This window comes from Mesoplodon densirostris, chromosome 1 (assembly GCF_025265405.1).
Source record: "Mesoplodon densirostris isolate mMesDen1 chromosome 1, mMesDen1 primary haplotype, whole genome shotgun sequence".
Classification (NCBI taxonomy): domain Eukaryota; kingdom Metazoa; phylum Chordata; class Mammalia; order Artiodactyla; family Ziphiidae; genus Mesoplodon; species Mesoplodon densirostris.
In genome coordinates, this window is record NC_082661.1 from 37142481 (window position 1) to 37207066 (window position 64586).

At 40.9% G+C, this 64586-nt stretch overlaps 2 protein-coding genes across 2 annotated transcripts; one reads left to right on the top strand and one right to left on the bottom strand.

Moving 5' to 3' along the window:
* The first annotated feature begins 5501 nt into the window (after positions 1 to 5501).
* Positions 5502 to 14730, top strand: ANKRD1 (ankyrin repeat domain 1). Its single transcript, XM_060102154.1, has 9 exons — positions 5502 to 5738; positions 6399 to 6578; positions 7499 to 7636; positions 7764 to 7871; positions 8916 to 9014; positions 10546 to 10644; positions 10787 to 10885; positions 11023 to 11121; positions 13889 to 14730. The coding sequence occupies exons 1-9, from the start codon at positions 5712 to 5714 to the stop codon at positions 13997 to 13999; spliced, it is 960 nt and encodes a 319-aa protein (XP_059958137.1). The 5' UTR covers positions 5502 to 5711; the 3' UTR covers positions 14000 to 14730.
* A 13302-nt stretch (positions 14731 to 28032) lies between these two features.
* On the bottom strand, positions 28033 to 60213 carry RPP30 (ribonuclease P/MRP subunit p30). Its single transcript, XM_060102166.1, has 11 exons — positions 60120 to 60213; positions 58568 to 58623; positions 57487 to 57543; positions 55985 to 56059; positions 53043 to 53114; positions 44749 to 44838; positions 35923 to 36039; positions 35339 to 35368; positions 34924 to 34961; positions 34457 to 34536; positions 28033 to 30963 (listed from the first exon to the last, which is right to left on the bottom strand). Exons 1-11 carry the CDS (start codon positions 60199 to 60201, stop codon positions 30854 to 30856), a joined length of 807 nt encoding a protein of 268 aa, XP_059958149.1. The 5' UTR covers positions 60202 to 60213; the 3' UTR covers positions 28033 to 30853.
* Between the last annotated feature and the right edge of the window lie 4373 nt (positions 60214 to 64586).

Genomic DNA, 64586 nt, shown 5'->3' on the forward strand with positions numbered 1-64586 from the left:
TGGAAAAGCATATTACCATTTCTTTCATTGGTTTGGGCCCCAGGCTGATCTTGACATTTCTATTCATGTTAACAGAGGGTGTGAGATCTTTATGTTTATCAAGTGGGGCATGTCTTAGAAGTGGTTGAAGTACACTGGGCAAGTGAAGGATTTACCGGCCATTTCCTGTTTTAGAGGTTTTGGAGAATCAACTTTGTGGTCTGCATGTGATGCTTCACACATGAGTGTTGTTTATTTCTATCTTTTGATTCAGTGGCTTTGAGACCTCAATAAAACTTTAGGGGCCCAGAAATCATTTTGTTCAAAGCTCTCCTTTGATAACTTGAGGAGTTGAAGGGACTTGCTCAACTAGTCCCAGGGCAGAGGCAGGATTAAAAGCCAGGTTCCCTAATTCCTCATCCTACACCCTTCATCCTTTACAACTTCATATATATACAAATGCTGCCTTCCCTGACCCTCCTTGGCTTTGTGCCAGAAGAAGCATATTATATTGCCTGCAGTTTTCCTTAAATAGCTCAGTAAAACTGAAAACTCCACAAGGGCAGGAGAGTTTGTCTCTTGTGTGCATTGGTATATCTCAGGTCTAAAAAATGCCTGACACATAGTAGGGCCAAATAAATATTGATGAGTAAATTTTATGTGTGTGTGTGTGTGTGTGTGTGTGTGTGTGTGTGTGTTTCCCATAGTCGTGGTAAAGGCAAAGCCTTTCACAATCAGAATTCTGAGACTGGGATAAGGATGGCTTGACTGCTTTCTACATCTTCAAGGATATACGTATGTATATTTATGTACATATTCATTTAAATCTATACCCTGGAGCGGTGTTCTCAATGCTGGGTGGAAATTAGAATCAACTGGAGAGTTTTGGTTTTTTTTTTCCAAGACAATACCTGGACATTAAAGCAAAGGTTCAGATTTCATTCACCTGGGTTGAGGTCAGGGCATCAGCACCTTTTAAAAGCTTCACAGATGATTCTAAGATACACCCAGCCTTGGAATCACACCCTAGGAAAGGGAACTTCTGAGGTGTCCTAATGGGGAGGTTACATTTGCTGTGGTTAGTTGGCATATGAAAGATGCTAATAAGTTGCTCACACTCCAGAGTAGGTCACCCACTTTAACTATCTTTACCTCTAATTAGTATTAGCAGATTATTTGTTATTTAAGAAAGGAGGATTTAAGATATGTGGTTTGGCTAGAAAAGAATGTAAGACTCCTGCCAGGTGTCAACTAAATATTTAGCCTCACTATGTGTCAGGCACTTTGCTATGCCCTTTAGAATCCTAGGTCTATATTCAGTAATAGGAATTGGTCAGATCTTGTGTTGGGTCATACATGAAAGGTTCTGTCATCTGATTAGACTAGAAAGTTAGCTGAAATCTACTGCTAGAATGGTTTCATTTGCCTCAAGTAAACTTTTTATGCCGGGCACTGTCTTAGGATCTAAATGGCCAGGGGCTGCTTCACTGAGTTTACAGCACAGTCATGTGGCTGTGTGTACCTGTTGGCTGACATGAATCCATATGTGTGGCAGAATTTGGCTAGAGACAATTTACATAATTTACAACAAGGCACCTGCTGCTGTAAGGTGTGGAGGAGAGACCTACAGCCTTCACCTACATCTACCAAAGGAGGCCGCCGATATCTGCAAAAAGGCAGCTTGTACTGGGTTGCTTACAGCAATGTGCATGCACTTTCTATACAGAGCCCTGGATACAGGAGGACTTTGGTCTTGACTCTGTCCTTTGAGAGGAGATGAAGGCAGATGCCACAACCCTGCTCAAAATGTCCCCAGTACGTGCGGCTTTTCAAATGCAGGTGATTCCATCCCTGGTTGGCAGGGGAGGGCAAACAACCTTGAACCTTCTTTGCTTCAGCCTTCTGACCTCCCTTTGGTATTTCTGAGTGTGTAACTGAGCCTGGGCTTCCTTGTAGGGATACTTGGGTTCCTAGTTGCGCAAAGTCTGCTATTTCACTGAGCCAAGAGTGGTGAGTAGCAGCTGGGACTGGGAAGGCAATTAGGAGGGATGGCAAAATGAGCAATTACAGGTGCAACAGCAGAACAATGTGGCTTCCGAGCCAGAATCTGGCTACAGTCCTCCAAGTCCTTCCTTTTAGTATCAGGGTGGGTGCTCTAAGGGCAAGGAGTATTAATAACAATAACATTTTACGTGCTATAAGATACCTTGGATTGTAGCAAATAAAAGGACCATTTTGAAAAACAGCCTGAATGTCCATAAATAGGAGCATGGTTAAATAAGCAAGGGTAGGTCCACACAGAGAAATCCGTATAGTTGTTGAAGATAATGAGACAGACTTATCTGTGTTGGTAGAAGATGAGCTCTAAGACAAGGATCAAGTGAAAGAAATCAAGTACCAAATCAACACTCAGCAAGATTGCAATTAAGCAGCCTTCTCTCTGTGTTGTTTTAATTTTCAACAACATATTTATATATTACTTACACAGTCAAGAAAATATAGTAAAAATAAAAAGTCTGAGTAGAAGTATAATATCCTAAAATTTGGAAAGACAAAATTGTCCTTGGAGCTGAGCTGTGGCCCACGAACCCTGGTGGTATCTGGGCAAGTCTCTCAAACCCTGGGGGACAGCAATAGGTGCTTTAGGCCCTGCTTCTCTACCTCTCACTTTCCTCACCTGTAAACAGGGTTATAAGTCTGGTCTTGTTGAAATGCATAAATCCTGAGGGGAGGGGAAAGATTCGTCACGTAACTCTGGCCAAGCTCAGGACTATTCCCCTGCTCATTCCGGCCACAGATAGTTGCCACTGGGTTGCTAAATCATTCTAGAACCAACTTGCAGGTCTGTTGTCTTAATTCATCTTGGTAAGGAAAGGTTATGCCTAGTTTGAGGTTATGATCAAGCCAAATATACAAATTTCAGAACTTATCCCACTAGGGGAACTTTTATGGGAGGGAAGCTCCTGAAAAACAAGTGACAGAGAACTCTCCTCTAGTTGCAAAGTTTGGTTCTCAATTTTGATGAATAAGAATGATTTGAAAATACAATTTTGTCTGATGTGTTGTTAGGGAGCTAAATGTATCTAGAATTTCTTTCTGACGAGCAAAATCCTCTCATGTTTTATAATGACAAGTTATGTTTTTCCTCGTCTGAAGATACCCGAGGATCTGGCCAGCTGGCTCCTTCTCTAAGTTCTGCCCATTCCATCAACCCTTCCTCAAGCGTCATCCTCTGCAAAGTTTTAATACTTCTTGGACTCTCCTGCATACAACTAGTCAGGTTGGAGGGGATGATTAATTGACCAGAGGAAGGAATGGGCTTGGTGAGCCATCCCACCCACTTTCACTTGCATTTTTTGAGGTGATCTGAACACAGAAGAGCCCTTCAATCAGTTTTGGTTGGGCCCCGAGTGGGTCTAGATATGAACCACCATGGGAAATCTGCTCTGGCCTCAGTGATTCTCTGCTTCTGATGGATGGAATCCAAACTCTTCAACCTAGCATCCACCAATTAGCTGTGTGTCTGCAGCCAGTGACTTAACACATTTCTGTGCTTCAGCATCCTCTCTGCAGAATGAAAGCATTGGTCTTGTTTGAACTTTGAGGGCACTAACAGCCCTGGGATTCTATATCCAAGATGCTTAAACAACACACAACCCTTCCCTCAAAGATATCTCCTAAGGCTCCCCTCAGTTTGGGTCAGGCCTGGAACAAAAAGGCATAACACAAATGGTAGGAAAACCTTAAATGACCACTTCTTATTTAATGAGACCAATGAAAATGGTTATAGCTGTCTCCACCTCAAAGAAAATGCCAGGAAATTTCCTTTAAGTAAAACCTTTTAGGATAGAACATTAGGAGACCAGAATAGATAACAGGAGTTATTGGGAGGGTCCCTCTTTGCCAGCACCTTGGTTTTGGGGTGTGTGTGTCAATGTCTCATTCTGAAAGTTCCAGAAAATCCATCAGTTCAAGGGGGAAGAAGAGATTGGCAGCCATGTTTGTTGTGTGGGCACGTTTGAGGGAGTGATAAACACAGGTCAACATAACATCCTGATGAATACACTTGTTCCATTCAGACTCTCACTCCCCCCCCTCCTTTCTTTTACTGAGAAAAATTAGGTTTTAAATGGCTTTGGAGATAGTAATCTCAGTTTCTCCTTGAACTATAAAGAGACCTAAGTATTTTCACATAATTAAACACCTCAGAGATGAGAAACCAGAAACAGAGGTCTTTTCACCCCACCCCAAAGCAAAGCTCTTTGCTCCTCTGGCAACCTGTCTCAAGCCTTCATGCATCAGAATTACCTGAGTGTTTTGAAAAATACAGATTCCTAGGACTCACCATAAATCAACTCAGAATGCCTGAGGTGGGGCCCAGGGATACGCATTTTTTTATTATTATTTTTTTAACTTACTAATTAACTTTATTTTTTTTCCAGGAATTTTAAATTTCCCCCACAACTCACACACACACACACACACACACTGTATTTTATTTTTACAAGAGATAAATAGACTGACACCAAGCATTGTAAATGGATGACCACAACAAAAGCAACAATGATCGCAATTACCAAACACGAAACACCCTCATACTATGTCATAATATTGACATTCAGTCCAGGAATCCTCCACTGTAACAGTTCCTTTACTTTGCAGTGAAAATTGATTTGTATATTTTTTGCCTCTGAGTCCTTGTGGGATTTTTTTTTTATTCCAACGGAAAGTCACAAAAATTATAATCATCTTCATCAGTTCACTCAGTCCCATGTAATTAATTTTTTTTATCTTGATCTTTTGTTAGCACTTTTATGAATTCATCAGTTTTCCATTGACCAGCTCCCACAGGTTAGTCTTTTATCCACAGCACCTGAGCACTTTGGCTCTGACCTAATCAAGGTTATACTGTTACTAATAACCAGTCTCATACAACCTATCTTGGGACATTTTGGAAACTTTTTGAATAAAAATTGCTCCAGTAAGCATGCTGTTTTAGAAGACAGTATGCATGTCATGTGCTAATTATGGCCTGTGACACCATAAAATAAAAGTGCATTACTGAATGCTTTCAATTTCTTATAATGATGGGAAGGTGGCATGTCATGGGGCCTTTTTAGCCCCAGACATCACTTCAGAGAATTCCAAACAGATATAGACAAGGGCAATTAGGACCCGGATCCTTTCCTCTCAGGCTGTTTACCCATGGGAATAGGATGTCCCGAAGCAACACTTCCCCCAAGTGACGTGTCGATAAGTCTGGTTATCAGAAAGATATTATTGGTGGTGTGATACACAGGGCATTTACATTTTCTTGATAGGGTTAGTCATATGAAAGCTGACAAAGAAGGAAAAGGAGCAGTGGTGTGGTGCAATGTCAACAGACAGCTGTCCCCTGGCTTCCCGATAAATAGGATGACTTGCATTGCTGAGCGGTGTGGTCACTGCCAAAGGAATGGCCCTCTCACATTTCTTCCTGATTCACATATTCAGTGGGGTTACTTGTCATCCCCTCCCTCTCCTGCTTCCCAGACACTGAGTCTGGAATGAAACTTCACCTGCCTCTGAGCTGGCCCCGGGTGGGGGGCAGGGGTGTTACTTGGGTTCCCAGGTTGGAAGATTAGCTCACCCGGCCCTAGCTATATAAGCTGATCAGAGCAGGGGGACTCCCCAGGGCCGACTCAACGTTTCATCCCCCAGGAGGAAAACAGACAGAGGAACTTCAGGTCAACATGATGGTTCTGAAAGTAGAAGAGCTGGTATGTAAAGCACATTATTTCTACGCAGTGAAAAATGGGGCAGCCTTGATTTTTATTTGAAAATTGAAATGCCCTTTTCTTTCTTGCATAATGTGCTGGTACTCTGAAAATGTCATATATGGAAAATGGTTGGTTTATGTGATGAAATAAGTGAAACTGGAAAAAGGGAGCTGGCAGTAATGAATTCTCTACATATTTCCTATCTATTATCTTCTCCTTTGCTTTTATTACTAAAGTGTGTAAGCATGTATAGTTATCAAAATGCCTTAGGGGAGAAGTTCTATTGCAAGAATATATGTCTGGAAACTATAACTCAAGGCAAAGGATCATCAACCTAAAATGAAAGAATTTAAAATAATCGGTGGGGATGGGGAGAACAGATAGTGATTTTCCTAGGAGAAATGTGATTAAGTAGATTAAAAGTAGATTTCAACATTTCAACCTAAGCTAAACCTTGATTTAACCAAGAGAGGGGGACAAGCATCTGAAGGTTATCCTGGAACACTGCAGCAACTCGTTGCTGCCTGATATAGGAGAAGGTGCTGCAATGGAGGCCACTGTCAGCATGGAGGGAGGACCGGGGGCTGCCTGCAGCATCCTCTGTGGAGAATGACCCCAGGACAGGCCTGCTACTTCTGGCCCTGCCATCTTCCCTTGTAGGTTACAGGGAAGAAGAATAGCAGTGGGGACGCTGGGGAGTTCCTTCCTGAGGATTTCAGAGATGGAGAGTATGAAGCTGCTGTCACTTTAGAGAAGCAAGAGGACCTGAAAACACTTCCAGCCCACTTTGTGAGCCTGCGGGAGCAACAGTGGAAAACTGAGAAACAGCGAGAGGCAGAGGTAAGACCCTTCCATGAAATTCATGAGTGGGAGGTTGGGGACGGGGCAGAGGATGGAGGTGCCAGACAGGAAGGAGAGGAGAGAGAAACCAAACAAATGCAACCATTCCAAAGCTGTTTCTTTACCAGATTCTAACCTATAAAGAGGCAACTTCTATGGGACAGAAAATAATTGCAGAAAATAATTCTTTGGCAAGACTATGACCTCTGGATTCCGAATCAATCACTGTATGTTCTGTGACTGTGTTTTGATTGAAAGACTTGGAAAGAGAAATGTGTCCAGTGAATTTCTGATGTCTTACACTGTCTAGTTAATCCCAAACAAGGGAGCCTTCTTTTTCTTATTAATGTGGTTTGTGGTCCATGGATCATTGTTTGACTGTGGCTGCTTTCTGTGTTGACAAAATGTGTTGCTGGGTGAATTTTCATTACTTACTAACCGCAGATAAAACATGCATTTGTTAGCTGTAGTCCAGGATAGTCTATTTCATGAGCCCTGCTTAGTGGGCCACCTGAAAGACACTGGCATTGAAATTTTAGAGCTTAAAACTTATTAGTGGAGTCTTTTGGGTAAAAAAAAAAAAAAATTCATGAGCATGATACAAAATTCTACAGAAATCTGGGGTTTGTTTATGGAAATAATTACAAAACCATCACTTAGAGACTAGATCCTATCTCCAGTGAAAAGCTGATGTTATAAGCAAGAAAAGTGAAGATGAAAGCAATTAGCTGGAAAATTTGACCCCTAAGTACTTGAATAAGAAATCACTAAATTCGAGTCAAAGATTTATTATAAATTTTTTATCTTTTTGTGCAAACTGTTCACATACTTAGCTCAGACCTTGCAGATTCTGTTTTGACACAACCAGAATGCTTGTCAGTAGAACTCACTGTATTTTGAAACATGGATTTCTTTTTTAGCTCAAGAAGAAAAAACTAGAACAAAGATCAAAGCTTGAAAATTTAGAAGACCTTGAAATAATCATTCAACTGAAGAAAAGGAAAAAATACAGGAAAACTAAAGTTCCAGTTGTGAAGGAACCTGAACCCGAAATCATTGTAAGGGCTGCTTGGTTTTGTAGTATTACACCTCGGCATTAGGCTACAGGGGAATAAATATCTGTGGAGGGTTTGATTGAATGTTGGAAAACCCATGGTAACTCTCACACTGTTTTTTTGGCTTTAGACAGAACCTGTGGATGTGCCTAGTTTTCTGAAGGCTGCCCTGGAGAATAAACTGCCGGTAGTAGAAAAATTCTTGTCAGACAAGAACAATCCAGATGTCTGTGATGAGGTAAGGCTTATACAAAGCACTGCAAAATCCAGCTCATTAATTTTGTGTTTCTTATGCTTTGCTGCAGCCTTGCTAATCTGGTGCCAAAAATCAATCCACCTGAAACAGTCTCCCCAGCTGTTGCCACATATGCCAATAGCATAACAGGGGAGTGCAGTGGTCCCAAAAAAGAAAATGCTGGATTAGTGCTATGGATTGCATTATTTTTTGCACTCTAATATACTTCTGACTGCTTTTTCAGCTTGTCTTTCATTTTTAGATCTTTGGGATAGACTCTTAATATGGCAGGACCAACGAGTCACCAATGGAGAAATATATTATTAGCATTATCTTTGATTGGACTCAAATACATCAGCTCTACACAGGGAATCTGTAGACTGGAGTTCAAGTGCTAGCTCTATTACTACTGGCCTATTTGATTTTTAGCAGCCAATCTGCATTTTCTGGACCTCAGTTTCCTTATCTGAAAATAGAGGGCATTGGAGTGAAATAATGCCTAAAAGGTGTTCCAGCACAGTCTATTAGCCCATTTATATGAAGCCATTTACCAGAACTCACTAATCCTTTTTGTATCCTTTCCCCCATGAATTGAAATGGGGAATCATTTCTGAAGTTGAATGAAAAATGTCTCCCATTTTCTTAAAAATGAATTGAATGCTTTTTGATATTCAACCTATCAACCATCCCAGATGGAAGAAAACAGCCTGAACTGCATGGCAAATACTATAGACACCATGAAGGCACAAAATACAAGAAAGGGAAATGTCAGCATTTAGGTAGTTTTGAATCTTTAAGCCCACGTGCCTCGATGTAGACCTCTATGCACTTAGAAATGTATGTTGCAGAAGGCGCAAATCCCAGTTGCAGAATAATTGTTCTAGACAACAATTTTAGTAAATTTGACATTTCTAACTCATAAAGAAGCACTCAAGTTTCTATCAGCTAGGTCATCAGAGTCCCCAGCTTCATACTTCTTAGAAAGGATTTATGCTCATTTTTATATGCATTGCTCCCTCTCTCTTTCTTAAATCTCTATTTTGACAGTATAAACGGACAGCTCTTCATAGAGCATGCTTAGAAGGACATTTGGCAATTGTGGAGAAGTTAATAGAAGCTGGAGCCCAGATTGAATTCCGTGATATGGTAAATATATTTCTTTGTTTGGAAGTGAGCCAAAGTAAGTAGACTATATGAAACTTGAGAAAACCTACAATGGAAAAGGGGGCTGACTGTATTGAAAACTGATCTGCAAGAACTAGGCAGAAGCTCGTTTCTCCATACAAAGGGAAGTTGGGAGATGGGACTAGGTCATGTGGGAAGTATTTTCTACACATACTGAAAGGAGAGGAGTGTTCCAGGGAAACGAAGGAAGTGAGAGCTGCTGGACAGAATTCAATATCCTCATCGAAGACTTGGGTCATTATCAAGTCAGTAGCCTTACTGAGAAGTAATACAGTCAACACTTGCCTTTCAGCCTCCATGTCCTTCCACCATATGTGGCCGCCTGCTCCTGGCCCCTTGGCTGCCAACAACATCTCAGAATTCTCTAGCTGCACACCTTATATGATAGATGCTGATTGCCATCAGTGAGGTTTGGGGATAGACTGCATACAAAATGAATTGCATCTACGGAAAGTAGCTGCTATTCAGCCCTCAGTAATTCAACCACTGTGATTTCTACACAGACTGGTACACAGCATATTTTATGACCTGAAGATTGAGCTGGGAAAACGCTTTATTTAAATACAGCTCAATTTGACTTTTCAGCAAAGTGGAAAAGGGACTGGAAAAGTCCAAAGGAACTGGCCAAAACCGAACCCCAAAGACGTACACACAGAAAAACAAGAAAAGAAACAAAATATAAAGTTTGTATAGAAAGACACAAAAATGCACGAGCATGGGATTTGGAGGGCCAGGGATGTACCAAACTTACTCTTATGAGTAAGTGCAGTGACCACGAGTGATGATGGTCAAGGTACAGAGGGTGTGCTGGCACAAACGGCAGGAGAGAACCAGCGAGGGATGACGAAGAAACAACAGGGACAAGGGAGAGGTGTCAGATCCAGATGAATATCTTCTGGAAGGGACTACTTTTATTCTGCCAGAAGTTTAAAATACATTTGTCTAGAACTTTTGAGTGTATCTGGCAAAAGTGGTTCAAAGTTCCAGGCAGACTGTGGGTTGGAATATCTCTTCTGCCACTTACTAGCTGTGTTTCCTTGGGCAAGAAACTTGAATATTTTGGAGCTTTGTTTTTCTCATCTGCAAAACGAGCACAGAATACCCACTTCATAATGTTGCTGGGAGCATCACTGCGTCTGAAGTATGCGGCACTATGTTGGCACGAGGAAATTCCCAATAAATTGTAGTTCTTATCCTCTTTTAAAACGATTTGTTAGGTTTATTAAGAACCTCCTAATGATGCAAACACGCGCATAGATACGTACACAGGAGCGCATACACTCACATTCACACACTTAAGAGTTTAGCCAAAACATTTGGCAAGAGCCTTCGACCACAATAGTTACAATTGGCAACCTAGACGAGGACAGTCCAGTGTCACCCACGGATGCCCTAGCAAACCTGGCGTTCCTGGGCTTTAGAAACGAAGTACTAATTCCTCTGTCTAGGGTCTTCTTTCACTAACTCCTGTCCTTTTACCTTCCCGGTATAGCTTGAATCCACAGCCATCCACTGGGCAAGCCGCGGAGGAAACCTGGATGTCTTAAAACTGTTGCTGAACAAAGGAGCAAAAATCAGCGCGCGGGATAAGGTATTTCTCCTCCTCCTGTCCCCCTCCTTCTTCCCCTCCTCCACCCTGTCCCTCCTCCACTTCTCCCCTTCACACATGCCTTGGGGTCTGGGCAGCCTCTGTCCTCAAGCCCAGGGACAGAGCAGGCTCTTGCATTTTGCAGTTGCTCAGCACGGCGCTGCACGTGGCAGTGAGGACTGGCCACTACGAGTGTGCAGAGCATATCATCGCCTGCGAGGCGGAACTCAACGCCAAAGACCGAGTGAGTAGCCCCGCAGAGTTTGGCCTCCTAAAGCTTCACTCATTGACGTATTTGGAATAACTGCCCCAGCCGGGCACCCTTGCGGGACCCACTTCCTGGCCTCAGGCTCACCTCGTCTGTTCACTCTGCTTCTCTAGGAAGGAGATACCCCCCTGCATGACGCCGTGAGGCTGAACCGGTACAAGATGATCAGACTCCTGATCATGTATGGAGCCGACCTCAACATCAAGAACTGTGTAAGTGCTCAAGCAAGGGGCCCTGCTTGCCAGCTTTCTAATGAACAAAAATATGGCTCACATACTTGAAAATATTCTTACAATGGTAGTGTTGATATTTCAGGGGTCTCTTGATGGTTTAAATGCCCCTGGTCACTCCCATGAGGACATTGCTGAGTTTGGCAAGGACTCAGATCACCTGGTCAGAGGTGGGGAAGCCATAGTGCCTGCTATGAGCTCGGTGCCTGATATAGCCTGTAGTAATTCTTTAACAATTTGGACTTGAAGATAAAAGATGGCCAAACCGCCCACGCTTACAGACATAAGCACAGTCTGCCTTGGCCATCCCTGGCTGAGCAAGGTCTGGGGTAGTCAGGAATAAAGACACCCACCACTGCTGAAGTTGTCAAAAATTCCACAGTGGTCAATGCAACCAAGGGCCAAGGAACTCAAATTAATCAACATCTAATCCAAGTAATTCTGAATAGTCCTCGCCTCCTTACAGCAGCATGACAGGCTACCACTTTTTCCAGGGGGAGCCATGCTTTTGCCTATATTTTTGAGATAATTTCTATTCATCCTCCTCTTTGGTTTATCTGCACATCCCTCAAAATACTTTCCTATATTTAGGCCCTGCAAATGCTTGTATAAGTCCCCTTTACAAGTACGTATTAATTAAGCTTCATCTGTAAGCCAGGAAATGTAACCAAATTTTCCTCATGGTCCCAATTCCCAGTCAAGCATCATCTAAGCTTTAAAAATATCACTGGGAAGGGGCTTCCCTGGTGGCGCAGTGGTTGAGAGTCCGCCTGCCGATGCAGGGGACATGGGTTCGTGCCCCGGTCCGGGAAGATCCCACATGCCGCGGAGCAGCTGGACCCGTGAGCCATGGCCACTGGGCCTGCATGTCTGGAGCCTGTGCTCCGCCACAGGAGAGGCCACAACAGTGAGAGGCCCGCATATCGCGAAAAAAAAAAAAAAAATCACTGGGAGGAATGAGTGTAAAGTACTGAAGAAGTAATTTGAAAGAAGCTTTTGGAGAATCACTTTACAAAGAAGGAAAGAAAACCCCAATCATCTTATACTGTGAATAATTTCTTCCTCTTACTGTGTTACTATAATACTGAGAGGAATACTTCATCATTCAAAAAAAAAAAGAAGTCATGGTGACAGGAACAAAAAATAAATGCAATAGAGACTGCGTTAACAGTCAGGTCCCCTCATTCTTGATATTGGGATTGGTCTTCTCAGATAATTTAAACAAACTATCAGAAAGAGTAGATTCAATGAAATCCCCAAGGCTGCAGAAAATATGATTTTTTTTCAGGCAGTGAGAGACACTACCTGCAGAGATAAATAGCATACAGATTTGGGGAGACTGTGTAAGTAGCCAGGGAATCACGAGATATATTTCAATACAGAGGAGTTGGAGGAAGTCATGAAAGAATAGCCTCAAATATACAAATAGGGTTCAGGGCTCTGAATTATCAGTAAGACCCCAGCATAAAGGTTCTGGAACTGTTAATGTCACTGACCCAATGGATGGATGTTCCCAAAAAAGATCACTAAGCTATTGGACACCATCTTGAAGGGAACTGGAAACAATACATTACTGTATTGTTGTCCAAAACTCTGTCTTCATGTTTGCTGATGAGTGTCCCTCAAGGTAGGATGCTACAAGGTGAGAAGGTCCAGAATGAAGGTTACAGGGCCACTAACTCAAATCCGCACAGGGCCCAGGCAGATGGCATAGATGACTTACATGATGGCTGCTGGTGCCATGCACACAACTTACTTAAAGGTAGCAGCCCTTCCCCAACTCAGTCCATTGCTGCTCCATGAAACCACGGGAATTGTGCTGCCAGGTCTCCCAGTTTTTTCACAGAGATCACAAATTCAGTTGGGAAATCTCTTAATTTCCAACTGCTGCCAATTAATTCCAACTTAAAAAAAAAAATCTAAGCTCTGTTTGGGCCAAAACAGGTCTCTAGCTTTATTTGCATCTCAAAGCTGCCAGTCTGCAATCTCTGGGATAAAGAGAGACTTCTGAATGAATAGAGAAGGAAAATTTTAGGACTTCTCAAATTCAAAGACAAGAATGGAGAGGTGACACAGTTTTAATTGTTGTAAATATCTTGAGATGTATGCTTAAGGTAAAAAAATTTTGGTCTCAAAAGTTATTTATTCATACATCATTGATATCATCTCATTTATTCATACATCACTGATATCAATGTAAGTTCTGAGCAGCTGTGAAAAATCTACCCCTTGGAGTAGTACTTGTGTACTTAAACCAAGGTGTTGAAGCAGTTCATTCCCCACCAGTTTTTATCAATCAGGAATCATTTTCCAAGTTGATAGGAAGTGGTGCTTGACCAAGAGGGATACTACTACTTCCCTACACCCATTTTGCAGGATACTGGGTAAGTATGGAGGCATTTTTTTGAGTTTGAAAATGACTTGGCTTACTCTTGCTGTTTAGTGTCTAGGGACTGGGGATTTTTACCACCACCTGGGATATCCCACAGGAAAGAAAACCATTGCTAATCTGAAATGCCAAAAGCATTCCCGTGAGAATCAGTGAAGGGCTGGTTTGAATATAAACTGCAAATCACTCATAATGGAAAACATAAAACACTTCAATAACAGACACCTATCCATTACCTCATTAAATACACACACACACACACACACACACACACACACACACACACACACACACACACAGGAGATGAATTTATAGATGCCTCCGCCCTGGAAGTAAAATTCCCTCCTCTATTTTGATTAGGCTGGGAAGACCCCGATAGATCTGGTGCTACAGTGGCAGAATGGAACCAAAGCAATATTTGATAGCCTCAAAGAGAACTCCTACAAAGCCTCTCGCATAGAGACGTTCTGAGGAAAACGACGATAGAAGCTTCCATTGGCTGCTCTTCACCGCCCCGAAGAGCAACTCATCATGAAAACCAGCTTCTCTTTATCAACCTGTTGTAAAGCGGCACCTAATTATGTTTTGAGAAAGCACAGGGACGTAGGTATTGACATTTCCCTTAGTGAAACCCACTCTATTTATTTGTATTTATTACTGTTTATTTATTTATTTACTGTGATACCACTGACATTCAGATCCTTCGTGATCACCCATTTGGAGAACAAGCTTAGTTTGTATGGGATGCGTCAGAGCCTCTTCCCATAGGTAGCCCTTAAACCGTGTTAACCAGAAGTGCTGTCAGTGCCGACTTACATGTCACCTCGCTCATGGAAGATGTTTCAGGGTGTTTTGGAAAGACACAAGGGATTGTTGCAGCCCTCTTTTCTCCTGAATTTTTCATGCTGAAGTGTGAGGCCATGGAAAGCCTGTAGCGACAGGAAAGGAAACAGAATGAAAGTGATTCTGTGAGGACAGTAAAGCCGGTTATTCGACGCCTGGGCCTGGTAATTCTTACTAGGTCACACGCTGTGTGTACCAAGGTAAAGAGAATGTCTTGAGTGTAAGTGGAAGGAGCGGGCCGCTGGGCAGTGCAGAACTGAATGAGTTCAAAAGAGATGAAAGTAACTGCGAATTGTAAATGTGTAAATGTATATTATGCTGTATGTATATTTTATGTTCATAATAAAAGCAAATCCTAACCCTCTTTCCTCCTTTTAGTGGGAAAGAATCATGCAAAAAGGCCATTTAGATGGGGTTTTCTTTGTCTTCCAAGTTTTCATATTAGGAGTGTCCTCTAGAACCGCACCTCTCAGTATTTAACGTGTACACAGATCACCTGAGGATCTTGTTAAAATGCAGATTCCGATTCCTCCAGTGTGGGTGGGGCCTGAGATTCTGCATTTCCGACAAGCCCCCAGGCGATGCAGAGGTGGTGGTATAGCATAGCCACATTGAGCAGCATGGCTGTGAAAACCATAAGGATACCCAGGAGTTCAAGCTTTTTTGGCCCCAGTGATGGGGAGAAAGAGACCCCTGCTGGGCAAAATGATTACTGCAAGTTAAGGTGTTCCCTTAAGATGTTCCCCTGGGGCTTAACTAATCTGAGATTTAACAATTATTGCGCACACCGGCGGTGATGTCAAAGACTGCCCACGAGAAAACACACCTGGCCAATGATTGTTGACCTCCAAGGGGAGCTACTTTGCCTCCACGTGCTGGGCCAGGTGCTATGACCTGTGATGAGAAAACCAAATTGTCCCCGTCCTGCCTTCCTGGAATAGATGAATATTAAAGAAATAATCACATAAATAAATATACGGTAACAATCTGCAGTAAGTATATAAAGAAGTAAAAAGTACAGAGTGCTGAGAGTCTAAGCTGTGGAGGCCCGTCATTCGACGGGGAGGCAGCGGAGAGGGTTTCTACAAAGACTTCTTTGAGGTGGGAACCTTTCAGGGGAGTCTGAAGGATAAACTGGAGTTATTCAAGCACAGTGTTCCAGGCAGCAGAGAGAACACAGAAAAGGGCAAGGTTATGGGAAAAGTATGAAGGCCAACGTGAAACACTCGCACTAGTACCCCTCCCATAAAACACCCCAGATAGGATAAAACTCATAACCTCTTTGCTATGCCTCTAACACTTTGAGAGGGCATGTAGGCACAATCCAATCCATAGCCAGAAGATCCTCCAGTCAGCTGATCATGGAGTTGTGAGGATGGTTTGAAATATTTTTGTACCTTTTCTATCTAGTCTCTGAACAATCTATAGAGTCCACCTCCTGGGGGCGTCGGGAGCTTCATTCTCTCTGTTATCTCCCTCTCAATCCCCTTCTGCCACCCCCTGCTCTCCCTTGAGGGTCCTGGCTCTAACCCGTCAGATCCTTAAGGCTTGGGGTCCTTCCGTTTCTTCCAAGTAAAGCACCTACAACACAGACAGCATCTCCACTGTTGCAATGATGTCTCCCACAGCATAGCTTGGGTGTGTTATTATTTACATGGCTAAGTTTTCTGTTGATGTCTGCCTCAAGTTCCGCTCCCCACAAGAGCTGGAATGTAAAGAAGAGAAGTAAGTAAGGGGTTAAAACACTTTTGTGTTGCTGTATATAAAGATTTGCACTCGTACAGAGGTAGGGGGCACGAGAATCCACATGAAATAAGTCCCATTATAACAAGGCCAACTCAGTGACCTTTGCTAACGGAAAAGATAAACACTTCAGGCAAAACCTTCAAGTTTCTGTCACACTGGCGGTCAACTTTTTTTTTTTTTTCGCGGTACGCAGGCCTCTTACCGTTGTGGCCTCTCCCGCCGCGGAGCACAGGCTCCGGACGCGCAGGCGCAGTGGCCACGGCTCACGGGCCCAGCCGGTCCGTGGCATGTGGGATCCTCCCGGACCGGGGCACGAACGTGTGTCCCCTACATCGGCAGGCAGACTCTCAGCCACTGCGCCACCAGGGAAGCCCCTGGCGGTCAACTTTTATAAGCTCCCTGTCTTCCCACCTAAGCCAGACCCACAGTCTGCGTCTTGTGTTCTTTTACCAGTGAAGGGAATGTTCCACTGGCCGATGGAGACTCTTGGAAGTTGTTCTAGACTTTCTCTTTGCCTTATCCCTCTTTCAACCAACCACCAAGACTTCTTACCAAGCATACTACCTAAGGGGTGCTGTAATCTGTCCACTTCCTCTCATCCTAGGGCCCACTCCCCTAGTTCAGATCACCACAGCAGCTCCCGGATTACTCAAATGCCCTCAGCTTACTTCCCTCCAGTCTGTTCCTCAAGTTGCAGCCAGGGTGATTTTTCTAAAATGCAAATATGATCAAGTCATTCTCCACTTCAAAATTTTTCAGTGGCTGCCCATTTCTCTCAGGATGAAATAAAAGTGCCTTAGCCTTTTCTAAAACTCTTGAAATCTGGCTGCTGTTAACACTTTATTCTCATCTATTTCTCATTACTTTCCTAGCTAAACAGCAAATTTCAACTCTACTGAATTTTCAGTTTCTTAAAAAATCCAGGCACTAGCTTTTGTTCTCATGTACTGTGCCAACTCCCTGGAAGGCTCTTCTTCCCACCCCACTGCATAATTTCCCCGCATTCCTCCCCTTCAGGGTAGCTGTATGTCCTCCAGGAAGCCATCCTTAACTCTTACTTAAGACTTTGTTAGTCTCAAGTGTGTTCCTGCTGTACTTTTTTTCTCCATGTCATAACATCTGTCATAATTCCTTTACCCCCCAAATGAAAAAATTTCCTCTCCCCTTGAACAAGCAATACATGCTCATTAAGTATTAAACCAATTATAGAAATGAATGAAGAAAGCAAACATCACCAATAATCCTAATTTCATGACACTGATTATTTCTGTGCACATTACATATGGGAACTGTACATTTAGCTTTATAACTGTTTTCAATTGAACAACTTATTCTAGACATTTTTATAAATGGTAGACTGTTTCAATGTACAATGGATCATTTAACCAATCCTATCATTATTGGGCATTCAAGTTGTTTCCATTTTCCCATTTTAGACATTGTTGCAATGAATATTCTTATCCATGCATCCTTTACACCTAACCAGTTATTTCTGAAGAAATACATTTATAGAAATACCTATAAGGTTGGTATCAAATTATCCCTTCCACAATGTTATTGCCTTTACCCACAATCATGAAAATACTCATTCTATAAATCTTTTATTTTTTCAACCCGATTAGCAAAAGAAAGATATATTTTTGATGATTTTCCCTTGATTACTAAAAAAGTTCAGCATCTTCAGGTTTATTGAGCATTTTTCTGGGCCAATCTTCCTTGCTCAATTTTCTATTAAGTCAGGTTCCCTGGAAGCGGTGCTTGAAATAAGGATTCTTGTAGAAGTGATTTCTTGACAGTGGTCTATAAGGGACTGAGGGAAACATGACAGGGCAGAAGAAAAGAAAAGAGGCAAAGACATGGTTTCAGAAGTCTCTCCTAAACCTAATCCCATAGGGAGCTCAGGAGCATAAACTGCACCACAGAGGCCAGAAGGCCAGGCTGTAAGTCCCTGCACCAGGTATTCACCATAGGCCAACCTCCAGGGGAGGGTGAGGATAAACCATTAATATCCAACATCTGCAGCAGCTGGAGAAGGGGTACACCAGCCTGGCAAAAAGGATCTGGGGCTTCCCTGGTGGCGCAGTGGTTGGGAGTTCGCCTGCCGATGCAGGGGACACGGATTCGTGCCCCGGTCCGGGAGGATCCCACATGCCGCGGACCGGCTGGGCCCGTGAGCCATGGCCGCTGGGCCTGCGCATCCGGAGCCTGTGCTCCGCAATGGGAGAGGCCACAACGGTGAGAGGCCCGCGTACCACAAAAAAAAAAAAAAAAAAAAAAAAAAAAAAAAAGGATCTGGATGGACACTAGCAGTATTTGTCATGTTGCATATTTGTTTTTTAAAAGCAATTTCTTTAAAGAAGCTAAGGATGCTACACGTCTCTGGAATATGCACTGTAAATGTTCCTTCCTAGTTGTTTGTACTTTTCTAACACTAAAGTGTTATAGACAAATTGATCAAGCTTTTGTTTTCTGGCTTTGATGACCACGTTTAGGTCTTTTCCAATCCAAGCTTATTTTCATTTTAAATAATTACCTTCTTCTTTAGTATTTTACACTTTAAAAAAATTTAAATCTTTAATTCACCTAAATTTATTATGCGTGTGTACTGGGTATGAGATAGGGAATGGACATGTTGTTTTTCCTAAATGACAGAATAACAGCTGACATTTAGTAGGTACATTCTATATGACAGGTTCTGCTCTGGGCCTTCTATAAAATTTAATCCACTTAACCCTTGCAATAATGCCACAGGGAGAAGAGAAGAAGGAGGTGAGGCACAGAGTGGTTACGTCATTTGTCCAAGGTTACAGGTAGTAATTACTAGCAAGTTGGAATTTTAACACAGGCAGTGTGTCTACAGTCTTTGCACTTAACTGTACTGTACTGTGCTGTCCTGCCTCTCCTGCCAGGTAACTAGTTGTTCCAACACCACTTACTGAACAATCCATAATTTCTTCCTATAACTGAAGTGTTCCGGACTCCCAGCTCTTTCATTCTTCTATATGAATTTCTGTACCAATTATACACTGTTTTAGTTACTAGAGTTCTGTTGTACTCTGTAATACTAACCAGTACAAGTGTCTTTCATTGTTTTTCTACAAAACGCCCTAGCTATTCTCAATTTTTTTCTTTCAAAATAGCAAGCCTAAAAACAAAACCTATACACAAGCAAACAAAAATACATATAGACACCTTGTTTTGGATTTTGTTAAATTCATATATTAAATTGGGGGAGAATTTGATGTACCATGTCTCCCTTCATGTATTCCAGTCTAATTTCCCACGTCACTTTTATTTAACAGTTTTCTTCTCAAAGTCCCATCATTTCTTGGTAATTTATGTCTTTGTGATTAGGGCCGCCTTTTTTTTCCATTTCAAAGTAGACTTGTTTCATTTTTTAAAATCTTTATTGGAGTATAATTGCTTTACAATGATGTGTTACTTTCTGCTTTATATCAAAGTGAATCAGTTATTCATATACATATATCCCCACATTTCTTCACTCTTGCATCTCCCTCCCTCCCACCCTCCCTATCCCACCCCTCTAAGTGGTCACAAAGCACCGAGCTGATCTCCCTGTGCTATGCGGCTGCTTCCCACTATCTATTTTACATTTGGTAGTGTATATATGTCCATGCCACTCTCTCACTTGGTCCCAGCTTACCCTTCCCCCTCCTTGTATCCTCAAGTCCGTTCTCTAGTAGGTCTGCGTCTTTATTCCCATCTTGCCCCTAGGTTCTTCACAACCATTTTTTGTTTGTTTGCTTTTTAGATTCCATGTATATGTGTTAGCATATGGTATTTGTTTTTCTCTTTCTGACTTATTTCACTCTCTATGACAGACTCTAGGTCCATCCACCTCACTACAAATGATTCAATTTTGTTTCTTTTTATGGCTGAGTAATATTTCATTGTATATATGTGCCACATCTTCTTTATGCATTCATCTGTCGATGGACACTTAGGTTGCTTCCATGTCCTGGCTATTGTAAATAGAGCTGCAATGAACATTGTGGTACATGACTCTTTTTGAATTATGGTTTTCTCAGGGTATATGCCCAGTAGTGGGATTGCTGGGTTATATGGTAGTTCTATTTTTAGTTGTTTGTTTTTTGCGTTACACGGGCGTCTCACTGCTATGGCCTCTCCCACTGCTGAGCACAGGCTCTGGACACGCAGGCCCAGCCGCTCCGTGGCATGTGGGATACTCCCGGACCGGGGCACAAACCCACGTGCCCTGCATTGGCAGGTGGACTCTCAACCACTGTGCCACCAGGGAAGCCCTATTTTTAGTTTTTAAAGGAACCTCCATACTGTTCTCCATAGTGGCTGTATCAATTTACATTCCCACCAACAGTGCAAGAGGGTTCCCTTTTCTCCACACCATCTCCAGCATTTATTGTTTGTAGATTTTTTGATGATGGCCATTCTGACTGGTGTGAGATGATATCACATTGTAGTTTTGATTTGCATTTCTCTAATGATTAATGATGTTGAGCATTCTTTCATGTGCTTGTTGGCAATCTGTATATCATCTTTGGAGAAATGTCTATTTAGGTCTTCTGCCCATTTTTGGATTGGGCTGTTTGCTTTTCTGATATTGAGCTACATGAGCTGCTTGTAAATTTTGGAGATGAATCCTTTGTCAGTTGCTTCATTTGCAAATATTTTTTCCCATTCTGAGGATTGTCTTTTCTTCGTCTTATGGTTTCCTCTGCTGTGCAAAAGCTCTGAAGTTTCATTAGGTCCCATTTGTTTTTGTTTTTATTTCCATTACTCTAGGAGGTGGGTCAAAAAGGACCTTACTGTGATTTCTGTCATAGAATGTTCTGCCTATGTTTTCCTCTAAGAGTTTGATAGTGTCTGGCCTTACATTTAGGTCTTTAATCCATTTTGAGTGTATTTTTGTGTATGCTGTAAAGGGGTGTTCTAATTTCATTCTTTACATGTAGCTGTCCAGTTTTCCCAGCACCACTTATTGAAGAGGCTGTCTTTTCTCCACTGTATATTTCTGCCTGCTTTATCAAAGATAAGGTGACCATATGTGTGTGGGTTTATCTCTGGGTTTTCTATCCTGTTCCATTGATCTGTCTTGATGACTGTAGCTTTGTAGTATAGTCTGAACTCAGGGAGCCTGATACCTCCAGCTCCATTTTTCTTTCTCAAGATCGCTTTGGCTATTCGGGGTCTTTTGTGTTTCCATACAAATTGTGAAATTTTTTGTTCTACTTCTGTGAAAAATGCCAGCAGTAGTTTGATAGGGATTGCACTGAATCTGTAGATTGCTTTGGGTAGTATACTCATTTTTACAATGTTGATTCTTCCAATGCAAGAACATGGTATATCTCTCCATTTGTTTGTATCATCTTTCTTTCATCAGTCTCTTATAATTTTCTGCATACAGGTCTTTTGTCTCCTTAGGTAGGTTTATTCCTATTTTATTCTTTTTGTTGTAATGGTAAATGGGAGCGTTTTCTTAATTTCACTTTCAGATTTTTCATCATTAGTGTATAGGAATTTAAGAGATTTTTGTGCATTAATTTTGTATCCTGCACTTTACCAAATTCATTGATTCGGTCTAGTAGCTTTCTGGTAGCATCTTTAGGATTCTCTATGTATAGTATCATGTCATCTGCAAACGGTGACAGCTTTACTTCTTTTCCGATTTGGATTCCTTTATTTATCTCTTCAGATTGCTGTGGCTAAAACTTCCAAAACTATATTGAATAATAGTGGTGAGAGTGGGCAAACTTGTCTCGTTTCTGATCTTAGAGGAAATGGTTTCTGTGTTTCAACGTTGAGAATGATGTTGGCTGTGGGTTTTTCATATACAGCCTTCATTATCTTGAGGTAGGTTCCATCTATGCCTACTTTCTGGAGGGCTTTTATCATAAATGGGTGTTGAATTTTGTCAAAAGCTTTCTCTGCATCTATTGAGATGATCATATGGTTTTTCTCCTTCAATTTGTTAATATGGTGTATCACATTGATTGATTTGCACATACTGAAGAATCCTTGCATTCCTGGGATAAACCCCACTTGATCATGGTGTATGATGCTTTTAATGTGCTGTTGGATTCTGTTTGCTAGTATTTTGTTGAGGATTTTTGCATCTATGTTTATCAGTGATACTGGCCTGTAGTTTTGTGACATCTTTGACCGGTTTTGGTATCAGGGTGATGGTGGCCTCACAGAATGAGTTTGGGAGTGTTCCTCCCTCTGCTATATTTTGGAAGAGATTGAGAAGGATAGGTGTTAGCTCTTCTCTAAATGTTTGATAGAATTCGCCTGTGAAGCCATCTGGTCCTGGGTTTTTGTTTGTAGGAAGATTTAAATCACAGTTTCAATTTCAGTGCTTGTGGTTGGTCTGTTTATATTTTCTATTTCTTCCTTGCTCAGTCCAGAAGGTTGTGCATTTCTAAGAATTTGTCCATTTCTTCCAAGTTGTCCATTTTATTGGCATATAGTTGCTTATAGTAATCTCTCATGATCCTTTGAGTTTCTGCAGTGTCAGTTGTTACTTCTCCTTTTTCATTTCTAATTCTATTGAGTCTTCTCCCTGTTCTTCTTGATGCGTCTGGCTAATGGTTTATCAATTTTGTTTATCTTCTCAAACCAGCTTTTAGTTTTTTTGGTCTTTGCTATCATTTCCTTCATTTCTTGTTCATTTATTTCTGACCTGATCTTTATGATTTCTTTCCTTTCACTAACTTTGGGTTTTTGTTGTTGTTGTTGTTGTTGTTCTTCCCTCTCTAATTGCTTTAGGTGTAAGGTTAGTTTATTTGAGATGTTTCTTGTTTCTTAAGGTAGGATTGTAGTACTATAAACTTCCCTCTTAGAACTGCTTTTGCTGCATCCCATAGGTTTTGGGTCGTGTTTTCATTGTCATTTGTTTCAAGGTATTTTTTGATTTCCTCTTTGATTTCTTCAGTCATCTCTTGGTTATCAAGTAGTGTATTGTTTAGCCTCCATGTGTTTGTATTTTTTACAGATTTTTTCCCCTGTAATTGATATCTAGTCTCATAGTGTTGTGGTCAGAAAAGATACGTGATACGATTTTAATTTTCTTAAATTTACCAAGGCTTGATTTGTGACCCAAGATATGATCTATCCTGGAGAATGTTCCATGAGCACTTTAGAAGAAAGTGTATCCTGTTGTTGTTGGATGGAATGTCCTATAAGTATCAATTAGGTCCATCTTGTTTAATGTATCATTTAAAGCTGTGTTTCCTTACTTATTTTCATTTTGGATGATCTGTCCATTGGTGAAAGTGGGGTGTTAAAGTTCCCTACTATGACTGTGTTACTGTTGATTTCCCCTTTTATGGCTGTTAGCATTTGCCTTATGTATTGAGGTGCTCCTATGTTGGGTGCATAAATATTTACAATTGTTATATCTCCTTCTTGGATTGATCCCTTGATCATTATGTAGTTTCCTTCTTTGTCTCTTGCAACAGTCTTTGTTTTAAAGTCTATTTTGTCTGATATGAGAATTGTTACTCCAGCTTACTTTTGATTTCCATTTGCATGGAATATCTTTTTCCATCCCCTCACTTCCAGTCTGTATGTGTCCCTAGGTCTGAAGTGGGTCTCTTGTAGCCAGCATATATACGGGCCTTGTTTTTGTATACATTCAGCCAGTCTATGTCTTTTGGTTGGAGCATTTAATCCATTTACATTTAAGGTAATTATCGATATACACGTTCCTAAGACCATTTTCTTAATTGTTTGGGGTTTGTTATTGTAGGTCTTTTCCTTCTGTGTTTCCTGCCTAGAGAAGTTCCTTTAGCCTTTGTTGTAAAGCTGGTTTGGTGGTGCTGAATTCTCTTAGCTTTTGCTTGTCTGTAAAGGTTTTCATTTCTCCATCAAATCTGAATGAGATCCTTGCTGGGTAATCTTGGTTGTAGGTTTTTCTCCTTCATCACTTTAAATATGTCCTGCCACTACCTTCTGGCTTGCAGTTTCTGCTGAAAGATCAGCCGTTAACCTTATGGGGATTCCCTTGTGTGCTATTTGTTGTTTTTCCCTTGCTGCTTTTAATATTTTTTGTATTTTTTTTTGTGTGTGTGTGGTACGCGGGCCTCTCACTGTTGTGGCCTCTCCCGTTGCGGAGCACAGGCTCCGGATGTGCAGGCTCAGCGACCATGGCTCATGGGCCTAGCAGCTCCGCGGCATGTGGGATCTTCCTGGACCGGGGCACGAACCCGTGTCCCCTGCATCGGCAGGCAGACTCTCAACCACTGCGCCACCAGGGAAGCCCATGTATTTAATTTTTGATAGTTTGATTAATATGTGTCTTCGTGTGTTTCTCCTGAGATTTATCCTGTATGGGACTCTCTGTGCTTCCTGGACTTGATTATTTATTTCCTTTCCCATATTAGGGAAGTTTGCAACTATAATCTCTTCAAATATTTTTTCAGTCCCTTTCTTTTTCTCTTCTTCTCCTGGGACCCCTATAATTCGAATGTTGGTGCATTTAATGTTGTCCCAGAGGTCTCTGAGACTGTCCTCAATTCTTTTCATTCTGTTTTCTTCATTCTGCTCTGTCAGTTATTTCCACTATTTTATTTTCCAGGTCAATTATCCATTCTTCTGCCTCAGTTATTCTGCTGCTGATCCCTTCTAGAGAATTTTTAATTTCATTTATTGTGTTGTTCATCACTGTTTGTTTGCTCTTTAGTTCTTCTAGGTCCTTGTTAAACGTTTCTTGTATTTTTTCCATTCTCTTTCCAAGATTTCGGACCATCTTTACTATCAGTATTCTGAATTCTTTTTCATGTAGACTGTCTATTACTTCTTCATTTGCTAGGTCTGGCGGGTTTTTACCTTGCTCCTTCATCTGCTGTGTGTTTCTGTCTTCTCATTTTGCTTCACTTACTGTGTTTGGGGTCTCCTTTTCACAGGCTGCAGGTTCGTAGTTCCCGTTGTTTTTGGTGTCTGCCCCCAGTGGCTAAGGTTGGTTCAGTGGGTTGTGTAGGCTTCCTGGTGGAGGGGACTAGTGTCAGTGTTCTGGTGGATGAGGCTGGATCTTGTCTTTCTGGTGCTGTGTTTTGGGGGGTCTGTTGCCTTATGATTTTAGGCAGCCTCTCTGCTAATGGGTGGGGTCATGTTCCTGTCTTGTTAGTTGTTTGGCATAGGGTGTCCAGCACTGTAGCTTGCTGGTCATTGAGTGGAGCTGGGTCTTGGCGTTGAGATGGAGATCTCTGGGAGATTTTAGCCATTTGATATTACGTGGAGATGGGAGGTCTCTGGTGGACCAGTGTCCTGAACTTGGCTCTCCCACCTCAGAGCCACAGGCCTGACGCCTGGCTGGAGCACCAAGCGCCTGTCATCTTCACAATAAAAGGGAGGAAAAAAAAAAAGAAAGAAAGAAGATAAAATAAAATAATTAAAATAAAAAATAATTATTAAAAAAATTTTTAAATAAAAAAAGAGAGCAACCAAACCAAAAACCAAATCCACCAATGATACCAAGCACTAAAAACTATACTAAAAGCAAACAACAAAGAAAGGACAGACAGAACCGTAGGACAAATGGTAAAAGCAAAGCTATACAGACAAAATCACACATAGAAGCATACACACTCACAAAAAGAAAAAAAAGGGAAAAAAAATACATCGTTGCGCCCGAAGTCCACCTCCTCAATTTGGGATGATTCGTTGTTTATTCAGGTATTCCACAGATGCAGGGTACATCAAGTTGATTGTGGAGCTTTAATCCACTGCTCCTGAGGCTGCTGGGAGAAATTTCCCTTTCTCTTCTTTGTTTGCTGAGCTCCCAGGGTTCAGCTTTGGATTTGGACCCGCCTCTGCCTGTAGATCGCCTGAGGGTGTCTGTTCCCACCCAGACAGAATGGGGTTAAAGAAGCAGCTGATTTGGGGGCTCTTGCTCACTCAGGACGGGGGGAGGGAGGGGTATGGAATGCAGGGCAAGCCTGCGGCGGCAGAAGCCAGCGTGATGCACCAGCCTGAGGCGTGCCGTGTGTTCTCCCAGGGAAGTTGTCCCTGGATCACGGGACACTGGCAGTGGTAGGTTGCACAGGCTCCTGCAAGGCGAGGTGTGGATAGTGACCTGTGCTCACACACAGGCTTCTTGGTGGCGGCAGCAGCAGCCTTAGCATCTGATGCCCGTCTCTGGGGTCCGCACTGATGGCCACGGCTCGCGCCCGTCCCTGGAGCTCCTTTAAGTGGTGCTCTTAATCCCCTCTCCTCGTGCACCTCGAAACAATGGTCTCTTGCCTCTTTGGCAGCTCCAGACTTTTTCCCAGACTCCCTCCCAGCTAGCTGTGGCACACTAGCCCCCTTTAGGCTGTGTTCACACAGACAACGCCAGTCCTTTCCCTGGGATCTGACCTCCGAAGCCCGAGCCTCAGCTCCCAGCCCCTGCCCGTCCCGGCAGGTGAGCAGACAGGCCTCTTGCGCTGGTGAGTGCTGGTCGGCACCGATCCTCTGTGCGGGAATACCTCTGCTTTGCCCTCCGCACCCGTTGCTGCACTCTCCTCCGTGGATCCGAAGCTTCTCCCCTCCGCCACCCACAAACTCCACCCACGAAGGGTCTTCCTAGTGTGTGGAAACCTTCCCTCCTTCACAGCTCCCTCCCAATGGTGCAGGTCCCAGCCCTATCCTTTTGTCTGTTTTTTCTTTTGCCCTACCCAGGGGGGAACGTGGGGAGCTTCTGGCCTTTCGGGAGGTCTGAGGTCTTCTGCCAGCATTCAGTAGGTGTTCTGTAGGAATTGTTCCACATTTAGATGTATTTCTGATGTATTTGTGGGGAGGAAAGTGATCTCCATGTCTTACTCTTCTGCCATCTTGAAGCTCCTCCCTCAGGGGCATCTTTAAAAATGGTATTTTATAACATGTTATTGCTAATTAAAACTACTGGCTTTTGTATTTATTTTATAATTGACCACTTTGCTGAAATTTTATTGAAGGTACTGTCATCTTGTTGCAACTAAACTAGTTCATGTTCTAACAAAAGCAAACTTTAAAGAAGCCCACTTGCTGTTCTTCACTGGTGACCAGCCATCATGCCCTCCTATTTTGAACAATAGGATAAGCACCTGTTCATAAACAGAAAGCAGGCACAACTGAAAATACATAACAAATGTATTTGAAATACAGGTGCTAAAAAGCACCTGTATTTCTAACCTTTACCCAGTTGCTTTTCTTCAGTTTTTCAAGAAGACTCACATTGTGCCATTAACTTTTCCTCCTTTCTAATATAACATGAATGACCTCAATATTATACCTGGTACAGTTGGGGCTAAAATATAGTCAGTTGGTTGAAAAAGTAGATCATTGTGGGGCATCAAAAAAAAGTTGAACATACATCCTCTTAAACATTTTAAGTTTAAAATATATAAATGTACACTCACATGCCAATCTTTTAAAGAAAGGTCAAAGCCTATTCTTGGAAGTATGGCTCCACTGATGGGAGATCTACATTTGTTCTTGAGTTCCAGTCTCTTTAAAGAAGAAAAGTGATATTTCATTTAGCTTTGATTTGCATAATTAGTAATGTTGAGCATCTTTTCATGTGCCTATTGGCTATCGGTACATCTTCCAAAGACATACTGGACATTTTTCAGATCTTCTGCCCATTTTTATTTTATTCGTTTATTTATTTTTGGCTGCATTGGGTCTTCGTTGCTGCACGCGGGCTTTCTCTAGTTGTGGCAAGCGGGGGCTACTCTTGGTTGCGGTGCATGGGCTTATCATTGTGGTGGCTTCTCTTGCTGTGGAGCATGGGCTCTAGGCACTCAAGCTTCAGTAGTTGTGGCACGTGGGTTCCGTAGTTGTGGCTCACAGGCTCAGTAGTTGTGGCGCATGGGCTTAGTTGCTCTGCGGCATGTGGCATCTTCCCAGACCAGGGCCCAAACCCACGTCCCCTGCATTGGCAGGCTGATTCTTAACCACTGCACCACCAGGGAAGCCCCCTCTGCCCATTTTTAAATTGGGTTGTTTGGTTTTTGTTGTTGAGCTGTATGAGTTTTTTAATATATTTTGGCTATTAACCCCTCATCAGATATATGATTTTAAAACATCTTCCCATTCAGTAGGTAGTCTTTTTTTTTAACCTGTCAAAAACTTTTACATACACACACACACACACACACACATATATATGTATATTTCCAGATTCTTTTCCTTTATAGGTTATTACAAAATACTGATTATAGTTCCCTGTGCTATACAGTTGGTCCTTGTTGGTTGTCTTTTCGTTTTGTTGATAGTTTCTTTTGCTGTGCAGCTTTTTAGTTTTGCATTTGTTTCCCTTGCCTGAGGAGATATATGTGGAAAGATAATGCTAATACCTATGTCACGCCTGATAGCCTGTTAGAATGGCTATTATCAAAAGGCAAGAAATAAGAAATGTTATAGAGAGGATGTCAAGAAAAGGGAACCCTCATAGACTATTGGTAGGAATGTAAATTGGTCCAGTCACTAAGGAAAACACTATGGAGATTCTTCAAAAAGTTAAGAATAGAACTACCATATGATCCAGCTATTCTTCTTCTGGGAATTTATCCAAAGAATATGAAAGCACAAATTCGTAAATATATACATACTCCTATGTTCACTACAGCATTATTTATATAGCCAAGATATGGAAAAAACCTAAATGTCCATCAACAAATGAATGGATAAAGATGTGGTGTGTGTATACACACACACACACACACACACACACACACACACACACACATATATAAAATGGAATACTACTCAGCCATAAAGTTAGAGGAAATCTTGCCATTTGTGACACCACTGATGGACCTTGAGGGTATTAAGCTAAATGGGATAAGTCAGATAGAGAAAGACAAATACTATATGATTTCACTCTTATGTGGGGAAAAAAAAGAGAAAAAGAACAAACTAAATGAAACAAAAACAAACACATAGATAAAGAGAACAGAGTAGTTGTTACCAGAGGGGAAGGAGGGGAGGGGAGGAAAGCAAAAGGGGTAAGGAGTCAACTGTATGGTGATGGATGGAAACTTTTGCTGGCAAGCTGTAATGTACACGAGTTGAATTATAATGTATACACATAAAACAATGTTATAAACAATGTTACCTCAATTACAAGAAAAAAGAGAACTTATAAAGACTCTGGTAAAGCAATCCAAGTGCAGAATTTCCACTGGATCTCCTCTAAATCTACTTGTCTTGCTCACACCTATTTTGACAGTTCTTTTTAATGACTCATCTTTTTCAAACTTTTCAAAAGCATTAATTTTCCAGGGAACTCCTTTCTTTCCTCTCCTGGTTCATCAGTTTTTATAATTTTAAATTAACTTATATTAATTTTACAATGCTAAATACAATGGCATAAACAGACTTGTGAATAAACACACACCTAACTTTTGATGAATCCAAGTGAGGTGAAGGCAGAAGCAAGCTGGCACTCAAGGAAGTGGCAGACTCTGGGTGTGAGGGCTCAGAAGCAGTGGCCATGAGTTTTATGGAGGGAGTGTAGTAGGCTAATCCATCATATTGCTTAAGAAGAAGTAAAAAATGCTTTATTTTTAGAACCATGATGCTTAATATATATACTATAAAGAGAAATGAACATATACATGTATGTGTGAAATATTCTTATATTTGTATTTTGTCAAGGGTTTTTATTCTTGTTTATTTTTTTAAAATCAGGAGTGGACTTTAAATTTTATCAAATGTCTTACTGGCATCTATTAAGATGATTCTGATTTTTCTCATTTGACCTATTAATATGATAAAGTGTAGTACATTGAAAAGAACTAACAAATCCTTACATTTCTAGAATAAATCTCACCTGGTTATGGTATACTCTGTTTTACCAATATCTTATTTAAGGATCTAAATTCATAAGTGAGTTTAGTGTAAAGCTTTCTCTTTTTAAAATTATCTTTTCTCTGACTCTCAGAACAGTGTTCTTATCTTCATTTAAATGATTTTCTTAATATCAATATAGCATAAATGCAAATATTTACAAAAAAGGCTACTTCTACTTAATATAATGATCCTGCTATTAAAAATATTATTTCCAAAGTTGATTGAGTCCAGTGCTATGAGATTTTTACTATAGCAATTAGAAAAATCAATATTAGGTTTTCAGGGGCTTCCAGCTCAAAGGAATCCTATCTCAAGGACATCATGGAGGTAAGAACCAGCAAATGAAGAGGCCAAGTGTGATTTTACATGCACTTTCCCTTTCCTTCCACAAATTTGATAGCAATTCCTTTTAGAAAGGAATTGGACTTGATGACTATAATGAGAGGCTTAAAGCAAGAGTAGATCAACTAAAAGCCAACCCCTTAACGTAAGTTTTAAGAGTCCTCAAAATAACCACTTTTTGAGTAGTAAAATTAAAAAATAATAAGCCATGTATATCAAGTAAAGCTGAAAAGCATGAACTTTTAAATGAGCAAGAAACATTTTTACGGAGTCTCTTGAAATATTGAAACATCTTATTCAATTATACCTTCTTCCATTTATCACTTAACAGAAAGGATAAATGAACTAGTCTTTGCTTTTCTCTTAAAATATCTAAATTCATTATGGAGGCAGCCCTTTTTTTTTTTTTAAATGCTTTACTAGGTTTTGTTATTTTAATGGCTTAAATATAAGACTGCTTTTATAGACTACCGGTATCTAGCTCCAAGTGAAAATAGTGAATCATACGGAGGTTCTGTTTCTGTTGCGGCTGATGGATTCTCAAAAGGCAAAAGGGAGTGTTGACAGAGACGGGGACTCATTTCAGCTCTCACACTTGGCTTTCTTGCAGGCTGGAAGAGAATCATCATCTACTTCTGATGTCCGGGGTTTCTTCACCGTGGAAATAATTCCAAAAGCAGTTTTTCTAGTTTCTATAAGACAAACAAGGAAACCAAAGTGCCTGAAGTTAAGCCATGATTTCAAAAGAGGTGGTTTTAACAAGCATCCCCATGTTACTGTGACTTACAGCATGAGTAAATGATGAAACCATAATAGACTGCTATGAGTGTTGATGCCATTTACAGTCCTCACCTTTCCCCACCACCAGCTTCTAAAAATATCTGTATATTTTTAACATCTAGTTCATTCCAAAGGGACTACCCTAAGGGTAAAACTATAGGGCAGGTTATCTTTAATGGTCTGTCTGAGGCATCTTATGTAGCCAGAACCCAAGTTTCAGAGCTTGGTGCAGCACATGCTTAAAGTATGGTAGAAAGACAAATGAATTAAGACGGCAACTACAACAGTCTGCTTCCCTGGTTGTGTGTGTGCTCACTTCATTTTATAGCACAGACCATTCATTATCTGTGTCCCCCACTAGATCATGATTATACCTCTGAAGAATCAATTGTATGGCGAACATCCAACAATGCCTGGTTATTTAACAGGTGTTTAAGAAATACTTGTTGAGTGAATGAGGAATAACGCACATGGTTATTGATCTCTTATATATTGGTGACAATGAACAAAGAAGAATGGGAATTATTAAATGTTTAGGTCAGGTTGCTAGCAGAGTTCAACTTAAATGTAGCTAACTTCTGCTAAAAATTACTAAGGGGCCAGGCTCTGTGTCATCTACAGAGGATCTTAGGATGCGTAACACAGTGCTTCTTCCTACCACACACTGAGATAGCACATCAGGGGCAAATATAATAGGAATGGAGGCACCACAAGAAGTAACTCTGCCTGGATGAATCAGGAAGGTATCATGAAAGAAGTGATGCTAAGAATAGGGAAGAAGGAAAAGGAAAGGAGAGGAAAGTGTTCCTTTGCAAAGGCATAGAGAGAGAGAGGCAAGAAGAATCTAATATACTTAGGGGACAATATGGCCAGTGTAAAGGAGGAGCATGAAAAAATTAGGGGGAAACAAGGCTGGCACTTGTGAAGGGCCACAGTGCCGTGAAAAGAGATTTAAACTTAGTCCTTAGGAAACAGGGAAGGACTGGGGAGGAGAGAAAGAGAGACCCTTTGGAAACAAAGGAGATAAAAATCAAAAGGATTTAATAAACATAAATTTAGTTCAGAATTATTTCTTATTTCATGTACAAAAGTCAATTCTAAAAGTTAAACACTACCTTCTCATTTATCAGGATTAATTTACCAAGTCTACTAAATCCTTGCCAGTTATTTAAAAGCATTTTAATTTATAAAAGGGACAAAACTGCTCTCAAGGTCATTAAAATACCAACATAATCAGAGAACCTCAAAATAAACAGAAATTGCCCATGATTTCCAAAAAATGTTACATTTAGAGATGTCTATTTTATCACTATAAGTAAACATCTAAAAATCAGTAGAATGAATAAAAAATACAAAAATTAAATTGTGAGAATCAATACTTTGTAACAAAACAAAATGCATTAGTTTCAAAATTATATTAGTTCCATCTCAGAAATATTTTTTTTACATCACATGAACATTTACTTCTTAATCTAAGACAACGGATTATAAACCGTTGAAAAACAAGATTTTCATAATTATCAGATAAAGTAACTCTTTTAGATCTTGAACCTCTTTCCTCTGTCCCCTCCCCACAACCTCCTTAGAACTGCTATTCATTGGTTTCTAGAATCCCACAGGACCCATCTAACTGTGATGACTTGTAGCAAGCCTTCCAATGTAGAAGGCCAGGTACTGCGTGTCCCAAGTCTTCCGTTTTCCAGGTATCCATTCCTGCACTGTTTTCAACAATTGCTCTCGTGATAAGGTTTTCACACCCTCCAAGAATGAACCATCTTCTGGTAGTGCTTCAGTGTAGTGCTGTCCTTCTTAAATGTGGCACTCAGGATGATACAGATGCCAGCCAGGACTTATCAGTGCAGAGGATAATGATGACACTTCGAATCTTCCTGCCTCAGAATCTTGTATTTCTTCTAATATAACCTTAGGCTGAATTTGCAATCCTAGTAAATTGAATTTTGAAACTGCTGTCTCAAATTGATCCCAATGTCAACTAAAGTCAGGGTAATTACAACATCCTGTAGATGTGTTGTTAATTCTGCAGGGACAGCAGGCATAAACTAGGACTGTCCTGGGCACAACTAGAATGAATGGGAATGCTAAAGTCCACAAAGCTTCTTTTAGTTTAGCTTCTGTAAAAGCCTAGCTTTATATAACTTATTTTGAATAGCTGAGTTTTTTGAAGCACAGATCTTCACATTTTTCCCTACTAAATTTTCAAAATTAACTTCCCTTCCTTGTCTCAGTCTGTTTTAAACCACTAATTGTTATCCAAAATCTTGACGATTCCTTACGTTCATTTAAAATAGACAAAAATAATGGCAGAACTACCAGTGTGAACCACCTGTTCCCTAATTTCAAGAAAATCTTGATAAAGTTTTAATTAATTTGGTCATTCCCAGAGCTTATGTGATGGGTCTAGGCTATACAATACAACAATCTCAAACTAAAAATGTTGAAAACAAAAGCAAAATCATCTAATTCATGGTAATACAGTAACCAGTTCTACGAAGTGGAAATCAGATCACTAAAATCCAGACATAATACACAAGCCCTCAATAACCTAACTATTCATATACTAAATCACCCAGTTAATATGTAGCAACCAATTCTGAAGTTTAACATTCATCTGGGTAATATCAAGTCAATTGCTTCTTGACCACTGCCACTAGTGCTAAAAATTACAAAGAGAATGAAGATAAAACAGCAGATGAAAAGTATAAACTTTTTTCTTTTAAAAAGCCTCATTTTTATTCTCCAAAGTCCTAGCATATCAAACACTTCTAGTTCAATTTTCATCATCTAATGAATAAGAAATTCAGTGCCTTCAAGTAGTAAAATTAAGGTGAGGAGGAAGATATATATAAATAAAATGTGAGTAAAAAATGTGTAGTCTGTGCATAATTGAACAGGTAAACCAAAAATGAGAAAATAATCACAAGTTGTAATAAATGTGAAAAGTTATGATTTGAGTTTGTTAGCGGGATTTTAAAAAATGTATTTGGTGCTTTTGTGTTCCTCATAACTGGATTAACATATATTTTTCACCGTTCAGTTCTCTAAAACAGTGATTTTCAGCAGGGAAAGCACGTCCCTATGGAGGAAAAAGGGAGATTAGAAGCCTATCAAAATGCAGGCAGGGACACACATGCAGAACTGGAAAGAATGCATTCAATACTCATTTCTGGAAGGCAAACTATATTCATTCCACAAACTACAGAAAATAAAGCCTGAAGTAAAGGGCGAGAAAGCACTGATGGGTATGGCTAAACAGGTTCAGAAAAGATGATCCTAATGGAACTCTGAGGGGCAGGATAATGAAAGTAGATATGGCTCAACTGTTTCACAGAAATGACTGGCTCTTAACATGACCACTCAGTGTTTTTCTTGGAAGGACTTGCTCACCTCCGTGCAGAAGCACTGCTCGGCAGTTGGTGGACACTGCGGCCTTGGCGTCACTTTCCGACAGCCCAAACAGCAACCCTCTGGGGGGTCGTTAAAGATTTCAACCCAGTGTCAGCTGAGGACAGGAGACTAACAGAAACATAACTGACAATGCCAGTTCACCAGAGAGAGGCACTGAGAGAGACACTTTAATTCTATAGTTCTTAGTCCAAATGGAACAGGCATTTGAGAAAAGACTCATTTAACTCTAAGCTTTTATAGAGTCCTTCTTTCCCCCTTTTTCTATTTCACCCTTAATCCAGAAAACAAAAGGATGAAGTTTTCACAACCTGATATAATTTTGTTTTGAAGCTATTAATTGATAAATTTATAGTAAAAGGTTAAAAAAATCTTATTAAAGTATAACATCCCAAATTCCAAATTTCCTAAAAGAAAATTTCAATGACTTCTTACTCAGAAAAGGATACAAGTTTGCCACATCGTATGGGCCTCTTATTTCTAAAGGCTAAAATAAAATGAACAAAAAATAGATATGAAAGAAGTTATTCATAACATTTCAGTGACTTCATCTGCAGTAAATAGGATGCTTAAGTATCTAAAAACAAGGAAGTCAACTGCATAAATTTAAGTCCTTATAATTTTGACGGGTTACTTACATTTTTGAAAATATAAAAGATCCTTGAAAAGCATTTTGCAACAATTTAAAGGAAAAACTATTTATATAAACAAAAATTGAAGCCCCAAAGGAATGAAGGTAAATTTTACTCTTCAGCAATTACAATGAGAAAATGCAATTAAAAATGAAAACATGCAATAAACCTTTATTACATGACTAATTTAACTTGAAAAGGGAAAAAATAAAGTACTTAATGCCAGACTTACCCTTTCAGCAGCACTAGATATAATTACATTCTACGAAATAGAAAGTAATCAATATTAATCTTAGATAAATGTCAAAAAAATTGAAGTCTTATAATACAAGTAACCAGTAATCAAGTTTTAACATAAATACCAACTTCTTCTAAAGTTAAGGTAAATAAAGTGAAGGATGAAAGACCTCATGTCAAACTAAAGGCAGGCTAAAATAAGAAACAGAACAAGAAGCCTTCCCAACAGATCTTAGAAAAGATGCATTAGTTTAAAAAACTAGTTGAAAAGGTCATATAACCTTAATTCAACTCAGTGATGACAACTGTTATCTAGATGATTCTTTCACAGTAGGTAAACGGCCAATTCTTTACTGAAAGATAAAGACTTTCAACACAACTTTCCCCCCCTCATATTATTCTTCCCTAGGATATTTTTCTTTCTCTTAAAACTTGCAGAGCTCATTGAAATGGGAGAATTTGTTGCTGTGCCTTGAGAACTTTCTGCTTTAAGGAAATGGGGTCAGCTTGATAACCCCAGTATATTAATAATAATGAACTGCTAGGTTTGAAAAATATCCTAAAATTATGGAACCATACCTTTCCTTTGCAGACCTGCATTAAATTGAGGGCGTTGGAAATTGTGTATCTTCTCATTGTGGAGTCTTTGATAGCGGGGCTATAGACAAGTTCAAAGCCCACACCTCGGTCAATTGCCTTCACAGGAAATAAAGAAAATAAACTGTCAAAGCTAAACACACACTGTCTTACTTTATTTTCACTGAACTTCCCCCTCATCTCCCTCCTCACATCCCACCCCCGCACTGCCCACCTCCTGCATGTCCAGGTACAGCCTTGAATAAAGGCAGATTTGTGCCCGAATGGCACCATCTACGGGAGAAGAAAACATATCTGTGGCTCTGTCTCAACAGAGTTTATCTTAGCTGTGGGGAAGCTGACTTTGTATAAACAGGAATCATCAAGAGGCTGAGTAGAGCAACGTCCCAGTGGGGTGGCAGAAGGGCTACTACTCCATGAATTATCTAAAGGAAACCGGAGATGTGTTCCCTACATACAGGATAAACTGTTTGCAAACATAGTAAACCAAGTAATTTGGCCCAAGAATGAAGAGACAAAGAAATGAGCTGAAAAATGTCCAAAGAACAGGAGTGGAACACCTCTCGGGTAAGTCATTTATTATGTATATGTTGAAGGAAGAAACTAACGGGCCACAGTTGAGTGCCATGTGCTAGGCACTGTGCTAAGAGTCTTATGTATTTATTTAACCCCTACAATACCTTTAGAAGGCACTGTGGCAGAGACAGCTAACTGCCCCACTATCTCTTCTCTTCTCCCCTTTTTCTTTACTAACAGAGCCCCTGATCTGAAACGGGGCTCATGGATGCCCAGCAAAAAAGATGAAAGCAACCTGGGCCCTTGACAATTCTGCCCAGCTTACCAGACTAGCTTGGCCTTTTACGTGAGAAAAAGAAACTTCTTTCTTATTTAAGATGTTCTTAATAGGTAGGCATCCACAGGTAAGAAAACAGCCTGGAAGAAGTGGTAATGGGATCTACTACACTATGCAGTTTCCCTGATGAGTGATTCAAATCTTCATCCATTCACAACAGAGAGGTTTTTAAGCCAGCTGTGCATGGGAATGGGTGAGCAAAAGCTGACATGGTCCCCCTCTTGTAAGAGCTTCCAATTTAGTGGGGGAGACCATGAAATAATTACACAAAAATATAAAACTTCCACTGTGCTAAGTGCCATCAAGAAGTCTGGGAGTGGGTGAGGAAGGACTTAATCAAACGACTAGCAAAGAGAGGAGCACTTGCAGAGGGAGGGGGCAGTATGTGAAGAGGCTCTAGGGTTGGAGGAAGCACGTAGCATGTAGAGAAGGTCAAAGGCTGGAAAGGAGAGAATGAGGAGAGCCCTGTGGTGGGAGCGGGGGCTGAAGAGGATGGGAAGTGCCAAATGGAGACAATCTTAATAGCCACACGAAGCATCTAAGGATTTTCGTGTGGAGGGGATAATCAGAGTCAGGACGACAAAGTCGCTTGGTTGCAGTGGTCTTTCAAAGGAGCAAAGGGGGAAAAGCAGGCAAAGACCAGGCAGTATGGTCCAAGCCTCTGCCTGGCAAACAATATTCTATTTATTACCCAGAGGATGAGTTGGGACTGGCCCAGCTGTGACTGCTGGAGGTCTACTCCTGAGTGTTACAAGAACTGGAAAAACCTGTCTTCTTCAGATCTGGCAGTCCACCTTGATTTAATTCACATGTACTGGCAGATTCCTTCCACTTGCCCTTCCTGAACACAGACTTTTCTTCCGCCCCACCCTGCAATCTTCCCTTTCCTTAACTTTTCTGCCTGCCTTGAGGTGCCCAGAGTTTTAGATTTCCCTATATATCTGATATTAGTTTAATTAGCATTTACATGCTATTTTCCACACTGCAACCTCCCCCTCTCCCCTTTTCAGACAACTTTTTCCTGCCTCCAATTCTTTGGCTTGTGTTAATTATATCTGGGAATGATGTCTGTTATGATACTCTTTGTGCCATAAATATATACCTCATTCGCCCTAACTTGTACACTTGAGAGCTGGTATCATGATACTTCTCTGTAACACAGAACTGTCTTTTATACAAAAAGCATTTAATATATTTATATTCTGAGTGAATAAATAGTAGCTTATGGAAAAGAGGTCATGTGATAATGCTGTTCACTATGGATTATCCATCACAAAAGAAACCAGGGTTAACTTGGCAAACTGAAATTCACAGATAAACCAAAACATGTCCTTTAACCGTAGTCTCAACTATCCCCCTGGCTATTTCTCTTACCAAAACTACTAATTAGCCAAAGAGGCTTACTTACAGGTATTTCTTTTCCTCATCCCTCTAGTTGCTGAACTAAAACACAAGTCGGTAGGATGGAGAAGAGGGGACATAAAAGATGTGGATGACACACAGAACTAGGTGAACAGGTCCCAAAGGATTCTGGAAAATTTGCTGCCCGCCCCCCTTGGGGACCAGATCAAAATACAAACTCCTTTTTTGCGGGGGGTGGAGAGGGTTAGATGGACATAATTATCCACTTATTTTTATTTATTTATTTTTTTTGCGGTATGCAGGCCTCTCACTGTTGTGGCCTCTCCTGTTGCGGAGCACAGGCTCCGGACGCGCAGGCTCAGCTGCCATGGCTCACGGGCCCAGCCGCTCCGCGGCATGTGGGATCTTCCCGGACCGGGGCATGAACCCGTGTCCCCTGTATCGGCAGGCGGACTCTCAACCACTGCGCCACCAGGGAAGCCCCACTTGATTATTTTTAAAGAAAAAAGTTCTGATTCCGATCTTAGTACATTAATCAAATTCACTTTCAAGCTGAAAACTCTCAGAGAAGCTGAAGATAATGTGCTACTGAAGGTTGTGAACATTTCTTTCATAACACCTTATTTAAAAATTTTAGATATATGAAATACAGACTCATTACCTGAGCTCCTGCTTCTAAGACCATTTTAACATAAATTGCCTTAAGCTCATCAACTGATTGTTCATAACAGCCTTTTCATAAAGAATGCCAGTGCCCGCCTGATTGGCTTTTGTTTGCATCTCTGACCAAAGGTTCTGGAATAGGCAGATGATTTCTTTACTAATGAGAAATAAGTCATAATGATCCTACAAACCAAGAACAGGTGTGTGATATTTGAAAAGAGATGGTGGTGGTAAAGTTCCAAGAACTAAGCAAAGCTTAAGAGAGAAAGGAAATAGGGTGTTGATTGCTGGGACAATATACAGATTCCCTGTTAATTTCATAAAAATTAGTTCTTTATTGAATTCGAAAGGATGATACTGTTGGTGTCATTCCTGGTATCATTCTTTGAGATAGGTAACTTGTTCACATGATTCACAAATCAAGTAACATAAGAAAGCAATAAAAAGTCTTCACTGTATCTCTGCTCCCACTTGTCCCACCCACACCTCCCATAATCACTTTCACTAACTTCGTGTCTTTTTCCAGAGTTTCTTCATATAGATACAAGCAAATATGAATATATATTATTATTTTTCCTCTTTCTTACCCCAAAGGTAGCCTACTACTACATTCTGGTTCTGACTTGAAGGGTTTTCCACGTCAGCTCCTAACTTCAGCATTGCTTTACAGCTGCAGAGTACTCCACTGCAGAGGTATGGCATTTACCCAAGCCTCTACTGATAGATTTTGGGTCGTTCCAGTCTACCTGTAGAATAAACACTAATTTTTTAGTGTTTTGGGGACAGCTGGATATTATGGGTTCAATTGTTGACCCCCATAAAAGGTTATGTTGGGGTCCTAATCCTCAGTACCTTAGGATGTAACCTTAATTGGAAATAGCATCATTGTAGATGTAATTAGTTAAGATGAGGTCACACTGGGATAGGGCGGACCCCTAATCCAGTAAGACTGGTGTCCTTTATAAGATGATGGCCATGTGAAGACAGACAGGGAGAAAGAACATGTTGTAAAAACAGAGGTAGAGATCAGAGTTAGGCAGTTGCAAGCCAAGGACCACTAAAGATTGTCAGCAAACCATCAAAAGCTAGGAAGAGACAAAGAAGGATTCCCCTAAGGCTTCAGAGGGACCATAACCCCAATAATGTCCTGATTTCAGACTCCCAGTCTCCAGAACTGTGACCCATACACTTCTGTTAGTTTAAGCCACCCCATTTGTGGTACTTTGTTATGGTAGCCCCAGGAAACTAATACACTAGGTCAGAGGGTAAAGCATTTATAGTTTTCATAGTTGTTGCCAAATTACCCACTGCCCCATAAGGATCGTTCCAATTACACTGCTACAGTCAAAGTATGAGCATGCCTGCTTTCCCACAGCCTCACAAAAGTATACCATCCAACTTCTGGGTTTGTGCCAATCAGATAGGTGATTTTAATGTGAATTTCTCTTAGCATGATGAATTTAAGCATCTTTTCATTTGTTAAAAGGCCATTTGTATTTCCTTTCCTGTGAAATGTCTTTTCCATATTCTTAATCCATTTTTTTGGATTGATCATCTCTCTCTCTCTTTTTTTTTTTTAACCATATCAACTTCTAGGAGCTCTTTATATATTACAGAGATTAGTCACCTATGATATAAGTGAAACTATTTCTACCAGTCTGTCATTAGTCCTTTTAACTTTGTTTCTGATGGATTTTTTTTTTTTGGCCACACAATTTTTTGATACTGACAGGTTTGCTGGCACTGCTCCAAGTGTTGGATCAATGAAGTACTTAACATAGTTCGGTTCACAATATGTGTGATGAAAAATAACGTTTATAGAGCACTCACACCCAACTCAAGGATGTATGGTAAGATTCCTGGAACAACCTCACTGCTTCAGATACTAGTTACTGTATTTCTCTCAGTGGGGACTAACTGGATCAGGAAGACAGAAATGGATTAGGGTTAAAGGAAATGCTGAGGGGAAAACATTGGAAAGAGAGCATAAAACATACAATCATTGGAAATGGCTCAATAAACTTGAAGTTATTGTTGAATGGCACTAACACTGTTAAAAAAATCAAAGGGAAGGTGAAGATACGTGCTGATTAAAAAAATTCTTCTCAAAACCTGAATTCATAAAGATCACGTTTTAAAATATGAAATTATTCTGTGCTTAACAAAGAGCTCTGCTGTAAAGTAATTTTAAATAGCATTTCCCAGTGGGAAATGACAGCAGATTTAGAATCAAAGCTTAAGTACAAATCCCAAGTCAACCTTTGAGAGAGACACGTACCTGTTGTGAGCCACAAGCTACCTGAGTCTCAATGCCATCACCTGCATCACAGAAGTAATTCACATCTACCCCACCCTAAAGCTGCTGGGCTAGAGCAGGTGTGAAAGTGCTTAAGCCTTAAAATGCTAAATAATTAGAAGCCATCTGGCTATCCAAGAAGAGGAGCTGAATTCAACTTTTTTGAAACCCAACTATTACATGATAAAATGATTCCCATACAACTTACTTAAGGCTCCAGAGGAGGTTTGTAGGAGATTTTAGAGGAAATTAACATAATTGAAATTATGGTGCCGTAAGCATGTGGTGAAAATAACAAAAGGATTGAGAGCTGAAAGTTATACATAAGGAGTGCTTTGGTATGTTTTAGCTCCTGGGCCCTCCTTTATAATCCCAACCTTTTTTTTTTTTTTTATAACTTTGTTGAGGGATCATTGACACACAGAATGCATATATTTAAAGTCTACAATGTGATGATTTGATATACATATACTCTACATTGTAGAATGATTACTGAGATCAAGAAAATTAACACATCCACCACCTGACATAGTTAACCTTTTTTTTGTTTTTTGTTTTTGTGTGTGTGGTGATTGTGGTGACAGTGCCTAGGATACTCTCTCAACTACTTTTGAGTTACAGTACTGGACTATTAACTACAGTCACCCACGCTGTACATTAGAGCCTCAGAACTTGTTCTTTTTTTAAGTGAAAATCTATACCCTTTGACCTAAAATCCCAACCTTCTGAGCTGACAATTCTCACATGGCTTATGGCCTCTAGGTTAAAGGCTAATGAATTAAATATCTTCATGCTCCTATTTTTCACCACCCCATCCAAATTAAGATCTGTGCTCAATACAGTGATCCTTATAAAGCCAACCTATCCATTTTTCATGGCCAAAGACAAGTTCATTCCCAGGGCCAAAAGAGCATGCAAGGACCAAGACTTAAGACTGAACTGTTGCCCACATTCACTCCATCCTCTATACTTTCATGGTGAATATATTTCCATACTTTAATCATACAGCTCCATATCCACAATAGATATTACTAGGTACAAATAATATACACATACCTATACAACTACTATTATTTACCCTGAACAATAAGGTGGACACCTTTTATTTTATGCTTCTAGCTTTTAATTTAATTTTAATTAATTTAACTTTTAATTCTAGTTTCTCTTAAATAAAAAAGAGGTGAATGAATTAATAGGGACTCTTCTGCTTCCTGACCAATTCACACTGCAGCCTACTTCTACACTAGACGAGGGCTAAAAATAATCCTGCACAGCCTTCCCTCTACTCCATCATCTAGTTTTTATTAAACAACATATGTAAAATGTTCATACCAGATTTTTTAAAAAGCAGACACTGTGTTAAATACTGCCTATCCCTCTCACTTGTCAAATTTTTACTTTTCAGAATTCTTAAATTGAAAAATGTGGGAATGAAGCCAAAAATATCCATCAAAAAATAGCACCTTCAGGAACTTACAGATGGAATCAGAAGGTGGGCTGTCCTAGTGCTGCCGCCTCCAGTGCATCTTCTCCTCACGCCGCCCCAATGCCCCACTCCACTCACAGTGAATGCTGCCTGCCAAGCCTGACAACCAGCTAAGGACTAACGGTTCACAGGATTTGGCTGTGTTCCCCAAGCTGTACCCAGACATGCAAAATTAGACATATACTCGTTCAATTGACAGATTTTAGGGAAGATCTCTTATAGGCAAGGTATTTGGGTAATTAAAAAAGGACCATGACACAGCTCTCTAGAAGCTCACAAGCTGGGTTGGACAGCAGGGCACATTCCTAAGAAACCAATCAAAAGACGAAGCCAAAACCGCCACTGGGCAGCTTATCACTGTTGTGGGACATGAGGAATTATGTGCTGTGCACTGCTGTCCATTCCATGGACTTGGCCTTAGCATCACATGCCACTACCTCCCCCCAGCCAAGGACACAGTATCGTATGTGGGTTTACTCAGGCAAAGCCGTCTAGAAAATGGCCTTCCTAGTTCATTAAGGTGAAGAGAAAAGTAAAAAAGTTGTAAGTTTAAGAGCAACTTACGGAGGGTGCCATCTACATGGAAAATGGATTGGCAGTGTGGAGCTGGTAAAAAGCCTTGGCAACCTTCTAGAGACAGACACTACTAGCTCTGGGGAGGAACAACATGTGAGGCCAGTAAGACTGTCATCACCTTGGGAACTGTGTTAATTTGAGCCTTTTATCATGGTAGCTGGGGCACATCGGGGATGTCATCTGATGGGGAGTCAACCAGGTCTGTCCCACCCCTGTGTCTGAAGAGCTGAACAGCTTCTCCTTCTTCATTTTACCACTTTTAACAACATATATCTCCAACTCTAAAATGTGATGATTAAGGGTCTTTTGTTTTTAGTGTTTACTTATTTAAGTACCGGCAAGAATGCGGGGAAACAATGATTTGAGCTTAACCAATATTGTTATATGTTCAGTAGTACTCTCATTATTGATCAGAAAAGAGCTGTTTTATAGTTTGCCCTTTAAGGATATAAAATTTTGAATACTTTTTAAGTACAGCTTTAGTAGCATACACTTAGGGGTAGAACACAAGCCATCTTAAATTTTTCCACATTGGATTCAATTTCTCCACACCATACAGATCATTTTCTCCTCTCACTGTCTCTCCCTACTCTCAGCATCAACCTAATTCCTTAGCAGTGGAGAGAGAAACAAAAATTGAAGAACTTGTGATTCTACAGGGACAAAAGAATAGGGGAGTTATCTATCCTGAAAAAAATCCATAAGTTTTTAATTTTCCAATTCTGACAGGATTGGGGATGTAATCTAGACTGTCTGTCAAACCTTTTTTCTCCTTCAACAGCACTTCTTGAGAATGGGAGAGAGCTTTGGAAGCCTCTATTCTAAAAAAGCATCCTAACTCCTCCCAGGATCTGGTTGCCAATGCAAACAGTTGACAGCTCTGCCAACCCTACAGCTCCCATTGTGAAACAATTATCACTTTTATGATGGAGGAAGACAGAAAAAGGTGTGACAGGTGGAAGATAAGGAGTAGAGGAAAACAAGAGAAATTACGTAGAAAGGTAACGAGAAAAATTCTACAGCAGAGGAAGGAGCACAAGATCTGTTGAATGCATGGTCCCCCTCTTAGGTTACCATAAAGGTAACCCTGGGCTTTTGTGTGAGCCAGCACATTTCAATGCAAATTTTAATTCTGCAGAGACCACGCCTACCATGCTTTCCAGGCCCTGCCCCCTCCAGTCCCTGCCACCCCACCTTTCCCGTTGGCTGGTGCCTTGGGAACCCTCTCTCTATTTTGTCTTACTCCTTTCTTGGCTGCTCTGTCTCCTTAATGTTCAACATTCAGACTGCAAGTGTCCATCATTATTAGCTACCCTCTTAGGAAATTTCCTTCACAAATTTGAGCTTCTAAGGCCTTTCAAACACATCTTGGTAATTCACTGGATATTTTTTATTTTAAGCTTTCTTTCTACCTTTAGTCAGCTTAGAAAACAAAATCCTTTTTTTAAATTGCCTATTTATTACTAGCCTTTGTTTTTTCCCCTCTAAGAACAGCAGTTTCTTCTGCCCCTTTTCCAGTGTGTTAATGCACATGTAGAGATTCACATATAGAATGGAAACTGTGACACTTACCACATTGATAGGGGGTCTTTTGAAGTAAAATGGTAGCTTCTCTGTTACAGTTATGCAGACTAAATCCACATCTAAATGTGTACAAGCAACCTGTCAAGAAGAAAAAAACAGGTAAAGCCAAAAGGAAAATTGGCACATGTTAAGAATGGGGTAGGGTCAAACGTGCTACAAAGAAATGTAAATAGATATGGCTCACTCCTTAGGCATTACATGGTTCTGTGTTCAAATACATCTGTCCCTTTACAAAGTCAATGCTTAGCCATTCCTTCACATTTGGTTTGAATGGTTTAGCTGTAATCTAGCTGAAGCAGAGTGACCATCTCAACAGATAGGGTCTAGAGACCCTCTAATTCATGGTCAGCTACATAAGGAGAGGCTGCTAAGAGAGGCTCAGTTTCTGGAAGGTTACTTCAGATTGTTCTAGAAGAAGGAAACTAACTGCTCTGAAATCCAAGAAAAATAAATAAGCCAAGAGGAATGTATGCATGGTCCACTTACTCCAGAAATTATTTATTTTTGTGCCAGTAATTGGCCCACGCCTGTGGCTCCTATCAGTCTATTGACTGGCCAAAGAAATACATGGCACTACCAATGGCATTTTGTTCAAATGCTAATAGAAACAGAGCATCTCCATAAATGGTCAAAGCAGAGCTGTTATAAATCAAATGACATTGAATGCATTTTTTTCAACTTTTAATTTCCCTTTCCTTTGTTCTCATTTTTGCTATTATTTGTTGATACTCTGCATTTACTTCCAAAAGAGATTTGAAGCTGCTTATAAAAAAAGACATGCAAGATAAAATAAATAGATAAGGAAATCAGGATAAAAGGAAAATCAGGGAAGGAACATAAAGCCAGGGAAAGGTTACTAGCATAACAGTGCAGGCCAAAAGACAGGGCTAGAAGCTGCATACCTGGCTCTCATTTTGCCATTATTTGATTTACAGCAATAAAAGGAATTGGCTGTTTTGTACCATGACAAAAATAAGCCTTACTATCAATGCTGGTGTAATCAGGCTTGACAAACAAATCCAAGCTGCCAGGGTGGCTGTGCTGGCAAACTAACATCCGTGGCACGGACCAAGAGAAAGGGGTCAAGAGGGGGTGACAATGCCCCATAGGGTCAGCTCGACCTTCAGCAGTGACAGGAACGTCACATCTTATCCTTTCTCTTCAGAATCCTCACTTCAGTCGTTCCTACCCCCACCCCAGGGCTCCAGGAAGCAGGTAGTGATCAGAGGCTGCCTGGCTTTAAGAAAGTTGTAGTAACTTAGTAAGCCTGGGAAGTAAGGCTGGTTTGGCAGAAACACTTGGCTCATAAAGAATCTGCCCCATCCCAACTGCTACAGCTGTCCAACTCATAAAAGAGTCATTGAAAATTTGATAAGAATGGATGAAGTAAAGGTCTGAATAGCAGATAAAACATAAAACACGCTCAGCTTCTGTTTGCCATTTTTAAACTACCAGATTGGCAAAGATCAAAAAGTTTAGCAATATACAGGTGACACAAAAATAAATAAACAGGGACTCACAGGGTCTTTAAATCAGTACAGGGTCTTGAAAAGCATTTCAGCAATAGGTATCAAAATTTTATAAGCACACATCAGCAAATTCCTGTAAGTATAGAAATGTATCCTATAGAGACTAGAAATGCATTCTATAGCCATATACCTTACAAATGCTTGAGGATATTGGTGAAAGGACGGTCGCTGCAACACCAATCACAAAAGACTAGACACAACTAAACATCCCTCAATTTTACTTAAAAAAAATTATGGCCCCTTTATGCAATGGAATACGCTGACTCCTTAAATGGAATAAGGTACCTCTCTAGTGGATATTATGGAACCATCTCTGAGATATACTGCCAGGTGAAAAAACCATGGAGGGAGGAAGGGAGGGAGGAAGGAAGGAAGGAAGGGAGGAAGGAAGGGAGGAAGGAAGGGAGGGAGGGAGGAAGGAAGGGAGGAAGGAAGGGAGGGAGGAAGGAAGGAAGGAAGGAGAGGAAGAGGAAAATGAAGAAAGGAAGGAAGGACTAGGTAAAAATACTTCTGAAAAGAAACACAAGAACTGCTAGCAGTGGTTGCCTCTGGAGAAAAGGGAGAGGGCGTTTTGGGTGGGAGGAAGGTGTACTTTTCAGTGCATACCTCTTTGCACTGTTTCAATTCATTATTACAAACACAAATTATTTTTCATTTCAAAAAGCTGATTCATTTCTTAAAAGCCTGTTAAACATTCTTCCCCAGAGTAAAGCTAAATTACATTACCTTTTTATTTATGTATTGCTCCTTTTTTCCCTCTTTTATATAACAGTAGTTAATTAAAAAATATCCCTTGTATTGGTTTAAGTACCTGCATTATAATAAACTTTCAGTTACAAAGGATGGCTCCACTTGGCTCCCTCTGACACCTCAGACTTAAAAGGTTTCAAACCAAATTCTTTTGTTATTTAGCTTTCTATGAATCCAAATGTTCAACTGATACATTTAGATAACTATAAAATAAGAGCTAATGTCCACACTATAATGAAATGCTTTCCTAAATCATTAAAAAGGTTAAATTACGTCCAAATATATTTGTGGTTAAGAATTTGCTTATAGTAGTTTTATGAATTCATATCAATTGTTCTTAACCTTTTCTTTGGCCAAGGATTCCTATGAGGATTTAAGGAAGGTATTCCCCAAACTGCACATATACACACACACATTTATCTTTGATTTTATGGAACAAGTGGAATAAGAGAAGGGGGTTCAGTCTCCCCCAACTTCCCTTCATGGATGTCAGATTAGTACATTCTGATATTTTATTCAAGAGAGAGCCAGGCTTGCCCAGGGAAAGAGACGCCCATAAATGGGGCCTCCCAAACTAAACTGTTTAAAACAAACAACAAAACCTCCCTGAAGCATTTATTTAAAATGGAGATTACCAGGCCCTACTCTCAGCAGTACATTCAGTGAGCGGGGTCTAATAATCTGCGTTTTAACAAATGTTCCTGGGAACTCTGATACCAGTGGAGCCAGAGCACACCTTAAGAAGAACTGCCTTGAAAGATAAGCCCCTTCAGGAGCCTCACGTGTTAGCAGCATATACTACAATAATGCTCTATAAAGAGTAAGGCATGGATTTTGGAAGCAGGAAGAACACAGAACTTCTATTTTCATTTATTTCTAATTCCTCCCCTTAAAATGTTTTGTTCAATGTGTACATTATTTCATAAAGTGCGCTGATATAATGGAGCATGCAAATAATTTTTTTATTGGAGTATAATTGCTTTACAATGGTGTTAGTTTCTGCTGTATAACAAAGCGAATCAGTTATACATATACATATATCCCCGTATCTCTTCCATCTTGCTTCTCCCTCCCTCCCTCCCTCCCTCCCTCCCTATCCCACCCTTCTAACTGGTCACAAAGCCCCGAGCTGATCTCCCTGTGCTAGGCGACTGCTTCCCACTACCTATCTATTTTACATTTGGTAGTGTATATATGTCCATGTCACTCTCTCACTTTGTCCCAGCTTACCCTTCCCCCTCTCCGTGTCAAGTGCATTCTCTAGTAGGTCTGCATCTTTATCCCCGTCTTGTCCCTAGGTTCTTCATGATCCTTTTTTTTTTTTTAGATTCCATATATATGTGTTACCATACGGTATTTGTTTTTCTCTTTCTGACTTACTTCACTCTGTATGACAGACTTTAGGTCCATCCCCCTTACTACAAATAACTCAATTTTGTTTCTTTTTATGGCTGAGTAATATTCCATTGTATATATGTGCCACATCTTCTTTATCCATTCATCTGTCGATGGACACTTAGGTTGCTTCCATGTCCTGGGTATTGTAAATAGAGCTGCAATGAACATTGTGGTACATGACTCTTTTTGAATTATGGTTTTCTCAGGGTATATGCCCAGGAGTGGGATTGCTGGGTCATATGGTAGTTCTATTTTTATTTTTATTATTATTTTTTGCAGTATGCAGGCCTCTCACTGTTGTGGCCTCTCCCATTGTGGAGCACAGGCTCCAGACGCGCAGGCTTAGCGGCCATGGCTCACGGGCCCAGCATGTGGGATCTTCCCGGACCAGGGCATGAACCCATGTCCCCTGCATCGGCAGGTGGACTCCCAACCACTATGCCACCAGGGAAGCCCTATTTTTAGTTTTTTTAGGAACCTCCATACTGTTCTCCATAGTGGCTGTATCAATTTACATTCCCACCAACAGTGCAAGAGGGTTCCCCTTTCTCCACACCCTCGCCAGCATTTTCTGACCAGTGTGAGATGATATCTCACTGTAGTTTTGATTTGCATTTCTCTAATGATTAATGATGTTGAGCATTCTTTCATGTGTTTGTTGGCAATCTGTGTATCTTCTTTCGAGAAATGTCTATTTAGGTCTTCTGCCCATTTTTGGATTGGGTTGTTTGTTTTTTTGATATTGAGCTGCATGAGCTGCTTGTAAATTTTGGAGATGAATCCTTTGTCAGTTGCTTCATTTGCAAATATTTTCTCCCATTCTGAGGGTTATCTTTTTGTCTTGTTTACAGTTTCCTTTGCTGTGCAAAAGCTTTTAAGTTTCATTAGGTCCCATTTGTTTATTTTTGTTTCTATTTCCATTTCTCTATGAGATGGGTCAAAAAGGATCTTGCTGTGATTTATGTCGTAGAGTGTTCTGCCTATGTTTTCCTCTAAGAGTTAGATAGTGTCTGGCCTTACATTTAGGTCTTTAATCCATTTTGAGTGTATTTTTGTGTATGGTGTTAGGGAGTGTTCTAATTTCATTCTTTTACATGTAGCTGTCCAGTTTTCCCAGCACCACTTATTGAAGAGGCTGTCTTTTCTCCATTGTATATTCTTGCCTCCTTTATCAAAGATAAGGTGACCATATGTGAGTGGGTTTATCTCTGGGCTTTCTATCCTGTTCCACTGATCTATATTTCTGTTGTGCCAGTACCATACTGTCTTGAGTACTGTAGCTTTGTACTATAGTCTGAAGTCCAGGAGCCTGATTCCTCCAGCTTCGTTTTTCTTTCTCAAGATTGCTTTGGCTATTCGGGGTCTTTTATGTTTCCATACAAATTATGAAATTACATGCAAATAATTTAAAAGAAAATAAACATACACATATTGGGGATGTTGGATCACTATTTTTTTAGATTGATACAGTATACACTCAAGGTAGTTTGGAGACCAATGGACTAAATAACCTTAATTCTCCTCACCCTGTCTTGTCCTGAATGGGAGTAACAATGGAAAAGAATATGAAGAAGAATATATATGTCTATAACTGATTCACTTTGCTGTACAGAAGAAATTAACACAACATTGTACATCAACTGTACTTCAATAAAATTTTTTTTAAAAATCCTAAATGGGAATAACTAACTCAGAAGCTCCTGAAACTTCTATGTATCTCTCTCTGCCACATTCCCCCGCCACCCCCATCCTAAGAAGCCCCAGCCAATGGACTCTGCTTACAGCCTTTCATCTTTGCCTTATCCCCTGGGGTAACTATGGAGAAAAAGGATTTATCTATGAGATATCTTCCAGATACTCTGAGTGGAAAAGAGTATATTATTTCCCATGGAAACAACTCTATTTAAGGTGGTTAGATTTTATACTACTAATTGTTAACATATGTGTATAGGAATGCTTTTATAACTCATTTTGGAGACCTTAGTTACAGAATATCTACGGACACTTGTTTACATTCTAGATAATCAACTTACAAACCTAACAAATAAAATCACTTAACAGAACATAACCTGTTAAGCAACAAACTGCTTGCATTTGACCCAATTCAAAACCATGATATGCTTACAAAAGCTTTATAATTAAAAGAAAAATGTCTTTTTAAATTGATTTTCTATATAAAACAGGGAGAATGTCAACTTCAACTGAATCTTAAAGGATGGGTAAGATTTGGAAAGGTAAGATGTTCTGATTTTAAAAACTGTTTTCTCTGCAGTCAATTCCAAACAAATACTGTCAATTATTTACAGCTTTCTTCCATCTTCCAGAATATTTCTGACTGTTCCACGCATCATCATGAATTATGTGTTCACAGTTTTGAATTAAAACTTGTGAATAATCTGAGAAAAACAAGATAAATTCACTAAATCAAATTATAATGTATTCTAAGACTCCAAAGTCCTATCTCTATGACATAACTACCTTAAGTTTAGAGCAAATCATTGAGCCTAAGTCTCAACTTTCTCTTCTACAAAATGGGGATAATAATAAGCCTTTGTCCCAATTATCCCCAGGATTGTTGTTTTCTCTAATCACCAGTAAATGGCTATGGAAATTTTAAGTTGTATGCTCTTCAAAATCCATTCGAAAAACAAGTGTACAATACAAAACTGGGTACACTACCAACTTTTAGTCTATAGTATAACTGAGTTGTTAATATTTAATAACAAAACTAAATTGCTGTTTAACAAATTTGGACATATCCATGGTCCATCTTAGGGTTTCAGCACTGAATCAGAATCCCCTGTGGAACTTAAAAAAAAAGATACCCAAACTCAACCCCAAACCTACTGGATCAGAATCTCCAACAGTGGAGATCTGAACGTGCCTGATTTTAAAAGGTTCCACAGGGGTCTCTGATGACTAAGAACTACTCAATCCTACTCCCCTTTTTTCTGAAATGAAATTCTTGAAAATTACTATAATGGCGCATTTTATTTATTTATTTATTTATTTATTTTTGCGGTACGTGGGCCTCTCACCACTGTGGCCTCTCCCGTTGCAGAGCACAGGCTCCGGACGCGCAGGCTCAGCGGCCGTGGCTCACGGGCCCAGCCGCTCCGCGGCATGTGGGATCTTCCCGGACCGGGGCACGAACCCGTGTCCCCTGCCTCGGCAGGCGGACTCTCAACCACTGCGCCACCAGGGAAGCCCCAATGGCGCATTTTAGAAAAGGAGTCACCAAAAAACGGGAATTCATAGATAACTTGTACTGTTTCTCTGCATTAATACAGTAAGTCCCCTACATCCAAACCTTCCAATTACAAACTTTCAAAGATGCAAATGCATCCCCGTATGCCAGCTGTTGTACTGTACTACTGTACTTTTCAAGGTACTGTACTGTAAGATTAAAAATGTTTTTATTTTTTGTGTTTGTTAGTTTTTTATGTATTATTTGTGTGAAAAGTATTATAAATCTATTACAGTATAGTACTATATAGCCGATTGTGTTAGTCGGGTACCTAGGCTAACTTTGTTGGACTTACAAACAAATTGGACTTATGAATGAGCTCTTGGAATGGAGCTCATTCGTATATAGGGTACTTACTGTAAAAACAATTAAGAATTGTTAATGTGCCTTGAAAACGAAATTTGCCACACACAAGTCTCCTTAGTCAACAACTCCATCTACTGGATAAACTTAGGGAAAATCTTATAATTTTAGAACAGACTCTGCTTAAAAACAAATTATGCTGTAAAATTAAAACATCAAAGACCAGTGCTTTCTTTTCCCCGCATAATATCCCTTCGGTGGATACACTTTTGGTAGATGGCTACCTAAATAAAGACAACATTCCGAACTTCCTAAAAGGAGCTGTACCTCACTTTACACAGTAAAACATATTCCTGAAAAACCATATTACAGTTGATTTTTTCTTTTCTGTGATCACTTACAATGTCTAGTGTGTTCTGTCTCAAGTTGACAAAATGACCCTACACATTAAACAATTTTCCCTCCTGAAAAGTCATAGAAATGGCCATTTGAAAAGGACAAAAGAAATTAAATTCATAAAGGTTCTCTTATACAAAAAGGAACAGTATCAGCAGATGGTTAATTCTGAAGGATTTCTAGAAGACCAAAGGCTGACATGATCATGCTGGCACATGGACCACACCTCAGAGCACACAAACGGGAAAGCTAAAACAGAGAAGGGATTTTTATGCCACAGTAGAACCTTGCTCCCTTCTTCTGTCACAGGCAGCAGCAAATAGTAAGGGCAGAAACTGAAGTGCTTTTAGAGCTAGAAAGAGATGGACCATCATTTACCTAAGAGAAGTTTCAAATGAATGAATGAAGCAGAGATAAAGAAACAGAAGAAAACTTGATGGACTCTTTTAATCTCAGCCCATCAAATATCTAGCAGAATAAATAAAACAAAACAAAATATGTCACCCAAATACACCCTTGTGCAATTCCAGAACACCAAGTACAAATGGAAAATCTTCAAAGTTTCCAGATGAGATGATACAGGTCACCTCCGAAGGTATAACATCAGACTTCTTATATAAAATAATGAGTACTATTTTCTTTTACTATCTGTTACTTACATGAAAAAGTTTTTCTGTCTTTGGAAAAACTGCAACGATATCATATAGCCGGACTCTTGAAGAAGTTGCTCTCTAGTAATATAAAAAGAATGTTACCATACATATGCAACAACAAATGCATATGGAATTCTGACTAGTGTCCTGGCTGCACTTATATTTCAGTTGTGTAACACTTCTAATATACCACTGACATTTCTGCTTTGCTTTGTATGTTGTCACAAAAGACCTTCTCAGCACATGAGACTCCAGATACCAACGTCCATCCCACCAAGGAGGAAGGAATCATCCTCCTTCCTCCCTTCCCACATTGTTATGCTTTAACTGTGTACCAAACATATTGTTTGAGATACAAAAATCAAATTAGATAGCTGCTGCTCTTACAAGCTAGTGGAGGAGCTTGCCAGAAATTTACTGAGCACCTGCTGTGTGTGGGGCACTGGAGATACAAAATCATTTAAGGCATATGTCTGCTCTCAGTGGAACGCACCATTTTTTGGTGAGACAAGAAATACACGTGACTAAGTGTGATGTGATTAGGTTCACAATGAGAATACTGTTAAATACAAATTAAACTGCTAAGCATGCAAGACAATACCCGAGAGTCCTAAGACAGAAGAAGAGGAATTTATCCGTTAAAGATTGTTTATAAAAGAAAGTCTCAAACTTATACCATATGTGTGTGCATGTGAAAAGGCTGGAATAATATACATTCAAGAGTACAATCTCTAAATGATGAGATATGTGATATTTCTTCTTTGCCTGTTGGCACCTTTTAAAATTTTTACCTCTTATTCTGTTAAAAGAAAAGGCATGATAAAAATTAGAGGAGGAAAGAGATAGGTTGAAGAGAAGCAGCAGGTACTGTGCTTGAGCAGGTAAGAAAACCTGCTGGGCAGATGTATGCTGAGACAGGGCAGGCTCCAGGTCTCAGAAAAAGTCAGGATCCAGGACTCTTTGTCCTCTGCTTGCCCACCCCCACCTGCGATGTGGACAAATAGGGGCCACCAGGGTGTTCATGATAACAAGAGAAAATCAAACTCTTCGTGACCATAAAAAGTCAGCTCCGTTTGTCTCCCTGGGCTTAGAGAACCAGAATGCTGCCTGCAGTTGTATAAAATCCCAAAATTTGGCTTTCCATAATTTCTTTAGCAATGCTTATGTTAGAAAGGAGGCCAGCCCTTCCTTGATTACTCCTGTTCTATGAGAGAGGAGGCCATTCCAGCTAAAGATGAAACAGCTCACCTTCTCAGAGATCTCACTTTCTCTCTCCCTCACTGGATCCATCCCATCAGCTCCAGACATTCTCAAGTCTCCATCTAACAAACAAAACCTAGACAGCAGGTTCTCATCCACCAGCCTCCCTATGCCTTCTGTTCCTCCACAGAATCAAGTTTCTCAAGCAAAGTCAGCAGCACACACTGGCTGCATGTTCTCATTTCTGTGGAAATGGCTTTTACTAAGGCAACCAATGACCTCCACGTCATTAGGAGACTTGCCCATCCAACACATGTTTTAGCCCTTCTCTGACTTGACTACTCAGGCACATTGATGCTGCTGAGCCTTCTCACATTCCTCGTTGTCCACCTACTCCTCAGACAGTCCTGCCTCAGTCTCTAATCCTAGCTCATCCCTCATCCTTTACTCCACCATTAAATACCACATTTCCTCAGGGCTCTGTCCTAGACCTTCTCTTCCCACAGCATATTTTTACCAAGGAGTCTCATCCAGTCTCATGATTTCAATTACTCTCTACAGGGTGACCACTTCCAAATCAGTATCTTTAATTAGGGTCCCTCTTCTGAGGGCCACACCTTTTTTTCTAACCCCCCATTTGACAAGCTCCACTGGAACTCTCACAATAACCCATCATGTCTGAAACACGATGATCTAAACTTACTTCTCCTTCTAATGTCCCATCTCAGGAAATGGTCCCCATCTACTTACCTGGCTGCTCAGGCCAAGGCAGGGAGTCATCACCTTCTATCCAATCAACAAATCCATCCAAATCCTGTCAATCCTCCCCTCTCCCCCAGCCCCAATGCCTCTTAAATCCCATCCTTTATCCCCTCTAATCTATTCTCCATAATGCAAACTTCATAATTGTACTCCCTTGGTTAAAACCTTCAAAGGCTTCTTCTAATTGCTCACCCAGACCCACCTCCCTAACCTCATCCCAGGATAGACAGCTCATCAGGCTCAACTCAATTGGTGTTTCATTTTCCAGAATGCACCATGTTTCTTCTTGGATTCAAGACCTTGCATAATCCATCCTGTCTGTGGAAACTTCTCTCCCTCACTTGGCACCTGTAACACTGATTCTTCTGGCCCCTGTTTGAACATCAGCTTCCTCGGTGGGCCTCCTGTTGCACATTCCCTGGACATTCCTTATTTGCTACCTCCCACTTTTTAAACATTCCTTCCTTTTTTTTTTTTTTTTTTTTTTGTGGTACGCAGGCCTCTCACTGTTGTGGCCTCTCCTGTTGCAGAGCACAGGCTCCGGACGCACAGGCTCAGCGGCCATGGCTCACGGGCCCAGCGGCTCCGCGGCATGTGGGATCTTCCCGGACCGGGGCACAAACCCGTGTCCCCTGCATCAGCAGGCGGACTCTCAACCACTGCACCACCAGGGAAGCCCCCTCCCATTTTTAAAAGGATTGTATCTGTATTATTCATAGCAATATCCCCAGTACCCACCTATGTCTACTTCATGTAAGTTCAATGAATACCACTTGCCGAAAGATTCTTTAATTGTGGTATTCTTATACACGTGCCATGAGTAGAAGAGATTCTGTTATACTATGTGAATTCTGAGCTAAGGAGAGCAGTCAAGTGTCACACTGGGGGTCGGGGGAGATGTAAGAATGGGAGGAGTTGGAAAAACAACAGTATTCCACAGAAATCAATATAACTTACAAGGCCAAGAGAGAAGAAAAATAACCTACCAAAACATTGCAGTGAGATGGATCCGAAACGATAATTGTCAGTCTAGTTAAAATCTTAATTGGTTTTGATTTTCCCTGTAATCAAAAAAGCACAAAATAGAAATGACTGATTTTCCTCCTTAGCAGTGGAAAGTACTCATTTAAAGGTACTAACAATAAAAGATAGTGAAGATCAGTAAAACCTAGTCTTCATTCTCAAGGAATTTATAATACAGGCGTACCTAGTTTTATTGTGTTTTGCTTTGTTGTGCTTCACTGATATTGCAATTTTTACAAATCGAAGGTTGGTGGCAACCCTGTGTTGAGCAAGTCTATTGGCGCCATTTTCCAACAGCATTTGCTCACTTCATGTCTCTGCGTCATATTTTGGTAATTCTCCCAGTATTTCACACTTTTTCATTATTTTCATATTTGTTATGGTGATCTATGATCAATGTGAACCCGGGCCCTCGCAGTGGAAGTGCCGAGTGCTAACCACTGGACTGCCAGGGAACTCCCTGATCACTGATCTTTGATGGTACTACTGTAATTGTTTTCAGTGAAAAAAACCATACCCATGTAAGACATCGAACTTAATCAACTGTTGAAATGACAACAAAGGATTCAGAATATCATATAAACTTAGTTGATAAAGCAGTGGCAGGGTATGAGAAGACTAACTCCAATTCTGAAAGATCTGCTGTGGGTAAAATACTATCAAACAGCGTTGCATGCTACAGAGAAATCATAGTGAAAGGAAGAGTCAATTCATGCAGCAAACTCACTGTTGTCTTATTTTAAGAAACTGCCGCAGCCACCCCAACCTTCAGAAACCACCACCCTGATCAGTCAGCAGCCTTCAGCACTGAGGCAAGACCCTCCACAGGCAAAAAGATTACAACTTGCTGAAGACTGAGACGATGGTGAGCATTTTTTTTTTTTTTTTTTTTGCTGTACGCGGGCCTCTCACTGCTGTGGCCTCTCCCGTTGCGGAGCACAGGCTCCGGACACACAGGCTCCGCGGCCCTGGCTCGCGGGCCCAGCCGCTCCGCGGCATGTGGGATCTTCCGGGATCGGGGCACGAACCCGTGTCCCCTGCATCGGCAGGCGGACTCTCAACCACTGCGCCACCAGGGAAGCCCGGTGAGCATTTTTAAGCAATAAAATATTTAAAAATAAGGTATATACATTGATTTTTTTTTTTTTAGACATAATGCTACTTCACACTTATTGAACTACAGTACAATGTAAGCGTAAATTTAATATGCACCAGGAAACCAAAGCGTTCGTGTGACTCGCTTTATTGTGGTGGTCTGGAACCAGACCTGCAATATCTCTGAGGTATACCTGTACAGCCAGACAAAAAGAGATGTACATAATGTTTCGTGGAAGAGCTGAGTCTTCATGGAAAGGTAAGACTGGTAGACAGAGGAAGGGGCAGTACAGATTAGAGAACCACATATATGACTGGGCATGTCTAAACTGGATGAATAAGTACTATGTTTCTTAAACAAAACACTTACCTGTACAATTGGCAAAGTTGTAAAGAGTTCAGAAACAGCTACTGGTTTTTCAATTTCCTACAACAAAGAAGAATATTTTTTTAAAAAAGCTAATTTCTGGCACTCAGAAACACTAAATAAGTTGTGTGTATGTGCATGTGTGTGTTTTTGTTTTTGTTTTTGTTTTTTTTTGCGGTATGCGAGCCTCTCACTGCTGTGGCCTCTCCCGTCGCGGAGCACAGGCTCCGGACGCGCAGGCCCAGCAGCCATGGTCCACGGGCCCAGCCGCTCCGCAGCATGTGGGATCCCGCCGGACCGGGGCACGAACCCGTATCCCCCGCATCGGCAGGCAGATTCCCAACCACTGCGCCACCAGGGAAGCCCTGTGTGTTTTTTTTTTTTTTATTATTATTATTATTATTATTTTTTTCTTTTTTTGCGGTATGCGGGCCTCTCACTGCTGTGGCCTCTCCCGTTGCGGAGCACAGGCTCCGGACGCGCAGGCCCAGCGGCCATGGCTCACGGGCCCAGCCGCTCCGCGGCATATGGGATCCTCCCAGACCGGGGCACGAACCCGTATCCCCTGCATCGGCAGGCGGACTCTTAACCACTGCGCCACCAGGGAGGCCCGCCCTGTGTGTTTTTTAATGAAGAAAGCTAAAGCAGAGAAGCAGCTGAGAACATCAATGGATAGGAGGGATGAACAATAGTTTTTAGAATGAAACAATCTGTAAGGAACAGTTGTTGGCCTAAAGGGAGATATACATATTTACTAGTATGTTTGGGAGGGAAATCAATTAGTAATGAGTCCATGACAGTACAATAAAAAAGATTAAATATTGTGATTACAGTTTAATCAATAACAATGCACTTTTAAGAAGTTATTGAAAGTTAATTAACATCAAATCAACTTTAAGAATCCTTACACCATGCCCTAGCACTTCACAAAAAACTATCATTTGTACAAGTACACATCAGCTCAACTACTAACACTGAAATAAGATAATGCACAAAGAGTGCTCGTCTGTAGCTTCAATATTACCAATATACACAAAATAACTATAAATGCTGGTTATTATTAACTTAAGAAATTGTATTTTACCTGTTTCTTCTCCTTAAATTCAACAACATGATTGATGGCAACAACTGAATAGCCCACTGAAAAGAAAAATTGAACATTCTTGTTAAATACAGCAACCTCTTTTACACATAAGCTCATCCCAATTCATGTCAAGACTAGAAGGTAGTAAGAAGAATGGTTATGGGCTCTGGAGTCAGACGGCCCATTTTCATATCTAAACATTACTACTTAGAAGTTACTTAACCTTAAGTTTCAAGTTCTTCGTCTGCCAAATGGTGATAATAACAGAACTCACCTTATACGACTGGCAGAATTCAATGAGATAACACACAAAGGATGTTTTAGAACAGTAGCTGGCAGAGTCAGGGCTTCGTTTGACTTTGGTGGTGTATTATTAGCATTATACCAAAGACACTTTGCCCAACTCCTTTAAACCATCATTCTCCTTCCTGTCCTTTTGTTCATTTTCATCCCATCACATGTATACTTTATCACCTTCATTCTTACTCATTTCTTTTGCTTTTTACCCTTTCTACTTCAAAGGCCCTTTTGCTAAGGAGAAATGTAGTAACGACTCCCTCACACCACTGTCCACATACGCCTTTGAGCTACCCACCAAGAGACTGGGAACTCTTTGAAGCCAGGACCTTGCTTTATCAGCCTCAACACAGTCCTGTTTTGGACATGTGGACTATCAAAAACATGCCTAAATCATGACTCCAATCTTTAAGTTATTTAAACACCAGTGGGGACAACAGGATATTAATATTAAAAGATAATGCATATTAATGCCAAAATAGTGGTCCCCCCTCTCATTACTTTGTCCAGTTTCCTTCTTTTCTTCCTCCCTCAATTATTTACTGAGCAACCATTACTTAACAGGCCCTGCAGAAACCTCTTTGTTTTTAACTCCCTCTATTCCCACGTAGACATTTTACAGTCTAAGGAAAGAGACAGCAGTCGCGATTAATCCCAGTAATTAAAACGGGGTCTTAACTCTCAGAGCTTTTGCTTCTCTTGGATTCAAATATGAGTAACATTCTAGCATTTTGGCCATGCTGCTCCCCTCTCACCCTCCTAGTATGTCCTCCGCCCCCACCAACCCTCCCTCTACATAATATAATTCAAACACTCGCGACCCCATATCCCTCCCTCACTTCTCGGACCCATAGGTGCACCAGCTTTCTGCATTTGAGTGTCAGAACACTGTCGTGAGACGCAGGAAGGGGCGATATTAAAAGCACTGATGTAGGAGACTACACTTGGAAGCCCTGGCTTCTGCCATCCATCAGCTGTGGGGCCCTATGCAAATCCCCCGCCCTGTCAGGGTCTCAGTTTCCTCAATTCGCAAGAAATAAGGAGCTAGACTGGGTAACAGCTCCCCAGTGCTTTCGAGTTTCCCGCGCCCGGGATCAGAGCAACACCGCAGGGGCCTCAGCTTCCAGGGACAGCCGGGAGAACCCATGAGACCGGAACGAGGCCCGCCCGGGTCCCTCCCGAGCGTGGCCTGACAGTCTGGGGGGCACAGCGAAACTGGGCAGGCACCGCGGCCCGCGAAGCCGGGGAGACTCACGGTGAGCGGCATTCTCCACTAGCCCGCGCAGCGCCTTCAGGTCGGAACCCGCTCGCAGGTCCAAATCGGCAAACGCCGCCATGCCGAAGTCACGTGACGGCCGCGCGCCTATCTGCGCAGCCGCCGGGCCCGCCCCCTCGGGCATGCCGGGAATTGCAGTTTACCTGCGCGGTCTGCCCCTCCCTCCCGTGGACTACGGTTAGCAGGTTCCTCGCTCGCCTTCAAGTACCGGCAGAAATTAGTGTGTGGGAATCTACAGCCTCACTTCAATCCTTCTTCGTCGTCTTCCGAATGAGAATGTTTGGTTTCTCCCGGAGGAGTTCACATCTTCCACCGTTCCTCCTATGAAATAATGTAGAAAGTGATTCTTTCAAAATGTACGTATACAGCATTTATTGAGCGCCTACCGTGAACCAAACCCTTTTGCTAAGGGCCGGAAACGCTTAAAAAGTAGTAGGGAACCCGTTTTTCTTTCCCTCCCTTAAAGTCCATTCCGTTGTTTATAAAATGGACTTAACAGGGAAATGGAGAAACTGACCTAAAAGAAGACTACCCGAGAAAAAGGTCTTTTTGCCCAATCACAACTGGCGGTGCCACAGCACGCTACTCTTTCTTACAGTCAACGTCCTCAGCCACGAGATGACAGGGTTCTCTCTAGGATGAGCGGTTAGCTCCAACGCTGGTTTAGCCAAAAACCGGTTAGACAAGGAGGGGCAAAATTAAAATGTTTTACAGTTTTCCATCTAAGAAATGTACAATCAAATCCCACACATTTGACGTTTCCACATTTTTGAACTTCGTGTAAATGAACTCTTCTTAAAGATTGATAAATCAGTGATCCGAGAACATAAAACTGTGGAACTATAGCTTACATCAGTGCTTCTCAAACGTCTGTGATGAAGGGCCAGGTCGCCGCCCCCCCCCCCCCCAATTCTTCTAGGACCAGTACGTGGTCCATTGTGCATTACCAATAGGCAGATCTGTCCTCAAAAGACTAATCTAACATCTGAACTGCTCTGTACTCAGCTGAATAAGAAGAGTCCACTAACTGGGGGCTTGGGCATCCAGACAATGCCTCATGGCTGTGAAAGTTTCTAAACATTTCCAATTTCTGTGCTAATTTACCACAAACAATACACAGTCTCTGGTCTGTAGGGCCACATCTTGATTTGCACTCCTCTTCACGATTTCTTTCTTGGTCTCAGACGAGAATTTTAAGAGGGATCTGTCCCATGTAATAGCATGTAATTCTCCTTTTGGTTTAATTTAGTAAAGAAGAAATCTATTTCTTTCTCAATACTTGGTATTTCCTGCGTAAGAACAGAAGAAAAGTGTACTACTGCAAATAGAACAAAGTCATATAAAGCAAACCCTTTGCTTTTCATCAGAAAATCTGGTGTTAATTTCACAGGTCTTCACCTATGACCACAAAATCTAGATTGGTCAGAAATATGTGTGGTGAAGGTGAATAAGATGACTCATTATTTGATGCCAGCATTAGACTACAGAGAGCTTCTTTCTTTGAAAGTCATGGTGCTGTTGCTGTGAATTGTTCCCTTTAGACTTCTTTTCTCATCTTCACCCTGGGCTTAGGTGACAAGGAAGAAAAAGGGCAAGAAGGAAAATGGATGGATAACACTTGAGCACTTTACTGAGGGCAAGCCTATTTGCTAAGTAATTACCTACATATCTATTTAATTTTCAAGGCAACTGTGAGTTAAGTCCTGCTTTTTAGCAACATCTGCATTTTACATCTGAGTCATCTAAGGCTTAGTTAATCGTGGTAGACCTACATTTGGATCCAGGTAGTTTGGTTCAGTTCTCACTTGGTGTACTGTCTCCTGGGCAAAGCAAGCAGAGAGGAGAGTTGGAGGATGGGAAGGGAGGAGGGAGAGAAGAAGAGGGAAAGGAAGAAGAGAATGGAGGGCTGGGGGAAGAGGAAAGAGGAAGTAGGGAGGGAAAGGGGAGGAAAGGATGGAGATGGAAGAGGGGAGGAGGAATGGGAAGAGGGAAAAGGGAAGATGGCATAGGGGAGAGGAGCAGGGAAGAGGGGTCAGAAGTTGGACTGCGGGGGGTGGGTTCCTAGAGCAGAAAGGATCTGGAGTTAGAAGACCTTGGAAATTTCTGACTGGAAGATAACAGTATTGTATAATTACTCTACATACTTCCTATCTACTGTCTGATTTAATCCTCACAACCAGCCAATATTGTTATTGTTATTCCTATTATATCAAGTAGGAGTCCTGGGCTCAAAGAGGATGACTCTTCAGTTATTTCCTCTTCCTTAGGGAGCTAAGAAAGAGAAAATGGGCTTTAGCATCCAAAGCACTGTTCCAGCCCTTTTGGGTCTCCCTGAGGACCTCTCTTTCTTGTGCTGGCCCCTCAGTGTCAGTGCATGCTCAGTTGGTCTATGCCCTTATCCTCTTCTGACTTGGCTCACCCTTCCTGAGTGAGCTGAGAAACACTCCTCTGGGCTCCCTGTCCTCTGTCAGCTTAAGGCTGAAGTGGGGCAAGGCAAGAAAGCAATATTATAACAAGACTTGCACAGGTGTGTCAAAAACATCTGGCAGGGTCTTCTCTTCCACATTGAGGGAGAAGTTTGGGAGATTTGGAGAGGAGATGGGACAGTTTCCTGGAGGAGATGATGCTTGAATTAAATTTTGACGCATGAAATCGAGGAGCAACAAGATGCAGAGGTCTGACATGTATCCAGAACTGGCATAAATTAGGTAGTACTCAGTAAAAAGTTGCAGATTTAATAAATGAACACATGACCTCTTGTTTACCTTCATACCCATGTCAATCCAGTTGTAGCACTGTTGGATGTATTCAATTACCTAAACACATGGCCAGAAATTCACTGAACTATGCATGTGGTAGACTGGCATGATACACCAGCAACCCAAATAGAACACTCCCTCTTGTTCCCAATGATGGAGCACTTACTGGAGCTCCTGTGCCAATCAAAAAAAGATGCCCTTCCTCCGACCAGACTCACATTTGCCCCTACTTATCACATGGCTGGTAAGTCTGTACAGTGAATCACCTGCCCAGCTTTTCCCAGGGGCCCTGGTAAAGCATACTCGAGGAGTTAATTGCTAAGTCTAGAACTCAAATTGGACTCCACAGGATATCACCAATTCAAGGAGCCTCTCTCAATAATTCCTCCCTCAGAAACTCCCCTTACTGACCTGATAGCATAAGAATTTGTCCATCTTCTAGGCTGTGAGTATCCCTGCTTGCAATGGTAGGGTTTTTTTGTTAAAGTGCAATTAAGATGAAAGTGAATTTTTTTTTATATTTATGTTTCTATCAAAAGTTTGAAAACGAAACACAGGTGAAGAAGTCTAGTGTATTATAAAAATTATCATTGTAAAAATAAGGAGTATTCCTACCTTTTTAAGATGCAAAGTATGCCTGTGATAAAAGAATACAACTTAAGATGTTATTACGAAAGAAATCAAAAGAAGAACTATGATTGGCATCTGGAAAAGATATGTGATGGAAACGAATGGAAAGAAAAGGGCTAAAATTTCAATATGGTTGTTTTTTTAATGCAAGTAAAATAAGTGATTGTATTAGTGTCAGGGTCCTCCAGAGAAACAGAACCAAGAGTGTATATGTATATGTGTGTGTGTGTGTGTGTGTGTGTATATATATATCATGAGAGAGGGAGAGAGAGAGAGAGAGAGGGATTTTTATAAAGAAGTCGACTTGTGTGATTTTGGAGGCTGACAAGTCCCAAGATCTGCAGTTGGCAGGCGGGAGACCAGGAGAGCTGATGGTATAGTTCCACTCTGAAGGCAGGCAGGCTCAAGATTCAGGAAGAGGTGATATTTCAGTTTGAGTCCACTGAAAGGGGAACACCCCTGACTCAGCTTGAAGGCAGTCAGGCAGGAGGAATCCTCTCCTATTAGAAGGGTCAGTCCTCTTGTTCTATTCAGGTCTTCAACTGATTGGATGAAGCCCACCTACATTATGGAGGTTAATCTGCTTTACTCAATCTACTGGTTCAAATGCTAATCTCATTCAGAAAAAACCTCAAATACACAGCCGGAATGTTTGACACTTATCTGGGCATCAAGTGGCCTAGTCACGTTGATAGAACCACTGCCTTGAATTGTTGTGTATTTTTTTGGGGGGGTATAGTTGTTTTACAATGTTGTGTTAGTTTCTACTGTACAGCGAAGTGGAGTTCCCTGTGCTATACAGCAAGTTCTCATCAGTTATCTATTTTATACATATTAGTGTGTATATGTTAATCCCAATCTCCCAGTTCATCCCACCTCCCCTTTCCCCACTTGGTGTTCATACGTTTGTTCTCTACATCTGTGTCTCTATTTCTGCCTTGCAAACTGGTTCATCTGTACCATTTTTCTAGATTCCACAAATATGCGTTAATATACAATATTTGTTCTTCTCTTTCTGACTTCACTCTGTATGACAGTCTCTAGGTCCATCCACGTC

Coding starts and splice junctions, on each gene's coding strand:
- ANKRD1 (XM_060102154.1), top strand. CDS start 5,712: ATGATGGTTCTGAAAGTAGAAGAGCTG. Junction 7,637..7,763: donor AACCTGAACCCGAAATCATT/GTAAGGGCTGCT, acceptor TTTTGGCTTTAG/ACAGAACCTGTGGATGTGCC. Junction 10,886..11,022: donor AACTCAACGCCAAAGACCGA/GTGAGTAGCCCC, acceptor CTGCTTCTCTAG/GAAGGAGATACCCCCCTGCA.
- RPP30 (XM_060102166.1), bottom strand. CDS start 60,201: ATGGCGGCGTTTGCCGATTTGGACCTGCGAGCGGGTTCCGACCTGAAG. Junction 34,962..35,338: donor TATCTAGTGCTGCTGAAAGG/GTAAGTCTGGCA, acceptor ATTTTATTTTAG/CCTTTAGAAATAAGAGGCCC. Junction 30,964..34,456: donor AGCAGTGCTTCTGCACGGAG/GTGAGCAAGTCC, acceptor TTTGTCTTATAG/AAACTAGAAAAACTGCTTTT.